This window comes from Bactrocera oleae, chromosome 4 (assembly GCF_042242935.1).
Source record: "Bactrocera oleae isolate idBacOlea1 chromosome 4, idBacOlea1, whole genome shotgun sequence".
NCBI classification, from domain to species: domain Eukaryota; kingdom Metazoa; phylum Arthropoda; class Insecta; order Diptera; family Tephritidae; genus Bactrocera; species Bactrocera oleae.
Genome location: NC_091538.1, coordinates 6,019,782 through 6,084,576, shown reverse-complemented (window position 1 = coordinate 6,084,576; position 64,795 = coordinate 6,019,782). Strand labels below are relative to the sequence as shown.

The window sequence follows — 64,795 nt, the reverse complement described above, 5'->3', positions numbered from 1 at the left end:
TTGAAAGTCACACGCTATGGCAATGGGTAAAAGTATGCGCTCATACATTACTATATACATATGGTATATGTATGGTATGTACACACATATATATGTATTATACATGCATGCCACAAGTTGTTGCGACAGTTAACGGAGTGCTTTTGCAGCGACGCGTGCACGCAAACTTTTGCAGCAATTCACGGGCAACAGGCAGTTGGAGGCACCAAATAAATTACTTTACTATGTATATCTATATGTATGTATGTATGTAGGTGTGTGCTTTCATTTATAGCAATAAATATACGCAGTGTATAATGATGACGGCACACGCTGGGCATGGTCACTTGAAAAGCCTCTGTGGTGCGCTGGAGGTGCGTATAATGTATGTATAAATGCGTTAAGTTTTTATATGTACATGTGTATCTATATTTTTTTTCATGTTTTCTTCATACTATATTATACTTTTTTATTGCATTTTTTATTGCGATTATTATTGTTTTATTACTTATAAAATAGTTATTACTATCACTATAGCATATCGTTGCCATACAAACTGAACAATCGAAATCAAGTGCTTTCATAGAAAACTTTTTCATTTGACGAGATATCTTCACGAAATTAGGCATGCGTTCTTGTCCAAGATAACGCTACAATTTCCAATCAAATTGTACAGATCGGATCAATATAGAATATAGCGGCCATACAAACTGACCGAACAAAATCAAGCGAAAAATATTTTTAAACCCTTTTATGCTATATGAAATGCACCTGTTAAGCGTATTATAGTTTGGGTAAAACCGCAGTTCACGTTTTTTCTTTTTATATACTACATACAAATGTATGTATGTATGTGTGTACATATGTACGTACTTAATAGTTTTTATTTTCAGTAATATCTACCAACTTTTCTTAAAACCAGCACTGCATCACATTCTGCTAGCCAAACGTCTACCAGCAGCAGGCAACGCGACTGATAAGTGCTTTCCGCTGTTAACTGTCAACGAGCGTAGCCATTAAGCCGGCATTATACACATAAGAGATCGCAAGCCAGGCTAAGTATTAAGTAACCAACTCGTTTTAACATAGTTTTTACCTACTTTTACACACAGCCATAGGTACATACTACAATTATATATATACTTCCATATATACATACCTTTGTATACACATATACACACCATACCGCATAATTCTCTTTCGCAGTTGTCAAAGCCGCTAATTAATTGCTTAGCTGATGGAATAAATGCTGCCCTCACTTGTTCAGCTGAATCAATTTTATGAACGGTGCCAACGAGGCTGTACCTTATATAATTTTTGGGGGGAGTGCTTGGCTTATTCAAACCTCATTAGGTGTCTGCGTTGCATACATTTAGGCTGACTAGTTCCATATTAGCTGTGTATGTCAAGTAATTGATGTTGCGTATACGCCGTGGACATTTGGTATTGGAAAGTTGGCTTGATCATATACATATGTACATATGGGAAGTATTAAGTTTACTAATATTTTTTATTATTGCGAAAAAATATTTATATTTTACAGTTAGTTAGATAATAAAAATTTTTGTTTTAATTTTAAATCTTTTTCATCATTTCTTTATTGAATTAAAAATTAAACATAAAATCATCTATGTAAACTTTTTTAATAAAAAAATTTCAAACATACAATATTATAAACTATTGAAAAGTTTGAAAATTAATTATTATATAATTATCTGAACTGCTTTTAAAAATGTTTTGTATTTAAAAATTTTTTTATAAACAAAATTGAATATCGAATCCAAAAATGCTTTAGTACAAAAAAATTACGAATACTAATACCTACTAAAAAATGTATATGTAAAAGTCATGAATTTCAAATTAATATGTAAAGAATATGCTTGTACCATGAATATGAGCATACCCTAATGATAACTGTATATTTTACATTTAAAAAGTATTTGATAATTTCCTTTTTGTATTGAATGCGCATATTTTCAATAAAATTATAATAATAATAATATGCGCCATAACATGATATGCCTAAGTCAAAAAATTAGCAAATCTGGCAACTATGTAAAATATTAAAACTTGAAAGCATATGATAAAATATAAAGAACAATTCTGCATAAAAAGTTCAAAATTTTTCATACAAATGAATTTTAAAATAATAAATCATGAAACCCCTTCGAGAATTACTAACCTTACTGTTTTTAGAAAAAAAAAAATTGATAGGAAAAATCGGTTTACCGTTTTTTCTAGTATTTTATATAGCTAAGTAAGTATATTATTCCAACAGATTAATGTCTGTTATCTATATAAGCCCCTAAATATATGCTGCATAAATGTAAGAAGTCCGTGAATGTAAACATCTGGACTGTTAGGCACATGCAACTGTTAACAGGCCGCTGACAGAGTTCAATAGCATTAATAGAGCCATATTTTCCATCCGTGCGTAATAGAATATGAATGATTGTTGAGTAATCGTGTTAAAACGCTCGCTATTGATGATAACGACGTTTCCTGCCTCATTTCGAAAGAAATAAGGCCCGATGGTGCTGCCACACCACATTCCACAATAAACAGTCAATTTTTGCAGATGTAAATGCGTTTTCTGAACCACACGAGCATTTCACTCACCCCAATAACGACAATTTTGTTTGTTGACGAAGCCATTAAGCCAGAAATGGCGCTCATCTGAGCATCTGAGAAGATGATTTTTCGATGTCAGTGAATATGTGAGTTTTACCGAAACCGTGAATTTGCGTCAAAATCTTGAACAATTTTCAAGCGCTGCACCAAAGCGCAACATGACATGATGAAATTGCAAACCTTATTGAACACACTGACAAAATTTGACATAAATGCGTAAACAAATATAACTGCTACGAGCTGTCAAAATCACGTATCGCTATGGGTAGACGCTGTATATGCCTGGAGAAGGTTCAATTGAGCCATGCCATATCACTTTTCCTTAAGGAAGAACTAAGCCAAAGCACCAAAAATCAAAATAAATCGCCTATATACCTTTTCCGACTATATAAGCTAGCAGAAATGCCACATTGAGACTTTGACATTCTTGACTTTTACGATTTCGTTTTTGATTTAAATGTTAGTTGGTGCAAAAAAGTAAAACACACCTGTTATTTAAATTATTTGACGTTATCTAATTTACATTGCTCATTACTCATCTCTTGGCTTCTTCAAGGGAAGAGTAAATGTAATGAAAGGGTTATTTTGCAGTTTCAAAGCCATACTTACATGTGTAGAACACACATACATACCTACATATATGTATGGTATATTCTATGTGATTAAGCTGCAAGTTTTTTTAGATAAAAAAGGTATTAAAAAATTTCTTTAAAAAAAATTAAGAAAAAAAAATAAAGTTAATTAAAAGCACCTACTACTAAACATTATCATACTTACCATAAAAACTAAAAATTTTGCAATTTTTATATAATTTTTTTTTACCAATTTTAAGACAAAAGAAATTATTTCCGATTTTCAAACAAGAGCAATTTTTTTTCTTCTTTATTAAAAGCTTGGTAAAAATAATTGAATTATTTAGCTTAATTAAAGAAGTAATTAAGTGCACGTCGGACAGCATTAGAGTGCATACTAGAAACATACTTAGCCCACATGGCTCAGCACAAGAGCTCTACACAAAAGAAATAAACAAAAAGGTGGCGGAAACCGGAAAGAAAAAGCTGTACAGTCACGCGAAAATTTTTGTGAATTACAAGTGGCTTAAATATAAATTATAAATTAAATTATTTGATAATTATTTTTTCTATGCATTAACAATTTAGTAACAGTATATAATTAATTAAAGTGCATTTGTTGTTATGCAATTTTTTATAAAACATTTGATAAATCAGTGAAATGTAAATTTAATACTAAATTTATGTATATACACTTATGTATGTATGTATATGTGCCCGCCAACTTTAAAATATGTATAATAATAATAAATTGTATTTATTGAAATAATATTGTTATTTTTAATAAAAAAAGGTACATTAAAGTAACACTAATACAAACACACATACATAAATAAATAATATGTATGTGTGTTTGAGTGATTTCCACTACAATATTTATTTAGAACATTCGCACATAATTATATAAGTATATGCATTTATTTATTTACTTTATTATGTCCATATACTTATACGTACAATCTCGTATAACTACCATACATACATATATGCAATTAAGGCTAAAGGCAATACATATACAAGTATATTGTACATATATATAGTATGTCTATAGACTTTTTGAATTGCAGACAACATTGCTTGGCGTTTAAAGTTTTGCGCTTGGCAAACATATTTTGAAATCTAATAAGTGAGATAAAAAAAATTATAATTTTGTGTTGACTTTATAAATCATGTTTAATAACTTTTTATGTATTTTTGCATTTATGGAAAAATAAAATTGACATAAAAAATTTACTATATGTGCATAAATAAAAATATAATGAAAATAAAAACATATCTACTATATTAAAAAAAAATAAAATAAAATCCGAAATGCTTTTAGTTTTTTAATAAGAAATAATAATAAGCCAAACAATGTATATATAAATAAATAATTTTTTAAAAAACTATAAGAAAAAATATAAATTAAATTCAATATTATACATATGTGAATATATCAAATGAAAAATTGTAAAAACGAAAAAACGTTGTCAAGTACTTAAAGCAAAATATTTAATGAAAAACTTTTTTTAAAAACTTAAAAAAAAAATAAATATAAATATTAACACATAAAATTATAATATAAAATTTATTAATTATTATAATAAGAATTGTAAAAACGAAAATATATTTGTAAATAAATATTTTAGTAGAAGTTTCAAAAAAATTAAAAATTAAAATTGAAATCTCAACACAAGATATTTAATTATGGTAAAAATTTGGGAAATGAAAAAATATTTCGGTATAATTAAAGAAAAATATTTAAGTAAGAAATTAAAAAAAATAAACTGATAGAAAATATTAAAATTTTTAATATTAACATATGATTTACGATTAAATTAAAAATTGTAAAAAAGTAAAGTATTTAAACAAAATTTGTTGAAAATATTAAAAAAAAAATATAAAATTTTTAAATTAAAAGTTTTAAGTTAAAATTTTTAAATTAATTAAAAATTGTAAAAAGGAAAAATATTGATGCAATTAAGGGGTAACATGGCCACAAAAAACATTTTTTACTGTCTTATTTATTTCCATAACATCACTGGAATATTGCCCTTAATTCTCAAGAATATTGTCCTAAATTCTCAATTTAATCCGCGTAATAGTTTTGCAGATACAGCCTTGAAAAGTTGCGCGCTCGGGGTCAGCTATATAGTCACTTAAAACTTTAAACGCGTTTTGCTCGTAACTGTATATTTAAAGACGGTTGTCAAGATTTCTCGCGAACTATACACCTGATTTTAATGAAATTTTATACAGATCTTCGGACAGACCTTTTATACAAGGTCTTGAATGAAGTATTTTTTTTAAACTATTTAACAAAAAAATATCGAGAAATTTTCAGAAAAATTTGAATTTTTTTGTAAAAATGTCTGCCACAAATACAATTTTCACTTTATTTTTTTATTTTTTTACTGCGTGCAATACCTAATTTTTGGTCTTAATTAAAACACGTGTGTTTTACTTTTTACTTTTGACGATTCAGCAAGAAGTTCTGCTGTCAACGCGCAGGCACCTTTTTTCCCAGGTACTGCCGGAAATGACGTCGTAATGGCCGAGTTTCGAATAATTTCTTTTGAAAATCTCACAAAATCTTTGTAAAATATGTATTTTTGGAATAGCAAAAAATTTGATTAAATATAAATATTTAATTTTTTATATGAAAAAAAGAATTATTGAAAATAAGCAAATAACGACTCGAGAAAACCTTGTAACCCCTTAAATGAAAATATTTGAGCACAAAAAAAAATGTGAAAGAATAATAAATATAATTTGTCCCTAATATTTTAATCAACTTTTTAATGCTGCTATACTTGTATATAAACAGAAATAATAATTATTATATGTTAATTATCTCAACATTAGATATTGCCATTAAGCTGCTCTAATATCCATCAGAAACTTTTATAATGTAAAGCATGCTTAATATATGCACCTAATTTGAAAACATTGCTTATAACAAATGCATTGCATTGACGCATAAAAATCTAATTTTTACGAATTTCAAACTGATTGCCTATTTTTTACATACTGCTTAAAGCTATATTACTTTATAACGTTACATGTATTTTTAGGCGTGTGCACGTGACACAATAGTGACAAAATATTATATATTAAGTTATAACTAAATATATGTATGTTTGTATATATTATATGTATTTTTAGTAAGTGCCAATAATTGTTGCATATTGCTAATAGGTATTGTAAAACATTAATACAAATAAATAATAACACAAAACAATTTGAGCTTTTGGGTTGGCATTGCAAGTGCTATGTATATATATATATATATAATATATATATTATTATTATATTATATTATTATATTAATATATATATTATATATTATTATATTAATATATATATTATATATTATTATATATATTATACCTATGTAATATGTATAATATGTATAGGTGTGTATGTGTGTGTTTTTGTGTAGAAAAAGTTTTCATAACAGCTCAGAGTAAGCTCGAGACAATAGCTGTCAATAAGTGCACATAACCGCAAATGTTGCATGACCGTAAAAAGTATTACTACTACATATATATATGTACATATGTATGTATGCGTGTAACTTAAGCTTTCGTTGCCAATTTAATGCTATTACATTAAACATATTTAGAAACACTGAATACAATGCAGCTAGTGCGTTTTTTAAACACTTCCAATTCATTTTATTTGCTTCATTTTTCACATCACATTTAACTTGTCATTTATTGCATTTGTATTTCATAAATCATTTAACAAAATTATGCTATACTAATTTTTGCAACAGATTTGTTCATAATTTCTTATAATTCTCATTTGGATTTCCCACCGACTCCGACTCTTTCATTCACTAATAAAAAATGTCGCTAAAGTTAAAGCAAAAATAAAACAAAATCTGCGCGCTTACCAACAAAAGCTTACGCCAAATCTATACTCAACATTGCTCTTTCATAATTTTGTCTATGCGCCGAAGCGACGTGGCATTGCTGTGCCACAGTTGCACAGCGCCAAATTTCATTATTTACGCTTACACTCCCCCATATTTAATTCATCGTCGGAAAAATTGAAAACTACCCATAATCACTGCAAGCAGGACCCACTATCCAATATCGTGTCGTTGACACGATCCAAATCGTCAAGTGTATCTTCCGAACCGGAGGCAGTTAGATCGCACAGTTCGTCAAGGCATTTCTGCTTCTTGCGCACATTCCAGTGCAGGCACTCCGCTAGCGAGTCGAACCAGTCGGAAATTTGATCTTGTGCGCATATGCTGGGTACCGGATAGATGGAGGTGGTGACGCGTAGGCAATCGCCGTGTAGCAGCTCCTGCCGATTGCGACCATCGAATGAGACCCACGAAGTGTTGCGGCTGTCCGGTGAGATGCAGATCTGTGTGTGTCGAAGTGTTTAATAAAGGTTAGCCTTTATACATATATATATATGTATATATAAATGCATACCTTTAACTCCACGCCGGCGGGCACAACAATCGGTCGAAAGCTCAGCGAGTGCGGGCAGATGGGTGTCACCATTATCGCCGGCACCGAGGGATGTATCATCGAGGCGCCAGCCGCCACGGCATAGGCGGTACTGCCAGTGGGCGTGGACACAATCAAACCATCACCCTGCACCGACGTGATATATTTGCCATCCAAAAAGAGATCGATATTGCTTAGGTACGGTGAGGGTCCGCGATCGATGACGACTTCGTTGAGCACCTGTAAAACAGCTGACATTAATATACGCTGTAGTTTGTAATTTCTAGCATGTTACGCACCAAAATATTCGTTGAACCACGACTGCCACTCTTATTTGTGGCGTCGCTGCCATCCGTTTGGTAATTGTATGCATTCTTTGTTATTTGATTATCACTCTCCGACTCCTTGCGGCGATCGCTCTTCCTATAGATGACACAACGCAAGCGGCTGCGCAATGTGAGCGCAGCATGACCCTCCAGCACGTTTGTCACTTGCTCCTGGAAATTCTCAAATTCGAATGGCGTTAGAAAACCAAGCGAACCCAAATGGAATGCCATAACCGGTGGCACCGATTGCTGGAACAGCAACGAAGCATACAACAGTGTGCCGTCGCCACCAAGGCAGACTATAAAATCAATACGATCGGTTAAATCATCACGACCATCTCTGTGTTGGGAGACAGAAAAGTAAAAAATGCATGATTAATGAAAAACAAATTTATATCTAAAGAAGTGCTGAGTGTTAGGTGAACTCACTTGAATGTCACTAATTTCTCTTTGATATTCTTAAATTTCTTATCCTCTATTAGTAGCGGGTCATCGAGCACCGCCGACTCGACCCAAACGACCATGTGCTTCTCCTGCACCAGCCATTCGACCAGCTGTACGAAGGGTGCCAGCACCGTTGAGTCACGCACTTTCTTTATGACGAGCACGGTGAGCGGTGGCTTGTACCAGGTCAAGCGTTGACTGGCGGGATCCTGAATTTGCCTGCAATAGTCGTAGAGAAAATGGTGTAAGTTGTAGTAATATAAAAGTATAATAAATTCTTAATTTCGTTGAAGTTTCTGTATTTGGAAATACATATTTTTATTCTCTTGCATCTAGATTCTCGATTTAGATCTTGCAATATAGTCTCGAGTCATCATCGATCATTTAAGTGGAATCTTATATCACAGAAAGTACTTAACCAATTTCCACCAATTTTGGTTTGTGAGTTAACCCATATATTTCTATCATACACTGTGAAAATGTGCGTAATTGACTGACAACCACGCCTACTTCCCATATAACAAACTTTTAAATCCCGTCTGATTCTTTCAGTTTACAGGTCAAATGTAGTTATCAGAATAAAATTTGGCACAAATAATGTACGCAAGCTATTACCCCCAAACATTGTCGAAATCGGACTATAACTTTGCAAGAACCCAGACACCAAATATGTGGACCCTAATGCATATTTTGGCTGATTTTTTACCGAAGATAGCGGTCAATATGTGAGATATGGTATTGAAATTCGCTTAGGATATTTTGAGTATTTTTATTATTATATAATATTTTGAGTATTTTTATTATTATATTATATTTTTAGTATTTTTCTTATGAGATTTTGAGCCGGGGAAGGCTTTGATTTTTGAAAATTGCGAGAGTATAAGATGTTTGGTTACACTCGAACTAAGTACTTGCTTACTTGTTTTTTATTTTGTTATGCATATTTCTACATTAAAATTTTGCTAATTTACTTACATAACCATTGCTTGATTTTTCATTATTCGTCCACATGGTCCAAATTGTTGGAATGGCGATGGAGCATTCAAACTTCTGGTGCGCCTGAAAATATAAAAAAGGCAAAAGAAATTTTTTATTTTATAAACACAATATATAAAAATGTATATTTTAATAATAATTAATTAATTAAAAAATTTAAATATAAAATTATTTGTATAACGTATTTCAATATATATATATATATAGTATAATTTTAAAGATATAACCTAAAAAATTTTAAAAAATAGAGTTTCTCCAAGTAAGAAACAGTGTAAACAAGCACGGCGCACAAACTGGGTATTACTGCTCTTAGGAACCACTTATCGTTGCTAAAGCTCAAAAATAACTGAAAATTTACTTTTTTGATATTTCCGCAGTTTAACATTTTTCTTTGATTTTTCTCAACGCGAATCCTTTGCAATTTGCTTACTAATATTACATTTTAGCATGCAGGAATCCAGTAAAAGAAATGCCATATATATTTTTCAACATTTATTGGCAAAATTCCTGACTAACGCCGCCAAAAGTGTCGAGACAGCGTTTCGAACACAAACACATACATACATATAACAACCTCTATATATTTAGTACATAAACACAACGCGAAACCAAACCAGATTTTTTAGTTGATCACCTTAAAATTGTTTAACGCGACTGGCGCCTGGCACCGAAATCTCAAAAACAAAAAACAAAAAAAAAATATATAAAAAAACGCTAATTTTACTACTTTTTATAGACCGAGCGCATTTTAAGAATATATCTAGCCAATCCGCTATAAAGCTACATACTTAATTGTCTGTAAGGCATGCTCGATTAACTTTCGATACAGCCGCATAAATATTTATATAAAATTTCGTATAAATTTTGTTAATTATCCACACAAAATACTAGCAATTTGGTAGGCGGGGCGTGTTTAACCTTAAAGTTCTGCAGTCCGCCGTGATTTTGTCGGCCAGCGACAGCTGTTCCAGCACAGTTTCGCCGTTGTACGCATGAAAGCCGTTATCGGCTATAATATCGTTATTGAATTCCTTCAAATCGATGGCGGTGCGTTTGAGCGGCACCGCGTCCAGCAGCAGCTCTTGATGACGCCGATGTATCGGAAACATTTTTTAAAGGATTTTACGACCTCACAAATTTACACGAATTTTTTTTTTTATATGTGGCTTTTGCTTAGTTTTAGCACTGAACGCTTGATAAAAAGCGCATGAAAAGTTCAAAGACACAGCAAATAATGTTTGTTTTTTGTTTTTGTAGTTTATGTATAGTAAAATCACATAAGCAAACGCGTACACTGAACTAGCTGCTATGATATTTATTTTAGATGAAAAAATTGTTTGACGTTGTTTTCTTTTGCGCTTTACACCTTTGTTAGCTTTATTGCTTCATATATTCATATAATATATTGTTGGCGAACGTTTTGTATTGTTGTGGATAGTTGGTTGCTGAGCTTGTTGCTTGCGCGCTCGTTCGTTTGCGGCTACTGTGCGATGCGACTTCAAGTATTTGCCTTTTTGATTGCCTTTTGATTGGCTCCGCCTGTTTGTTGTTGCCTTATTAGCCGTATTTTGATGCCGTTGCCGCTCAATTGCTGTTGCCCGCACGAAGGTTAAAAAAATACTGGAAACCTGTGATCTCGGCGGCAAATAACGTGCTACCAACAATTGGTAAAACGTTTTTGTTTTCGGCATCTCTTTTGTTTTTATTTACTGCTTCGGCTCCAAGCGTATGACAGCAACAACAGCCAATACAATCGGCAGGCAGTCGGTGTCTCAGCTGGAGTCAGCTGGAAGGAAGCATAGCATAAAACGATGAGTACAACGTAGACTCGTCGCATATGGGCGCAAGAGGCAGTGTGTGAGCCAGAGCTAAATAAAACTGTTGTAAACTATGTAAGAAAATAGCATTGTGAGGGAGGCAAGCGTTGGCAAAAAAAACAACAATAATATAAGGTATATATTGCAAAATATAACAAATTGTATATATACATATATTATATTGAAAGATTAGTATATACAAACATACACATATTGAACAAAATAATATGTGGCTAAATAAAAGAAAAACTAAAGACATAAATATTACGATGCGCAAGCGCATGCCGTAAGCTGCTGAGAGTGTCGCTGCTGTAAACAACACCAACTCGGATACTAACTGCCTACAGCTTCAAAAAGTGTTGTCGGAATGTGTAGGCAGCTGTGGGTAGTAAACAGCTGATATTACATGACTTGAAATCAAGTGGTGCACAGTAAATAGATTGGACTAATTCGCTGCGTTGGGGTTATATTAAAAGCGAAAGTGTTAGTTATGAGCGCTTGAAAAATGGTAAAGGAGAAGGAAGTAAGTAGTTGGCTCATTCACCCCGCCCTCAGCCCTCTAGGAAAACTGAACTTGCCTGCTTTTATAAACGGTCAAGAACTGCAAACTCTGTAGCATTACTTCAAATTCTTTGGCAAACATTTCTCTAACCTAACTTCATTTATAGAAAAGTATCCAAAAGAAGAGATGACGCCCAACGTGGGGCTCGAACCCACGACCCTGAGATTAAGAGTCTCATGCTCTACCGACTGAGCTAGCCGGGCAATTGAGGCGTGGCTACAATATAACGGAATTTTAAACTTGAAGTATTCACAATAGAAGTCAATATTTTTATAAATTGGCGTATAAAACATTTGCATAAAACATACATAATTAATACTAATTGAAACAAAAAATTATATTATTATATAGATATTTAAAGGAATTCAAATGTGTATGTATGTTCTTAGATTAAGTATTTTTTTCGATATTTAATTTAAACAAAGAATTTTTTCAAGTGTAAATAATTGTACCAACTGTATTTACACTGCTGCTGGCAAAAAGTTTAACTGCGCCCAACGTGGGGCTCGAACCCACGACCCTGAGATTAAGAGTCTCATGCTCTACCGACTGAGCTAGCCGGGCAACTGTGTCCATTTACTAGGGTGGCAGCATTTTAGCAGTTATTACTTAGAACACTACTATAACTTTCAATATTTCTAGAAACAAAATATACACAAAAATACGTTAAAAAAGAGGCATAACATTTTTAACCTAAATATTTATATTTAAGGATTTTGGAAATCAGCATAATTTTTTACTTGTCCTGTTCTTGTAATTATTGTATCGCCTACATGCTAGTACAATTTGCCATAACAACTGCAATTCTACATTATATATAGGACTCAAATATTTTAATTTTGAAAAAAAAAATTTTTATATATATATTTGTATCATAATTTTGTACAGTTATACATATTTTTCAAAATCAGATTAAAAAATTTTAGAACGTTGAATGTAACATCCTCGATAGTATAGTGGTCAGTATCCCCGCCTGTCACGCGGGAGACCGGGGTTCAATTCCCCGTCGGGGAGTAGAGTACACTAATTTTTTTATTTTTTAATTTTATATTATTTTTAAATGAAATTGTAGTTTTTTACTTCTATCAAACAAAATCTGAAAATATTCCTGTGTTATTTATATGGGAAATCATAGTGCATCCTGTTAATATTAAGCGCTTAAACCTAATCAGATTTATTTTGTCATGTCAGCCAAAAATTTCACGGTATCTTAAAAAATATTTTAAAGATTTTTTACGCCCACCCTAAATAAAAAACACTAAATTTATTTTTTTTTTTGTTTTTTTTCAGTAGGTTTTTATTCTGAAGTTGTTGTTTCAGTCTTTTTGGATTTTCCAAACTGTTGACCGACTTTTATTATATATTTAATATGCAAAAATTTACCATAGTCACCCCGCTTAAAGTATGGTAAAATAGTCGCGTTAAGGTCACAAAAAATTCCAATGTACAAGTATACCCGTTCTCGCAGCATTTGCATAAATTCTTCCGGTCTACGAAAACAAATTACAAAACGTCAGCATCGAACACGTCATAAAATATAAAATATAAACATGTAAACAAAACAATGCTGCTTAAAACAATAAAAACACTTAAAAAACAGATGATACATATGTAATGAAAAATATTTGTGCGATTACTAATGAAAATTTCAATGAAATTAATAACTTGTTTCATGGCAGCAGCGCATGCACTTTGAACAAGCACAAACATACGCACACATACAAATATATTTACTATATATACGTACTTAGGTATACATAAGTGTGCGCGGTGCGACGCGATTCGTTTGCTACTCAACGAACCCAAAGGTGTGGAAAATATTAATTGTATGCAGTGCGCAAATATTTACATTCAATTGACGACAATAAAAGCAAAATATTTATATATATGCGTTTAAAATGCTGCAACAACAAAAAAAGTAGAAATGAATTCAGATGCTGTACTGGAGAGTCGTAGATGTGGCTGGTGTGCAATGCACATAGTTTAGGAAGCAGAAAAGTGCTATGCAACGCTGGTGATTGGTGCTAGAAAGCTGCAAGGCATGCTTCAGCGTGCACTTGTGCAGTGCGGTGTGTGTGTGTGTGTGTGTACGTTAACCGTTGCACTTTCGTACTTTCGGTTTTGTTGGCAAGTTAGTTATGCTTGCAGCTGACTCAGGCGTTAGTAAAGCAACTGAGTGATTTATGCATGCAAGATGAATATCATCACATACTTATGGTACATTTAGTGCACAAATACATGTATATGTACAAATTAGGGTGCTAGACACCTCAATTTAATAATTTAACAAATTTACAGTTTGAGAGGTTTTTTTTTGACTTACGCATTTTCAAATTTATATTCAGAGTTACAAAACTTTGTTATAAAAGCTAAAACTGCATATGATTTTATAAAAAATTGCGAAAAATACTTTACTTGTATAAGTGCGCTTAATTGATTGAGTTGAAAACAGTAGTTAAGACAATTAGTGGCGTTTCACAAGTCAAAAACGGGTTAAGAGCTGATTTCTTTTTTAGGTTAGCGTATACACTGTTGACTTAATTACTTTTGAAGCTGCAACCAACACAAATTTATTACATTCGTATTTAATGACGAGTATAAAACAAAAGCAGCAATTTTCGTTAACATATGCACACTGGCTGTTTGTCTGCTCAGCACATGCAGCACGACACACTCACATTTCAGCTTCCACCCACATATTTGCGCAGCACTCAAAACCGCATTACGCATACACACACACAAAAATTTGGTTTTCTACTGCGGTAGTTGCCGCTTTATCGATGCGTCTGCGTAAATCATCGGTAATTGTTTAAAAATTCTTGTTTCTAAAGAAATTAAGATTTATAAATAAACCTTATAATGCTTAATTAAGCGACATATTTGGAGAAAATCATTACAAAGCTGTAACAAAGCAAAATCAGTGCATATATTTTCGATTGAATTTTTCAACAATATATTTTTTTAATATGCATACATATACGTATGTACATATATGTGTACATATTATAATTGCTTGGCAGCCTTCAAATTTTGTCGGAATTGGACGTGACTAATGCAGAAAAAAGCGACTTGTAAGTGATTTGAGATTCACACGAGTGATTTATTCGCGCACACGTGACAGCCTGCAGTATAAATCGCATATTCAACGAGAATGTGTTTTTATACAAACAGCTTTGTTGTTACTTTTTCGTATTAAATTGTCAAGAATTTTGAGCACAAGCGTGTCTAAAGTCGCTGTACTTGACATCTTAAGTTAAAAAGCTGCGGCCGACGTCACGGTCAACGAAACGGATACGAATACCGCTATACGCCGCCACACATGTAATCGCACTTTGACTGTATGACAGCGCGCATACGCCGTGTTGGACCTCATCAATCTTGCCGTTATGAGTTTTAACCGCATCAGCACTGCGCTGTCATAATTATCTGCCACCCTGCGCAGCATGACTTTATAGCGCTATTACTTATGCTTGTCTGCCTTTACTGGCTTATGGCAAAAGTTTCCACTAATTACATTAACATCACTTGCGCTTGTCTGTGTCATCACCACCCGCTGTTAAAACAACGCGGAACCGTTGCAATACACCCATGTGCCACTACAAAATTGGTACTTAAGTTTAGCTGAATTGCCGCTGTGACTCGGTAGTGTTTCGTGCCTTGCGGCGACTTGTGCCAGCTGCGCTCCAGCAGCCGCATTCAATTCAGCTACCAACATCCCAGCCTCGTGTAACCAGCTTCTAATTGCTACTCGTATTTATTTGTATTCGTTTATAATTAAGACAAAACGCCGTTGGCATGTACAAAACGCTCCATAACAACGCTTAAGTTTAAGTGCATACTCATTTATTTGGCATAACAACATATTTAATCGCATATTAAATATGGCCTTAAACAATTACTCAATCGTTTGTTATACAAACACGCTGGTCGTTCTTATTTGCGGTTATCTCATTCGGCTGATGTATGTATGTAAATATTTTGGTTAGCTCTTGAGCATGTTTAACATCTTCAGCTTCGAGAAATATGGAACATTTGCCGGCAATATAAATTTTTTTTTTTTATATCATGTTTAGTAATTTGTTATGACTGCTCCGTTGAACTTAGCTGCTCATGATTTTTTTTAAATTAAAACAAGAAAAAATGTTAACTTCGGCTGCACCGACGCTGTAATACCCTTCACAGCTGCATTTTTTATAACATAAAAATATATAAACAGCTCTTTATGCTGATTTGATCGGTCAGTTTGGATGGCAGCTATAAGCTATCCCTATAAGAAACTGCTGATGGGTTCACCAATACACTCACATACTATGTCAGTACTGACAGTCATATGAACAGTAAAATGACTGTCAATGTTTACGATTTTTCCAAAGCAAATTCTGTATACGTTGAAAAGAGACAGTATACATTTCCATAGAAGTTTCGAGAAGTTGTGAAATACCTAAGTAGCTGTTATTCTGTGCGATAAGCCAAAAGTGTTGCGTGCTCCTGTGCAATAACACTTATGGTGTTAACAAAATAAGTAAATAACGAAGGAGTTTTCAAATATAATATACGTAAGTTATTAAGTTTCAAATAAAATTATATTTTTTAGTTAATTTTCATTTTTATTTAGGCATTTTTAAATTTTTCGAATTATTCATGAACTGAAGAAACACGTACAATAGAGCTTTTAAGAGGCACAAGCATGGAATTAAGTGAAAATTTCTTTTCATAATTTATTTTTTAATTATATTTTCGTTGCACTCCATTTTTATATATGTATTTATATGTATATTATTATAACTAATTTTAATTACAAGTTTTGAATTTATTAAAGAAATAAAAATTATATTATCTATTGTGCAAAAGAATTTTTCACTTGTGATAGATTTACAGTCATAACTGACAATTTTCAGCTATGATGGATTTATGGTCAGCAATGACTCAGAAAAAAGCATGAGAGTGAGCAGTATAGATATATATTGAATCAATTCCGAATACACATGTGTTAAAGAGAGATGCAAACTCACACACAAACCTTTGTTTACATCAGTTTTTGCACAAGGCTCTTAAGAAAATATTAGAAACTTTGTTCTGCGCGCTGACAAAATTTTTTCAGCTGTGACTGTCATATGACTGTCACTGTTCTTGTAGGGAATAGTGGTCCGATCTGAGCAATATGTTCATAAATTATAGGCTTGTATAACTTAAAGATATCTCATCAAATGAAAAAGTTTCCCATACAAGCACTTGTTTTCGATCGAGCAGCTTTATCCTATAATGATCCGATATTGGCGATTCCGACAAATGAGCAGCTTCTTCAGATGAAAAAGATATATGCAAACTTTCAGATCGATATCTCAAAAACTGAGTGAACTTGTTCACTTGTATGTAGGTAAGACGGATATGGATAAACCGACTCAGCTCATCACAGTCATCGTTTGTATATATACTTTATACAGTTTCCAACGTTTTTACAAATCAAATCTAGTGGGTTAGTAAAATTTTATGAAATTGCAGTGAAAGGCGAAGGTCATATGATTACGAATCACAGCCAAGCCTTCTAATTTGGTGAAGAAAAAATTGCGCTGCCACGTAAGTAACGCGCTGGCTTACTCAATTTATGATACGACTGATAAATTGAAGGAATATGTCTCTATGAACTAGTCCGCTGTTCACAGTATTCGCCAGATTTGGCAAATGGTTTCTCTTTCCCAAGTTCGAAGGCGATTTGCGAACAAAATAATTCACTCAAATGAGGTAGTCAAGATGGAAACAAACGAATATTTGAAAGGCCTCCAAGCAGAAGTTATCGAAATGTTGGAGAAACGTTACAATAAATGCATTATTCTAGACGGAGATTTTGGCAAAGATTAAAACAATTTTTTCTTAAAAAAAAACATTCTTTAATTGTTAGCCCATCTAATGAATTAGCAGTAAATTCACGCCTACAAAAATCACTTTAAATAAATATTATTTCTCAAGCTACACTTACACATTTCACTTGCACTTATCCTGTATTGTTGATGAACTGTACACTGAGCATGAGAAAATCCTTGAGCGTAACAACTTGCGAGGTCACTTTCACTATACGAGTATACACTATAATCTATAGCGGCTTTTTTTTTTAAATATTAAATTGGTCTAAGCACCACGTTCTTATTTCGCAACACTTCCCGTCACGATCATATCACAGCACTAACTAAAATATTTAATTGTTGATTACTAGAAGTTTCAAGTTTCAATATCAACACACACAGAGAAAAGGAGAAAACGCACTGTCACAAGCATTCATAATATCGCACATGCACATGTAAACATGTATGTGTACCTGTATATATTAGAAATATATTAAAATATTTTAAGTACCTAGTAAGTACTGTTCTAAATGCTCGCTGCGGTGTTGTGTTAAAGGTGCTCAAGAGCAATAATTAACACTAAAATTATATACATACATACATATGCATGTATGCATTACAAGCCGCGCTTAATTAACAAATACATGTGTGCATATGCGCTTTTTCTACTGCAAAATGCGTGTGTGTGCGTGTGATTCATTAAGCTTTGACTTCGAATAGGTTGGACTTTTTAGATATTTAAATGTTATTTATACTTTTGTGCACTAGCAATTGGGAATAATTATATACTTAAGTATATGTATATATAATATACTGTTGATTTGCTTTTCCAAATATTTCTAAACGATAAATTCTCGAAAATTTTTGTGAAATTCTCATTTTGCGTCAAATCATGCTGTCTAATGTATTTAATCTACTTGATCATTTTCATTTGTCCTGTCATGCTGCTAGCCATTTGGTTTGATTAATTTCAATTTCTTTAGAATTAAGTAATTAGCATACCACCTACTCACTAAAACGGGAATTTTTTTCAGAGCAGAGGAGACAGAAAAAAAAACAAGAAAAAATGCTAACTTTGGTTGCACCGAAGCAGTAATGCGCTTCATAAATAAAGAAGTTTACATACAAGAACTTGTTTTTGATTGGTCAGTTTGTTGGCAGCTATATGCTAAAGTGGTCAGATCTGGAAAATTTCTTAGTCTTGCCTTCGAAAATAAATCATGTCAATTTTCGTAGAGATATCTCGTCAAATGAAAAAGTTTTCCATACAAGCACTTGATACCGATCGTGCAGTTTGTATGGCAACTATATGCTATAGTGGTGCGATATCGGCGATTCTGACAAATGAGCAGCTTCTTGGGGAGAAAAGGAGTTGCGTTAAATTTCAGAGCGATATCTCAAAACTGAGGGACTAGTTTGCGTATATACAGACAGATAGACAGGCAGAGGGACTTGGCTAAATCAACTCAGCTCGTCACGCTGCTCTTTTTTATAGATATTATTTAGAGTCTGCGACGTTACAAACTTCGTGATAAACTTAATATACCCTTCGGAGAGCAACAAATTTCCCCGAACAGCTCTGGCTCTACGTATCTAAATTTCTTCCAACCAAGCAATGTTTTTTCGGCGATCTAACCCTGTTTATAATATATTAATATTTTTCGAGCCTAAAAACGTTTCTTTATACGTGTATATGGGCAATTTTGGATTTGTTTCCCAAGCACTTGAATTGTGTGTAACTCGATCATTAAATTTAAAAACTTTTGACGTATATTCATAGCAACTCCAGTTATTACTTTTAAAATAGAATGTATTGTGAAAGAAAAACAAGAAAGAAGATCCGGGTTTAACTTGTCACAGCAGTTTTTGTTATTATGTTTTTAAAGTTTCTCTAACGTCAAGCATTTCTTTAACTATATTTGTTTTTGCAATGGTGACATACAAAAGCATTAAACGAGTGTCACTTAAATGATGAGTAGCATTTGTTGTTATTCGAGGCTTAGTTTGTTGATGACTTATTCGAAAAAAACGAGAGAAAAAAAGTAATGAAATATATATAAGTAATGAAAAATAACGAAACGAATATCTACAAACTTCAAAAATTAAACAAATTGTATTAATGATTAATAAGTATCTGGTATCTCACTCAGTCCGAGAAATAAGCTAATATTGTACAGTGTCTCTTCTTGAATTCTTGAACTACTTTAAATAGCTCGCCGCTGCATCCTTTAACTGAATTGTCTTTTTTCCAAACAATTTAAAATAAAAGAAAAAATTGCGGACGTAAACAATTTTTTTCATGAATCAAAAATAGAATTAATAGCACAGAGTTAACGCGAAAGGCGCTTGGCGCTGACTGGTACACGTTTTTTTTATTATTATTATTTTATATATTAATTTTGTACTTTTTTACTCTTCAGCTTCAAGCTTTTAATATCTTGAATCTTTTCGTTATAGATTTTTTGCCACTTAAGTGTGTTTTTAGAAAAAAAATATACATATGCATATATAAATTTTGAACAACATTTTTGAGCGCTGCCCAGTGAGGACAAGAACAAACGACACTAAAAAGACTAATTTAAATGAAACAGTTAGTGCTGGAGGTTAAGAATAAATTATGCAAAAGTCAGGGCGCCGGGGCAGAAGAAAAACAAAATAAGCTGGCACAAATACAAATAAACGATCATGCCAGAGAGCGTCAATTGAAAAATCAAGCGAATGACCGTGTTAATAGAGTATATAAAAAACAGCTGTTGTTGTGAGCTAAAAGATAAGTGTGTAATTGCAGAGAGAGCGAGCGTTAAAAAATAGAGAGCTAGAGAGAGGTAGAAAACTGATTATTAGAAATACAACAAAATGTTTTCGCTCTGTCTGTACTCGTATGCGCAATTTTGTTAACGTATTTTAACATCCTCGATAGTATAGTGGTCAGTATCCCCGCCTGTCACGCGGGAGACCGGGGTTCAATTCCCCGTCGGGGAGTACAAAATAAATATAAGTTTTTTTTAACAATGCGTTTATTTTTAATTAATATTTTTTTTAATTATTGACGGATTTTAATATATATATATATATTTTTAAAAATATATGAACAAATAGTTTTAAAAGAATTTAAGCGTATTTGTTATCTATTAATTACATTCACGTAATATATAGTTTGGAACCTTGAACAAAAAGTTGTGGCAAAATGTTTGTACGTTGAAATGTTGTTTTTAATATTTTTGTAATATTACATTCAATTGAAAACAGTGAGATATCAGAAGAGTAATGACGACAATTTCATAAGTACTTTGATAAATATGGCCAACGTTGACAATTATAAAAATATTAAAAATAAACTTATCTCTGCACGTAGTGTTTACCAAAATGAGTTTGTGTATCGATATACATATATCATATACATATGTGCATGACTCAACAACACCCCACACATATTTGCTCACCTAGTTCGCCAAGGAACACATCAAAATATTATTAGCTTAACTGTTTGAGTACCTTAGATGATATGAAAGTTTTGGAAATTATTTTTATAATATCCGTAATTCAGCATATACATACTTACAGAATAAATTTCAAAAAAATTTCAAAAATTAACCTCAAAAAATTAATAAACTCTGTGATTTTTTGAAAATTTTACATCGAAGGGCGGCAATAATAATAAACAATAACTTTTATAACGCCTCCTTACCTATTCCTCAAAATTTTCACAGTCCTTAAAAATGTGCAAATTGCTTTAGTTACCTATGTGAAATGGAAATACGAATTTTTATGTCTACTCAATCAACTAGGCCGCAGAAAATATCGTTATCACAAAATATGTTATCAATACTATTATTTTTTGTTGTAAATTATTGCGTGCAATTATGAAATTCGAAAATATTGATTATTTTGTATGGTGGTGGTGATAATGGTCGATTATTAGAAAATTGATAAAACATCTGTATCGAAAATAAAGAAAAAAAGAGTTGCCATCTTGTAGTAAGATATTAATAAAATTTAAAACTAGAGAAAAAATTGAAAAAATTCTTGGTGATATATTTTTTAATATAATGCTGAAATTATTATTTAAAGTAACTAAAAGTTGTAAATATTTCTCGAACAGAGTTGCCACAATGTCTACAATTTAAATAGTACTACTATTGACAAATAATTGAAGTATTCGATGATTAGAAAATTGTCAAAATAGCTGCGTAAATAATATTCATAAAAAGGGTTGCCACCTTTTATTAATATAAAATTTTATTTAAATGTTTTGGGAATTCCTTGTATTATATTTTTACATATAATATTAAGCTGAAATTTTTATTTAGAGCAGTTTAAAAATATTTCATAAAAAGTATTGCCATAATTTCTTTAAAAAAAAATTATTATTATACTATATAAAAAAATCACACTTACGGCCATGTACCCGAACGCCGACGACGTGTTGTTGCCGTAAAGTAATTACAATTACGATCATCGTCCAGCAAGCGCGACGACAAGCGTCCATCGCCTGCGCACGACTTGCGGCTCTTGTGTTGCACTTTAGGGTGGCCGTTGTCCAACAAATCGTCATCGAAATGCAAATTCAAATGCTGCAATTTGTCGGTGAGTTCAACACAATTGCCATTCAACAAATCATCTGTGACACTTTTACTGCTGTTACGCGTATTACGCTCCGGGCTAGAGCGTGTCAGCGCGCTTAAACCACTGTCAAGCGTTTGTTGTGTCTGCTGTTGTTGTTGATCACCTCTTTGCTGCTGTGTTGTTTTTGTTGACTTTTGCTGTTGTTTCTGCTTCTGCGCAGCATTTCGTGATCGCGCTGTGGCTTTTGGCGCTGCTTGAAAAGTGTTCATGCACGCATGTTGTTGTTGTTGTATAGTATGATGATGATGATGCTGTTGATAGGCCGATAGGCGATTCGTGGTAGCGCCACCCCAGGCCAACTTGTAATTGAGACGTTCCTCGAGGCGACTTTTGTGCAAAGTGGCCAGATCAATGTCCGAGAGGCAAGTCATTGTGATTTGATAACGGATCGGCAATTGTTGTTAATTTATTTGTATGATTTGTTTATTATTTTTTTTAGTTTCTGTAATTGTTGTTACGGCTTGCACATAAACTTTTTTGCACTTAGGCGCACATATGTTTTTGTTATTGTATTTTGCAAAATTGTTTATTAAATTTATAAATATAAATATGTATGTATGTATATCTTTATATAAATTTTGCACTGTTAGACAATTTTTTGTTGTGCTGACACTTTATTGTCCCAATTAAATGCAATTTTATTAAATAGCAGTTATTTTCTCATTCAATGCACTTATTGTTGTAAGCTTTCTTGGATCAATATGCATATAGAAAACGAGCTTAATTAAAATTTTATTATACATATATACATATAGTATATATATGTACTCGTATGTACATATTTTTAGGAACTATATATATACATGTTATATATGTATGTATGTGGAATCAGAAAGTGCTCGTCCAGCGGTGTTTACTTGTCATTTGTCGCGCATGTGATTTCTGTCAGGTGGTTCTTATTTAGCCTAAGCAATTGACAGCAACAAATGATTTATGAGTGCAAAAGTCACTTGCTTTGCACTTCACTCTATATATAGTAAAGTAGAAGGCATTTATTTAATATTTAATTATTTAAGTGGCGGAAAGTGTTTGTTTGATTTTTCATGGTAAATTGGGTCTAAAAGGTATAGCAAGTAGGCAAATTAGAGTTGCTGTACTCAAGCTTGCAATGTAAATAAAACAAAAAACGAATGAGTGTCTTCTTAGGGAGGAAAGGCCATGTGTAAAATTTGAGACCGATAACTCAAAAAATCAGGGAATAATAAAAAGATATATATATTGTATATAAAAAATATTTTAACAAATAAAAAAAAAATTATATAAAATTAAAAATAAAACTAAAAAAAGTATAATAATAATAAAACAAAAAATTCCAAAAATATAATAAAAATCAAAATAAATGCATGGGCAAAAAAACAAAGTCGTGCATATAACCGCAAAAGGCGATTTATGCAGCCACAGAAGCAATACTAAGCAAAAAATGAAAGTAAAAGCATCAAAAAGAAAAACACGTATTATGAAACATAAAAAAAAAAATAAATAAATGAAAATGAAAAGAAACTTAAAATACACATTATGTTGCATGCTACCACTGTGTGCATACTCGTGCCACATTCCAGGCGACAATAAAACGACAATTGTAACAAGCGCAACAACAATGAACACAACGACAACAGTAGCAGCAACATGAATGAACTGAGACAACACAATCGTGACACAGATGCCAACAGCTGCCACTAGTTGCAACGAGGAAGCCAAGAATTGAAAGTGAAAAACCATGTATGTGAGTGTGTTTGTGTGAGTATATGCAATGTGTAGCGGTGTGGAAAAAACTGCTCAGAAATAGCACATTGAGCAGAGCTGAGAGCAGCAAGTGCAATATATTATATATAAGCATATGCAATATATATAATAACAGTTATATATATGTATATGTATTTATATTACAAAATTGTCAAAACTGCAAAAAACTTAAGAAATTGTTAAATAATCACATCAAGCGTAAAAGCTTGACTTGGTCCGGGTAGAGTTTACACATTTTAATAAACAAGAAAACAAAGGAAGAGATAATGTGTGGCGATTTAATGTATGTTTACAACATGAATGAGATGAATGAAAGCGAATACGAATGTTTGTAATAACATAACCTTGATCTGCTTAAACACCAAAAAAAAAAAACAATAATAAAAAAAAGTAAATATAAAAAAAGAAAAAGAAAATAAAAAAACAAAAACAAAAAAAAATTCAAAAAGTAAAAACCTAAAAAAAGTTAAAAAAATGGCAATACCGCACCTTAAAACTGTTAAGTAAGATTCATCACAAAATTTGCGGGGGAAAACCTTTATGAGCTAAAAAATACAAACATTTCATGCTTACATCTCATTAAATACAGAGTGATGGCACGTGCACGAAAAAGCCGCAAAGCGGTAATTGCGGTTACACCAAGTCGCCACAACAAATATTTCCACATATATATATAACATATTGTATATATCTTTGTAGGTATGCCAATTAAGATATCGATCAGCATTTCATTGTATTATGGTAGTATCTAAGTCAATATGCACTCAAATATGCGCGAGTGGCAATAAATAGTGTTAATGGAAGAAAGACACGAATATTTCAAGCAAAATAACCGAATAATAATTTGAAGCAAAAATTACCACAAATATGCAAAAGAAGCAATATTTCGGGGTAAAAGTAAACATTTGAATTTTTTTTTGTGGGCTACGAAATCGTTAAAACCAAGTTAAAAGGATCGTGTCATCGGCGTCTATTCAAATATTTTTCTTGTGGTACGCAAGACTTTGGGAATTACACAAACTTCGCTTTCGATTACAATTTATATCGCAAAGAACAATGAAAATTCTATATTTTTTTATTTAATGCAGTGAAATCAGCAAAGCAATGAATTATATAAACTTTTCTTTCGATTAATCGATTAAAATTAATAAAGCAGTGGTTTATATTCACTTTTCTCTCGAGCAATGGAATATAATCGATAACGCCGTATATTCAAAATAATTCTCGTTCGATTAATTAATTTATATGGCTATTACAATTTATTCAAAAGACGTATCGTTCGATAAATAGATTCATATCGGCATCGCAGTTTATTGGGTCAACTTATCGTTTATTGATCGACTATAATCAATATAAAAGCGTATTATATACAAGTAGACTTTTCTTTTAAACAATCGATTGAAACCAATGTCGTAGTGAATTCTATAGACTTCTCTTTCGTTTAATGGACTGAAATCAATAGCATAGATAATTTTGTAGACTTTCTTTTCAATTAAAATTTATTAAGCAGTGATTTATACTGACTTCTCTTTCAATTAATAAACTAAACTTAATATAGCAAAGAATTCTATAGATCTTTCTTTCGATTAATCGATTATAATTAATAACGAATTAAAGTTTATAAACTTTTCTTTCGATTAATCGACTAAGGTCATTATCGACTTCTTTTTCAATTAATGGACTAAATTTAATATAGACTTTATTTCCGTTTAATCGATCAATATGGCAGATTATTTTAGCCCTTTAGATAGATTTTTACAGCCCTTTTCGATTTGTCTTTTGATTTCTCTGAATAAATGCTTCTCAAAAAGATGATTTGGATATATTTTGAATCTTATTTAATGGATTTTGAGCCATCATTGGATCTTCGTAGTCGTACGGTGCTCTTCCTTTGAGTTTTAGCATAAGCAAGTATGTGTATGATTGTATGACCAAAAATCAAACCTAAACCACTCATTAAAATTTATTCAGTGTACTTAATTAGCGTTAGGTGCCGCAAAAATTAACCGGTTTTGCAGATATAATGTACATATATTGACTCTGCATCGAACTAATAGGTAGTATAGACAAGCTACTAAGTTTATGCTTTAATGCTTTATGCATATTTGACTACTGAATTTTCGGGGTTTTTTTACGAGCACGCGCATACAAGTTCGCATATACATAAAGATATTCGAATTTAATGGAATATTTCGTTGTCTAACATCGTGTCATTGTACGAGTTATTGACATTTTAAAATTTTTTTTAGTGGGGTTTATTAAGTGATTGCATTATATTATGGACTAGAAACGAATTTGTTGAAATAAAAAAGCATTGCAAATTGTGTTGATATGTATCATAACAAATACATATAAAATATGTGTGACGCATGAAATTATAGTTTTTATAATAGTTCCGCTAACTAATTGAGAGCTCAAGGCATTTTAGATCAAAAATTATAGGAAATGTGTAGTTGATTTGCATTCAAGAGGTAAGTGTTTGTTGTAGTTTAGCCGTTTTGAGCGGAAAAGTAGTGGTTTTTCTTAAATATTACCATATTATCCATCTAATAACTGTAACTGGTTCGAACTGGTACATGGTTAATTTGTATATAATTTAAGTTTTATCTGATAGGTATCTAATGACGGCCACTCAAGTACTTAGAAACTTAGCTTAGCTAATTTTTCTGTACCCATAGACACACATACATACATGTACAGTGTAATTGCAACGTCCATTTGATCAAAAATCTATGTCAAGTATAAATCAATTCACATAGAACTGCGCATTTTTGGTAATGACATCAATTTAAGTGAAAACATGCAAGCATATCAAATTATATACGAGTACATATATACATATACGTATGTATGTACTATGCATTAAATCAAGCAAATAACTCTTACCACTAGCCTCTACCCATCTGAACAGCCATAAAGACTCACAAATGCCGCTAACACTACCACAAGTTTACATGCGGACATATATATGTACATATGTATATACAATTCAAAAATCATAAAGTTCATGTTCGCTTTGTCTTGTTTTGAAATTGTTTTGGCATTGACTTCTCCGCTAGCTCGTTGACTCTTAAGCCACCATGTCATATTTGTGCAACCGGCTGAGTTTTTATGCTCTAATTAATTGTTTAAATATAGTTTCACTGACCAAGGAAATGGATTTTTTTTTCGATTTGTGACAGATTAAGTTCAGCTACGCAGTTGGATAAACGAATTAGGCAGTGAGTTCTATTATCGATTAATCGATATCACAGTTTATACAATTGACTTCGCGTTTGATGAATCAATTAAAATCAGTATTAATCGCTTAATGTCGATATCGTAATTTACTCAATATATTACTCGTTCGATTAATCGATACATATCGATATTGTAGTTTACTCGATAAATCGATAAATAACGATATCTCAGTTTATTCAATAAACTTCTTGTTCGACCGTAGCATATCTGATAGACCTCTCGTTCAATTAATTGATCGTAGAATCAAAATTTGGAGTGAATACTAGACTATTCGTTCGATTAGTATTGATGTCGCAGTTTAACTATTTAGTATAAGTATCGTTCAATTAATTGATTAATATTGATATCGCAGTTTATTCAAAAGACTGCTCATTCGATTAATTTATTAATATCGATATCGCAGTTGATCCGATAGAGCTCTTGTTCGATTAATCGATCATAAAATCAAAATCGGAGAATAGAATAAGGTTTTCGTTCGATTAAAATCGCTATAGCAATTTCATCAACAGACTATTTTTCGATTTATCGATTAATATCGCTATCGCAGTTTATTCATTAAACTGCTCGTTCCTTAGATCAAATAAAATCACAGTAGTAGCAAATTCTAAAGATAACTCTTTCTATTAGTCGATTAATATCAATATCAATAGACTTCTCTTTCGATAAATCAAATAATAATTAATTTTGCTTTTAATAAAGTAAATATTGATAAAAATAAAAAAAATTTCAAAAGAAAAATTAATATACTGCTGTAACGATGCACAGTATCTGGTATATTTATCGATACAAATCAATTTGCCTTTCTAAACTGATTTTAACCCTCACCACACTAGTAGATAAAATATAAATTTTTTTTCGATTTTTTCAACAACGACTTATTATTTGCATCTCTAATAAAAGTCACAAAATAACTCAGTTCAATCACCTTCAAAATTTGGTGCACCAGATACAAGCTTTTTACAAACATTAATTTTATTACGATGCGAAAATAATAAAAAATATAAAAATAAAAATGAGAAATTGGCAACCAAAAAGTCTAAATAAATACGACTTGGAAAAAGGGAGAAAATTTCAAAAATTCTATAAAACAGTAATATATAAGCATACATCATTTGAACATCACCACAGCTCTTCCGGATATAACAGAAATAGTAAACAAAGACTGAATCAGCTTAGGTAAACACTACGCTCAGATCTAACAAAAAAAAAAACAAATCTCACACTACATTGACCACAGTGTCAGGTACCGTAAGATTGATTTGTTAACGAACTTTGCACAGACTGTACAGAGGTGTCCCACAACATAGGGGTTAACAGTATATTTTGAGCAAAGTTTTTTTGAAAGATGAACTGAGAAAAGTAATATGAATGAACAATTTTTTTAGAAACTTGGAAGTTTTTTAACTCACAAATCTGCATTGTCATCTCAAATTGAGAGAACAATATATTTTCCACTAATTTCATAAATTCAACGTCTACGCCAGTGCTTTGATCGGAAATTTATAAGATACACAATGCAGAATATATAAAAAAAGGTACACAACACCACAAATATGAACTCCGTTGACCTCCAAAAACAAGTTCACCAAAACGAAAAAATAAAACTTAAAAGAGTAATAAAAAATTTAAATATTTGCACAGACACTTTCGTAGGTGTGACAAACATAAAATCAAACACCGAACCCCATTGAGTAACCCGATTGCATTCACAAGTAGCAGCAGTAAATGCTATTTAGGAAGCACACTCTAAATAAATGAGAAATCTAATAGTTCCGCTCACTTAACATCCAATTTGTGACTTGTTGTTTTGAGGTTTAAAAAACTAACATAAATAGAAAAACATATATTTGAATGTATTTTTTGCTAGCATGCTAATCTCATTAACATTTTGAGCAATACTGACAAGGTCATCTAACGGCAAACACGAATATTAACATACATCTGCAGATTCTAGAAGTTGTCATAGAATATTTGAGAAATAATGTTTTCAGTAGTTCACTAACTTTAATTCGAATTCAACCTAAACTTTATTGTTGGAGTTTAATTTTATGTCTAGTGGCAATGTATGTCTGTATTTACTCGCAGATAATCTTAGTGAGACCATTGTCGCTAACAAAATATAATACAGAACACTCTCTAGAAAATATCTATGTGATGACCCTTGAAAAAACTTTTATGAAGAGTTTAGGGTGTTCTGCCACTCGCAGCGATTATGTCGGTTGGCTCTTTGGAGCGTTTTATGAATTGATTGATACCTATAGTATAATCAATATAACTACGATTTTCAAATGAACCAGTCAGACACAGGAAAAGTAAACGTAAGAAATAATACACAATAAAATCTAGACTTTGTTGCACTCTCCCTTATGTGAAGGTTAAAGCCGGTGAAATCGATAACGCATATTTTAAATTGTAACATATATATTATTGAATTTTTATAATTTCACAACTATTTAAGACTTTTTAAACTCCGAAAACAATGACCTAAGTAAATAATGTTATGGTTTAAATTATTTCAGAAGTTTTACTAGAGTTTAGCGTAAAATAATGCTAAAACAATAGTTTTGCATATCTAAATAGCATCTAAACAGCAAACGACACATTTAAGGAAGGCTATAAAGCAAAATATGTGATATTCATCTGCGGCATGTGAATGCCACACAAGGACACTAGCCTGTTATTATTATTACACATAGTTAATTAACCAAACTTTGTTGACAAGTCAACAAAGGCCAAATAAAATAGCCGTCATTTAACTATGATTCAAACTAATGCATTATGTAATCGAGGCATTCGTTTGGCGAGCGAGTCTTTATGAATAATTAAGTATTTAATCTAGGGAAAGACAAGCCTGGCAAGAGACTATCAATGAGATGTTGAATACAAAAGTATTTCACTTGCAAAGCGTTAGAGTTGCATGTGGTAAGGAAAATCGATACAACTACCTTATGGTCGGTGAGATTAAAGTAAGGAAAAAATGAGCGAAATTAGTGAATGGCCGAAGCAAATATATGAAATTATAACAATGAGAAAAAAAACTTTCAGTACAAATATATGATATATCAAAAAATTATTACCGACTAGAGGTAAGTGGCCAATTAATGGTTGTTTAGTTCCAAAAAGTAGAAAAAAAATGAAAAGAGAAATAATAACGCCGAAACATGCAAAGTCAGCCAAGCGACAAGTCCAACCAAACGGGAGTAGGTTAACACGTAAAATACTCGATTCGATCACTGACGTTAGCAATTGTAACTTTGTTCGAAAAACATGGTATTTCAGCACCAACAACACAGTAGTAAAATTCAGCATAAACAATTAGCTACAGCACTCTAAACCAAATTAGCGCCAACAGCGTGAACTGGTCGATTATTTTCGGTACAACGGAACGATATGGAAATGAAACGACAGGTAAATATGCAGTCAGTTGGCATGCATACTGACCAACATAACATTTGACAGCCAGCATAAGAAAAACTAAACAGTTTAAAAACAAACATTTGTGTGTGAGCGAGACTCTGAGCGCCAAAGCAGCTTAAACTGTACCAGCGATGGCTTGCAAAAGGTTGCACTATTAACTATTTGTTAATGACACTTTAACGAGCTTAGTTAAACGAAAGTTGCTTAGTCGTTATTAGAATGTGTCAATCGCTTTAGTTGACAAGCCATACTAATTCGCCCACTTTTAAGGTTGGCTATAGAGAAAGTGTTGCAAGCGATTATGTTGAGCTTTATTTCGAGATTCTTAAGTAATGAAGTGAATCGGCGGCGTAAAAAACTATCTTAAAAGAATTCCGTAACGGAAAAAATTGTATACAAAGCATTGCATACATTTAGGCGCATTGCTGGGTGTGAAGATAAAATTGATATTGGAACAAGCAAATCTTAAAACCCTTAAGTAAACCGTTCCCATTACAGTCGGGTCTACATAACCGGAACGGACCCGGATTTTTAAACGGTCAAGGACGATTAACTCGGCAGAATTCAGCCGCTACAACAATAACAACCCTGCAGTACTTATGATTTTAAATACTCTTTTTTCTCTTTGTATATTTTCAATAGCTTCGAAATGAAATATTTCGAAATTTAAAATAAAATTTGATTTAATATAAATATTATAAAAATAAAACGAACACGGAAAAATTGTAGCGCAAATATTTTATACTTTTAAAATGTTTTCTTAACAAAAATTATATTGAAAGACATTAAAAGAAAATGAATCCAGTTTGTAAATATTATTTTAATTTTTATATTTGAACAAAAAACTTAATGAATGTTTTATTCAAAAAATAATATTAGAAAGTATTATAAAAACATAATAAATTATTATAAAAATAACTGTGTTTTTCAAAACTATTATATTCACTTATATTTTTTTAATACATTTGAAGAAAAAATATTTGCAATTTGAAATAAATATCAAAAAATATCAAAAAATTTCTTTGATTTTAATAATTTTTTTGCGAAAAAAATTGAACGTGTTGTTAAACTATTATTGTTTTTTAATAAATAAAATTATTATTTTTAGTATTATTTTTTAGTAAATAAAAAAAAATATTTTTCTTATGTCCAAAAAGTAATCTTTAATATCTTTTTTTTAATTAAAAAAAAACATTGAGAAACAATTTAATTTGACAAACGTCAGAAAACTCACAAGAAAAAACGGTAGATTCGGCTGCACCGAAGTTATGATACGCTTCACAATTTTATTTTTTATAGCATAAAAGGACATAAAAAGATCGATATCTCAAAAACTGGGCGACTAGTTCGCGTATCTACGACGTTTGCTTTTGGTTGGTACAAACTTCGTGATAAACTTGATAAACCCTGTTGAGGGTATAATGAGTTATTTTAAAAGGGTCTATACTTAGCTTCATTTGCACCTTACAGTGTATGTTATGGAAATGCATAATTTTTTGTGTAAATATTAAAACGTAACTTAACCTGAATATGTCACAAGGTTTTCAAAAAAAAAAAAAAATAAAATTCAAGCGTGCGGCAAAAAAGCGAAAAAACAAATGCAGCTGTTGTTTTGTTGCAACACTGAACCCACAGAGATTGTAAATAAACAAAAATGAAAAGTCACAACAAAAAAGTTGCACGTTCAACGCAAAACAAACAAAAGAGAGAGATGCGAAAACAGTGACAAAATAAATAAAACCAACAAAAAGCGCACAAGTTATTAAAGCTTTAAAATAAAAAATAAAACACATGTACGGCCCGCCATAAACTTGTAAATTTAATGAATTTCGCATTTAATGCTGGTAAATCAAACATAAACAGCTGAGGAGCGAAATAAACAACGCCACAATCAGCTGAGTTAATTTGCGGACAAATGACTTTGCAGAAAGCGCAGGTTAACAGTACCACAGCGAAAACGACACAACGCATTCTATGTTGTTGTATTAATTTTCTGATTTTTGGTTTTCTTTTCTTTATCAAACAAACCAATTTTAAAGCACTTTTTACTTGATAACAACATTTTTTGACCACTTTGCTTGGACACTTTATGGACGTCGCACTTTAGACGAGCACTTTTAGAGCTGAATTCGGGTAAAATATACACGAGGTAACAAGAACAAGGAATATGCCACCGATTCGAAACTGAATTGAAATTATAAAAAAAAAATCGTTACAAAGTAACAGCAAACGCAACAATTTAGTTGAGAGTCTCTCTCGACTTGGACTAAAGCAACGAGTGTACGCGCGATTGTTTAGCAATGCGACGCAACCGACCAACAGCGCGACCGACGACAAGTGTGCCGCTAAACTGCACGAAAAGCACATAAAAGGCGCAAATGTGTTGAGCAGCAGCTGAACTGAGCGCAACGATGACGGTAGAGACAACAACGACGACGACGCCAGTGCAAAAAAGAAATCAACGAACGTTCACGTAATGGCGTTAAGGCAGCGCGCGGTGGGGTGTGGAGCCTGTGCGACTGATGCGCTGCAGCGTAGCGCGCACGTAACGAACACAATTGACTGGCCAAAGCCAACGAAAAAAAAACAAAAGCCAAACACTTGCTGACCGTTTCACCGCTACGATCGATTATGGCGACTATTTATTGAGTCGCGATTTGTATGCGATGAGTGGGGAACGAGTGATACCCACCGACTGCCATAGCAAACTCTGCTGTTAATATATACCATATATGTATGTGAGAAACACGCTCGCTTTGTCGAGTGCGTCCGTTTTGCTGAGTGTCCGAATGCCGACTAAATAAGAAATGTGTTGAAAACAAAAGTTTTGTGTCAGCTGGTGAGCGCTTTGATTGCCGCTACCGCTATGGCTACACAGCTGACGAACGCTTCGTTTTAGTCATAGCTATCTGCAGCTAGCTATGCACAGGCTAATCGTTTCGGTTCCAGTTACAGGTTGCAGCGCTTATAATGCCGCGATGGCGAGTGCGAACGCGTTTGGGCTCTGGCACAGTTTCGTTATGCGACATTTAAGCTTCGCTAAGTGCAGCGTGAGGTGCGGCATTGTTGGCGCTCCGTTCGTGTCATTTAGCTTATAATGGCTATAAATGTCAATAAGTTTGAAAGCTTTGTTACTCACGTGTAGTGCGCGAGTGGGCAGTTAATAGCGACGGACTACGATGTCAATACATTTATAGGTTTTAAGTTTTTTTTGCTCACTTATGACCACAAACGTATGTGGGCCACTAATAGCTGGCTGTTGCGAGACTTTGTGTGTTTATATTGCACGCGGCGTAGCAAATCAAGTAAGCCCTTAATTTTGCGGAGGTAAGGTTTTGGACAATCGAATCGGTTCATTTGAAGCTTCGGAACTCGACAGCATTTGTCAGCGAGTGCGCCCAAGAAGCTGTTCCTCATAAACGACTTCTACGGAGATAGCTTAACACTCATAGAAGCCAACTTTGGCGGTCAACATCAGTGGCAATCCGACTGAACATTTCATAGAAGTGTAGCCTTGTCCATCGGTCTGTCTGTCTGTCTGTATATACGCGTACTAATTCCGGCGTTTTTGAGATATTCAATCGAAATTTTGTACACGTCCTTTTCTCTACAAGAAACTACTCATTTGTCGGAACCGTTGATATCGCACCATTATTCCCAAGCTCTTATATGGAAACTTGTTAAATTGTGAAGGGCATTATAGCTTCGCTGCAACTGAAGTTAACATCTTTTCTGGTTTTTAAGTAGATCTTAGATCAGATCAGATCTTTTTCAAAATAAAAAAACACATGAGTCTAGGAAAACTTAAAAAATTCCATTTTAATTAAGCCGTTCCATTCTCACACATTAATCTCTCATTTAACACATACGAGAGTACCACGTACGTTACATATAAACACAATATATCGAGTTGTAAATAGTAAGACATTAGGTAAACACTCATAAAGTTGGCAAATTTGCATAAACTTAATAAACTACAAAACAAACAAAGCAACGCCTTTGCTAATCATTTAACGTGACCAGCGCTTTCGAGCCATTCAAGCCTTATAAATATGCATTTTTCCAACGTAAGAACTCACAGAGGCCGGGCACGCATGCGCCGGAGATGAAAAACAGCAGCCGGCAGCGCAAATAGAGTAGCAACGCGCCTGGCGCGAACCAGCAGACCGGCGGCTAACTGGCACATGCCACTAATTAAGTCAATAATAATGCTAATGGCGCGGCACGGCACTTATGCAATGCTCAAGTAGAGCTTTCGTAATAAGTGTGTTTTACAGCATTTGTTTTTCTGTTATTTCATTAACGTGTTGGCCATAAAATGCGGTGAATACACTATGAATACCTGATTTAAATTGTTCGAAAAGTCAGCTTTGCCAAGCTCAATACTACAGATATCATCTCATGTTTCCATATAGCGTTTAGATATTTTGTCGTAGTTAATGACTTTAACACCGACTTTCACTTTGACTTTCATTGAAAGAATGCTAAACTTTGTGATAAGAGTTTTGGAATCGAAATGCTAAACTGATTTTTATGGTGTTGAACTTTAGGTTAATAGTCTGAAGGTCTTCCCGAAGGTCTGTGGGTAACGTCCATTGCCACTTTGAAATGCCTACAGAGCTTTTTCAAGCTTTCAGCGTAATTATTGACTTTTCAAAGAAAAAAAGCTCTAAGCTTCGAAATAAGTTCTGTACCGCAAGAATCGCGATCGAGGGAGTAATGCCATATAGAGCATATTCAAAGTGAGAGAATTTTCCAACTATGCACAACTGCTGTTGTAATCACTTAAGTACAAGTATTATGACAGTACTTGGTCACATATGAGTCCAGAAGTCCTGTGTTGAGCTTCTACTGCCACTATGAGATATGTACTGAGCTTTTTCAGAGCTCCAGAGTTCAAAATTTCGACCGTCATGTGTATAAAAGATTCAAGCACCAAATTCAACTTTAGAAATATTATAGTCGTAATATTTTCAGAATGATTTCATGATTTCATGCTACAACAACCGCTTTGTGCTGGAAGAAACAATATTTTGACAAGAGCCTTTCAAGCATAAACGCAATTTTCTATTTGTTACGCTTTCGAAGCATTCCAGAGCTGATGTGCCTGTTTTGACCATATCTAACTTAGTATATACGACTTTAAAGCTTTCTATTGTGCATTTTTTCCCAACTCTTAGATAAGCGCAAACATTTTTGTAACTACAAGTATAATTAACGTAATTATCTTGCGGGAATAACACTTAATATATATGTAACTAGAAATCTGCGATTATTACTAGTGGAAAGAATATAAAAATTGTTTTGAAGCAAAAAATTATAATACAGTTGCACTTACGATCGCCAAGCATGCAAAAATATGTATACAGCAAATCAGCCGATTGGACAGGCGCTGATGAAATTAACAGCTGACACAAAGCGACGACGAGGGTGGGGTTTTGCCGTTTGAAGCAACTCGTGCGGTTTATCGCTGATGGATGCTTATAAAAGTAAGCTCGCGTCAAATGGATGGCGTATCGTGACAGCAGCGACTGTGGCTCACTATGTGCTGGCCTTTAAATGTGTGCTGGGTTAACTGAGTCGCAGTGAGGGCGCGAGAGTTCTTAGCACACTTCACACTTATCTCAACAATACAACTTAACAAGTGTTGAACTCAGCACATACTTAGAACAAGATGATAAGCAAAATGTATGCAGTTGGTGCGACAATGCTTGTTGTTAGTATTGTTTTTGTTGTAGTTTTTAGTTAAAAATTACGCCACAAATTTGCTATAGTGATTTAATACGAGCGTTAGCATATCCGACAGCTTGTAGCGCATAACGTAAGTGAGGCGTGATGGCCCTGCGACAACACACACACACACACGTGACGGCGGCGACGACAGCCACAAACACTAGCTACGATGCAAATCACTCACTACTAAGCAGAAAAACGCAGTTAGATGCTTTGTTTGAGGTATTGCAAACTAAAGTATAAACAATTTATTGTTAATTAATTTTAGAATTCAACTTTAATTCTTTTCGAACTTTGAGATTTCGGCTGATCGCGTTATCGTTTGTGTGCACTTGCGATTATCAATATTTGAACTGATTAACAAGGTTTAAGCGCTAATAAGCTTAACGAACGCTTTGTATTAACACACAAACGCGCGTTCGACGCTGATCATCTGACTCTGACTGAGGCTTATGGAATACAAAGTGCAAAGCTTAAGCGCTTTTGTTTCAACGATCATTAGCATTACACTCATTACACTAGTGGCGATGCTTGCTATTTGGATTTTTTTTTTTTATTCAAGATGCATATTTTTTGCAATTTTATTGCTGCCCCCAGCGGTTCAGTAGCGCTTTGTTTTTAAATCAGCATTCACACACGACGTGCATTTATACATATGGACCCACATACTTACAAGTAAATGCGCTTATGTAAATATTTTTGATTGCAAAATTATAGATTTTTTTCCAATTTCAAAAATGTAAGTATGGAAGCATTTCTACGCGATTAACGTTCACAAAGGCAATGCCGCGCGATCACGTTTGTCAGCGCTGCGTCGATGACAAGTTTTCTACTGACAAGCTGTTGTCATTTAATAAAGAATACAACGGTGTGCGCTTATTGACTTGATTCACATTTAATTTCATGTCATTGCCTATATATTTATTTACTTTCTGTCAGCATATATACATACTCGTATATATATACAGGTATATTTATATAATTAAATATGTACAGTTGCGTGCACTTAAATGTACTGATAAGCAGCTTTGACTTTTAATATACCTTGGCCATGTAGCGTTAATGTATAAAGATATACATATACACATGTACTTATAATATGTATACATATGTATATGTAAATTCACAAACAAGTTAGTCAACAATTTTGCTATTGTAATTATAAATTTTAAATCACTTGTTTATTATTGATACTGTCTTGCGGTTAAAAGTGCCGTTATCAAGCGAAAGTAATATTATAAATAAACAGTGCCACGAGAATCAACTTTACCTAACGAATAGTGCTTAATCATAAAAGTTGAAGACTACGCGTGATTTAGCCTTAAAGGTTTCCTAGTTAGAAAAAACTAGTGTTGTTAGAAAAAACTTGTTTAATATATAAATAAAAATTATGTGCATTTACAGCCTTAAATGTACTTTCATATTTGGTTATTTAATTTAAAAAATTTCGAGAAAAATGCGTTTAAAGTTTTGGTAGCCGATTACACTAAGCTAAAAAAATTCTTACAAATACGCTCATATCTCCAAAACTGTTTAACGGATCGACTTCAAATTTGCGGTATAAACTTTCAAATTTACATACACATAAACATTCGTTATATTTATGAGCCAAAAAATTTATTTTTTTAACTTCCCGCTAAGAAAATTGAAAATTTTCTAAAAATCGGGAAGATATTGGTTTCACCCCATTTTGCAAAAATCGAGTTCTCAACAGATCTCGACGTTTTGAGGGTCGAGGAAGCTTCCCCGAACATTTCTACGATGATGTCCGTATGCCTGTATGTATGTGTGGATGTATGTGTGTGTGTGTGTGGATGTATGTGACCCTCTTATAACTTTTAAACGGCTCAACCGATTTGAATAAACTAAACGGCATTCCAAAGGGTTTCATTGCACTTGAATTTCGTGTGAGTTTGGACCCAATCGGACTAGTAGAGAGAAATCTCAAAAATAAAAATAAAACTAATCAGTTCTAAACCTTGAAAAAACACATCGTTTGCCGCAAACCGGGTCAAAATCGGTTGATTTACTTGCGAGATATCGAAAACGAAAAATTTCGAAGAGCTCAAAAGCAGTGAAAAAAGCGAAATTTGAACGTTAGCGTATGAAATTAGCGGGAAGTTGCAGGGATGGCCCTTGAGGCCAACCGTTTTCCACATTTTTTTAATTTAAAAGTGGATATAAGCTGCTCACGGCATATTCTGGATTACTCCAACTAATGCTAGCTTAGTACATATAGTACAAATTTTTTTAAAGTGAGTGCAATTTCTTTATAAAAATTTATATTTTTATAAAAGAATATTACGTCAAATGAAAATTAGTTTAATTAGCTACACTTTTGCTAGCGTTATTTATAATTTTGTTTCGTTATCGGTGCGATTTCACCGTATTATTTGCATAACTTCTTTTTATTTTAGCAATTAGCACTACAGCTGTACCCTATTAGATTAGATAACAAGTAACTATTAGGATGATGCTTATTTTTTTTATAGAAATTTTGTTGTATATATTAATGTTTTGTTGCATGAGCCAAGCAAATATGGAAATTTCGACTCGGGCAGGGTGCTATAGCTTCGGTGCAGTCAAAATTAACCTTTGTTTTTGTTTTTAGTTAAGAAAATTCTGCGTGACGAAAAGTGCAATTTCACTTTCTAAAAGCTACTACCCAACATTACTTTTATCGCACAGCGTAATTTATATGTAAATTCTTACAACGCGTTATATGTAAATTCTTATACGTGCTTCAAATAACACTTTAATTGAGTCAATTAGCATTATTTTCTTGTACAAGTATTAGTGTAGACAATTTGCTAATTAATTCAAACACAAACACAACTTTAAGTAGCAATAAATTGTAAATATCTAACTGTAAAATATTTCTCTTGACAGCATCGCGCTAAATTATTGCATATCACTATGAATATACTTTCCCACACATAAATATTATTATTACGCTAGAATGGTTACTAGGTGTCATTGTTATTATTGTCACTCACGATGAGTAGGCTATTTCACGCAATCACGAAATATAAACAAAGCAACAATACAACTATGTATGTATGAAATAAGTGAGCGGCAGGTAAACAAAATATACGCAAATTTCCTTTTGACTTTCCTTTCACAACGTTTATTAACATATACATACACAAAATGCACTTACCACCATTCACGCATTGCCCCCACATTGGGCGCCGATGAAGCATTGCTGCCATCACCGACACTGTTGCGATTGATGCCTAGTGTTTGGTGTTCCTTGTAGGCCGCCGCAGCAGCCGCATTTGTGGCTGACGGTATACACTCCACGGCGGCTGAGCTATTCTTACGACCATTCACATTACTGGTGGCGGACTGCGACATTTTCGTTTAGTGTTTAGTAGCTGTATTATTTATAATTTTTTTTAGTTGTTGTAAAAAGTGTGTGTTTTGTTTTTATTTGCTTAAAGCAAGTGTTTATTTTAATTGTTGTTTTCTTAATATTTTTTGAACACAATGAAATATGACAATTGGCGCAGACGGAAGTGCTTATTGTTTAGTTTTATCTGGGCATGCATGTGTGTGTGTGTTTTACTGCGTACAGAGTTCAGTTGAGAGTGGAAATGGAGGCTTTGAAATGTTACACTTAAGTATAAGTTAATATTAGATTCTAATCAATGGAATTGTATGTACCCTTTATAACTTTGAAGTCACCTTTAGTCACTGCACTTGAAACTGCTTTAAATTTACATGTCTTTGACTCTAGCCAGTTTCCGATTGGGATTTTCCTAAATCGTTCTCTTTCAGCCTTCACAGGTGCAGAGGTCGGTGCGGCGGAGCTGCAGCGTTTACAAAGTATTTAGATGATTTCACAATTGTCTGTTTTTCGATTTAAACACGCACACATTTATTCACTTTTTCTTGCAAAACATTGCTATTTATTTTATTTAAAAAAAGCAGTGTGCTAAATTTCTTAACAAACGTAAAAAAACGTCGCGCAATTAATGAAAAAGTTTAATATCACCATTTGTCACACAACACGAATAAAATAATAGCAGCAAAACAGCAAAATAGTGACAACTGCACGAAGCTATAATCAAAAGAGAACAACCGCTTGATGTCAGCTGTTTAAAAATCGCCGAGTTTAGAAAAAATATTATAGCGTGACATCTGACGGACACTAGTGGAGAGTGCGAGTTTTAATTAAAAATTCAGCTAGTATACATTTCAATTTCTAGCCGAGCAATACAAGTATATATGTACATTTATATATATAGTTTTAGGTATTTATTTTATTAGGTAAATTACTATTAAAAATTATACCTTTTCATGAGTAAAATAAAGGGCAACATTATACTTAAATTGTAATCGTTTTTGTTGGTTATGCCAAATTGCTGGCGTTGAAATGCGAAATTTCTCAGGTGAGTGAATAAGCCTTCGATAGCTCAGTTGGTAGAGCGGTGGACTGTAGAGGAATAAATTCATATAGAATTACAGCGGATATCCATAGGTCGCTGGTTCAAATCCGGCTCGAAGGATTGATATAATGTTTTTTTTAAATTTGTTTATGAGTAATTTAAATTATAAATAATTGTACACGCCCAACCTTCACGTTGTAAAAGTACACCGTATTTTCTAAATTTAAACTAATACACATGATATTAGCTAATTGCTAAAGTAAAAGCAAACCCAAAGATTTGTTGAGTTAGATTGGGTTGAAAGGTTAGGTTGACTTAAATTTTGATAAAAAAAAAACGGATCCCACTTGGACACCTGAGACGATCCATTATGATACCTAAATACTTCGAAATATTGCTTGGCAATACTCTCAAAAAAAGAGCTTGCCTCAAATTTGTTGAAGCGGCTGATATCAATTCCGTCTCGTTCGCCAGGTTCGTGCACGCCTATTGAGTACTGTTCAGTAAGTTAACCATGGTAGAAAAGATTGTTGATGCATTTAACTAAATATGCTATTATTTACAAGTTGAAAGTCCGCCATCTCAAACTGGGTTAGGTCTAGACTTAAGGTCATTACTTAGCCATTCAAAATGTTTATAAAAGATCTGGAGAAGAAAAAACTGGCCCACTGAGGACTAAACCAATATGATTTAGACGCTCATCTTTTTTGCAGCTAATATGAAATCTCGAGATCTCCTGTATTCATACGATGAATGAACCAGACAGAGAAAGAAAAACACCGGACGTAGTATGTTTATACATAAATAGTCGACTTTGGCTTGAATGAATGCAATTTTCGTACATTACAGAATTTTAAATTTAACTTCGAATTGTCTGAAAATAGATTTCTTTACATATGTAAATTTTCATAACTGCGACACGTGAATAATTCCAAAATGCAAGCAAACAATGGAGATCACGCGGCTAAATATGAACGAATGCTTTAATAAACCTCAATGAAAGCTGTTCGATATTTTGTTCGCCGATAACCAAAATTATACGTTAAAATCTGTAGATAACTAAGACCGGGAGCACCAGTACTGGCACAATACTGTGACTGCAATCCTTCACGGACTTCCGCTGTGCACTTCTTAGATCCTATACGCTATGAAAGCTTGGTGGAAACTACCAATTTTTCTCTCTCCCTCTCTCTTGCAGGGGGTCAGTAGAGATGATCTTGATATGGTCAATAATGAGTCCTACGACAGTCGGGTCTAACTGACTAGGATGGTTCAGGACTTTCATCCGTCGAAGGACTAAGAGCGTGGCAGCATTCCTTACAACAACAAAGTATTATTATTCAATACGGCCATCGACCAAAGTTCACAGCCAGATTAGGCTTAAGTAAGATGGTTGATCCGAAACGCTTTAACACCAATCTGCTTGGATGCTTTATTTCTATTTCTGTTATTTCAACTGGATATTTAAAGTATGAAATCCGAGGTGTCAAAGGCAAACATTCGAGAAAGAAGTGTTGAGATGATCTCATCGTCTTCCAAGCAGCTTAATCAACTGGCATCGGGTAAACTATTCAATATTCAAACTATTAAAAATTTCAATATCTTATTTTTACGAGGTTGTCTGACGCTGAAAATTGATCAATAGATCTGGCATTGAGACGATGTCTGAAATTTGATTTTGAAGAAGCTCTATGCTATGCGAGCTTCTGAAACTATTTGTGGAGTGTCTTAATTGTTTTCGATTGCTAAATTACTACTTGAAAGCGCTTGTAATCAAGTAACCATATAGATTTTTTTAATAATAATAATAAGTTTAGTTAAAATATTTTTATGCTCATGGACTTACCTGAACTGATTTCGTTTCTCGATCAAGTCAGCGACACGTGTGCGCCGCAAGGGTGCTGGCGAGGCGCCAGGCGAGACCTGCTGTTGATTAAGCGACGCGCCCATCATTGTTAATGTTGCCGAAGACTCGGCTGCTGCCGCGGCCGCCGCTGCTGCTTGCTCGGCCACCAAAGCACGCGCCATAATCAGATCTTCCTCCTTCATTGTCGTTAAACTAGTGTGTAGATATTTGCTGATAATTAGCGACGCTAAGCGGGCGTGTGAAGTTATATTGGAAAGCCGTACACGCGAAGCTGTTTGTTTAGTGAAATCTAAATTAGCGCAAGTGTTTTAAGATTGACAACACAGAAGTAAGTAAATTTTTAAAAATAATTGCAAATATGCATGCTTAGAATTTTTTTGCTATACTTGTTGTTTATCGTGCTTATTTTCAATCACTTTGTGAGTACAACAACACAGCCGAAACTCCAATTCGCATGCAAACTAGTAGACTAAGTGCACTTGTACCCAGCCATGTGCAGACACAATTGACCCTGTTTTAATACTCTCTTTGAGTTTTTATTATTTTATTTTATTTAAATTTTTATTTTGTATTTTTTGTTATTTTGTTTTCGTTTTTTAATTTTTATTTTAATTTTTTTGTTTGTTTTTGAATTCCTAAACACTTCTGCTTTCAAATCAGCATATATGTGTGTATGTTTGTATGTGTTTGTGTATATTTTTTGCAAACACAAATCCGCCGTAAAGGAAGTCTATGTACATGCATATATTTATATAAATTATTGATTTATGTAAACGGCGTTAGCAGCGGATTTCCATACACGACTTCGGTATACGAAATAGGTAGCACACAATCGAGGAGATATCACAACTGCACGTAATTGAAGTCGAATTTGTACTGATGCGTTTGCTGCAGCAAGCTGTTGAGTTTAACACCAAAATTGTAGAATTTTGTAGCAACAGCGAGAACAACAGCGACAGCAGCAACAATAGCAACAACAACAGCGGCAGCAGCAACAAAAAACAACAGCAACAATACTGACAACAACAACAATGACAGCAACTGCGTTAACGCCAGCAGCGGCTGTGGCAACAACACACAGCCACATTGATCATAACAACAATGCCTTCTAGAGATCGCTTAGATACATATAGCCATATGTATATGTAAGAATTTACCTTATATACATATATATGTAGATATATAACTATAAACACAGAAAACCACACTGAAAAATATATGCATACGCTCGTGTGTGTGTGTATGTCTATCTGCATTATGCATGTACGCCCGTATAGGTAGTCACCCGCCATCACGTATGTACATACATATGTACGTGTGTTTGTGAAAATTCTGAATTCAGCACAAAAAATTATTTACATTTTCTCAATTTATTTGTGTTTATTTTATTTTAAATTTTTTTTTTCTCACTTATGTAGTGATTTTTTCTTGCTACTTGCGAAGTGATCTTGTTCGCGTTGTGCGGACGCAGCGTTCGATAGGCTGCGGCAAATAGTTGCAAAAACAATAACAATAACAACAAGAACAAGCGTATACATATAACAATACGCGCATTAGCAATGAGCGCAATAACAATGATCGGCAGCAACAGTTAATACAATAAACAGAAAACAATATAGCTACAACAACAACAAGAATAACAACAACAACATAGTAAAGTAACAGCACAACAACAGCAATGTCAGCCAGCAGCATTTCCAGTGCTGCTGCTAACACCACAACGCCAGCAAACCACAGCTCCGCCGCAGCCCCCGCATCATCCACACATTACAGTTTACCTGGTTGAGGTTTGTGTTCGCGCAGCCAACAGTGTTGATCTTGAAATTGTGCGAAGCAACAAGCCTCCTCCTGTTCGAACGTTCATTATTTGCGGTGGCGATCGGTTAGTTGTTTATGTACAACCACACATACATATAAGCATACATACAAACATACATTATAGCACAGGTATAAATAAATACTAAGTCTCATACACATAAATTGTGTATAAAATACACGCATTTTTATGTACATGTGTGTGCCTGTGTGTGCAATGCTGTTTCACCTGGCGCGCTTTTCCACAAGTGAATCTGTATGTGGAACTCCTTATACATACGTGCGCGCATAAATACTATTTCACCTTGTTGCTGTTGTTGTTGGCATTCGTTATTGCTTTTAGTTGCTAAATAGGCGATTCGTTTCATTCTATTTTTCATGGAAGAGCGTACTTAATCGATTGGTTGTTATACATTTTGACTAGACTACAAGTAAAAAAACTGCATGTTCGAGGTTCGAGAGAAACGGATCGCGAAACAGTTGCGGCTTTTCCGCTCGGCTTGACGAAACACCTGATTAAATGACACTTTCAATCTGACTCATTTTCCTACGTAATCAGTGTGAGTCTATAAACACTAACAAGCTGCTAAGCTGAGATTGACTTTAAGGATGTCTTACGACGTTCACTGTATGATTGGACTGAGGTCTTATAGGGCCTCGTTTGCTAGCAAAGCACAAACTAACCGATTAGATATCTTTTGCAGTTCAGTCATAACCATGTTGTGGTCTAGAAGACGATGAAAGAGTTGACGAATTCTGCACAGTTATGCACAGGCGGCCACTTTGCCCTTTTGAACTTTACTCCTTAAACGATTTGCTTTTTTCTTATGATAAAGGTCTTCTTCTTACCACCAGCTTAATTAACATAAAAGAATGTTACTCTATGTTGAGAAGAAGTAGAAAAGAGCGCAAAAGTTGAAAATGGAAATTAAAAAGTTCGAAATATTACAGTTATTTATAAACATCAGTTCTTTTTTAAGTAGGGACACTTCCGCACTACCAAAGCTGCTACAATATCTAGGAACCTGCAAATGTGATTAATAAAGAAATAGAATTTCAAACGGCTCTCTGAACGGTCACTAATATGAACTGACTTGGATTGGCTTTTTTTTACGAGGACGAAATGTCGAAAGCCTGAACACCATGTCAGTGTCGAACTTTAATCTGAACTAAACCTCCTGGCATCATATAAGGTTCCTCCAGTTAACACTGTCAAATATTACGTCGGAAGGATGTTTGAGCACTGCTCATGCGTTTGTACTGGTCTGAATGCATTCAGTGGCAAGCTGCATTTACTGCACCCCACCTCTGTTAGTCGCTGATGTCACCCCATCCAATTTTTATTACAAAATCCTTCCCTTATCCGCTAGACTTTTTGGTATGCGTTTGTTTGGTCCGCGTCCTAGTGGTCCGTTTAATTTTCAAGTTCTGTTCTCCACTGCTGTTCTCTAGCTTTTATGGTTTTCATCATTTTCGCACGCCGCATTCCACTTATCTTTGGATTCAACCATTTAGACTACTATGTTTTCAGGGTTTGGGTTTAAACCAAGAACACATTAGCTATCGCCTTTCTTGTTCGTATTGCGGACAGTGGAACAACGTATGCTTCAAGTTGAGTGTCAAAATGGACATGTTGGATCACATGACTTGTGCATTTTCAAACCCATTTCATTGTCACTGTCTCTACCTTAAGTTGTTATTATGTTATTAATGATTTAACAGTCAATTTATTACAAAATATAATGCAAAATTCGCAATTTCATGCCGTTATTCGATAAACGGCACATTTGTTACTATACTTTATTTTTGTTATACCCTAAACAATGTATATTAAGTTTGGCAAGAAGTTTGTAACACCCAGAAGGAAACGTCGGAGACCCTATATTGCATAATCAGCTTAATGGACTGAGTCGATTAAGTCATATCCGTCTGACTGTCCGTGTGGCTGTATATACACGAACTAGTCCTGCAAGGAGCTGCTCATTTTTCGAAATCGCCGATATCGGATCTTTATGGCATATAGCTGTCATAATACCTCATCGCACCAATTAAAGTTCCTGTATGAAAAATAAATTTTATTTGACAAGATATCTTCACGAAATTCGGTATAGAATATTGGGCAAAGCAACAGTACAACCTCCAAATATATTGTTCAGATCGAACCACTATAGCGTAACATATCTCTGCCCTATGAACTGATCGATTCAAATCAAAATCTTTTATGGAAATGTATTTATATTTGACGAGATATTTTCAAGAAATTTGGCACCAATTATTATTGAAGGCAACACCATAACCTCCGAACATCTTGTTTACATCGGACGACTATAGCATATAGCTGTCACAAACTGACCGATCGAAATGAAGGTTAAGATTTTTTTATACCTTTTTACGCTATAAGAAATGCATTTGTGAAGTGTATTATTGCTTCGGTGCAGCCAAAGTTAACGTTTATTCTTGCTTTTTTAAAATTTTTTTTTTTGCAATGTGACGTGTAAATTTTACTCATTGTCGCAAATAATATGCATCAAATTCAAGGCATTCCCTCGAAAGTATCAACATACATATGTACAACTTGCTCGTATTTTCGTATAGTAGAAATTCAAGGTAGCTGGCAACGGCCTGCGGCAACTTGGATAGCCCACAGCTTAGCAATTATTAATGCAATAAAAGTAAAATTTATAATTAAGTTGTATGTTGCAAATAGCAAACAGCTTTTAATAGATAATAGAAAATACTTGCATATATAAATATGTATGGACTTATGCCAGTCGTGATGGCATACACATACCATTTATTATATTCAAATGAGTACCAGTTCCGTTTTGTTAAACAAAACATACACAAACATATCAACAAGCAACGTTCCAAAGGCGCACCCATAATGCTTATATTTTCATTTAACCATTTTTCGTTTAGTCATTATTTTATTGAGTGCGCTGTTTACATTTATAACACACGATTAAAGCAACTTATGCATATTTAAAATCGTTTGTCGTAATTATGCAGGCACTTCACTATGCTGTGTAACAATTTGCATATACATAAATATGCATATCTATTGATATATGTGCATATGTGTACATAAATTTATGTGTAAATGCATATAAAGGATATACAAAGTAAGGCTATCGATCTTCTTTGAAGCGATCTTTCTAGTTGTCACCCAAAACCACCTGCAAAATGAAAGGAATGCAAATGCGCAGAAGACTTCAAAAAATTTGCCGATCGCCCTATTGTATAGCACAACTTTTCCAAATATCTTATTCAGTTCAGATTGGAGAAGTGGTTTATGAATTAGTTATGAAAACATTTCACTCTTGACATCTCGTATCTCCTGATATAGACAGTTGTTGGCCGGAAACAAAATGTTGCGAAATACATTTTAGTACTATCCCGTCAACGTACTTTAAAATCAAAGAGATTACACAGTGTTATCGATAATCAAAGTATACGAAACTCGGGAACAGTAACAACAATAAAAAAAGCGTAAAATTAAATTCCATCCTAATTTAATTTTATTTAATAAGTAGCTTACTCTTTTTCCATTTATTTTACAACAATTAAACTTTTTCTATTAAACAGTTTTAGAGCCAACTAAGTTTTGTAGACAACAGAGGTCGCTGCATACTGAATTCTTTACTGTCAGTTACAGCTGTCAAAGTTTAATATTCATTGCCAGATTCGGATTGCACAAGAAATATTCTGTAAAATAAGAAAAATTTAATAGTGTTTGAAAAACGCGATAGGAAAAAAAGTACGACTTTGTCATTATAAGATAAAGTATAGAAAGAAAGAAAATGTCAAGGAAAGCCATTTCACTGTTTACGCTGGCAAACCGTTATGCAGCTGCTGTGAAGAGCCAAAACGTGTTGGCGACAAGGTAGGCACATTATCGCCGGTCCAGCAGTCTCATTGTTGCTGGGTGTTAGTGGTGTAGGCCAAAGTAGGTGTGATGGCAATGTGATAAGATTGTTGTGACGTAATAAAGCAATAAATTGCACAAACATTGTTTGTATTGACTCCAGTATTAGCTGAGATACTTTAATTTATAATCAAATCTTTCTTATTGATATAGACCAGCGTTGCGTTTCTACAGTTCGGAAAATTCAGCACAAAAACCGCAACAGTCAGACTCCGATGGCTCAAACCCATTGGAAAGTGCAGTTGCTGAAGCGACAAAGAAGCTAATAGAAGAAATTGAAATATTATCCAAAGAAGTGAATGACTTGAAAGAAAAGAATGATGAATTATTAGATAAGTACAAACGTTCACTAGCAGACAGTGAAAATCTGCGTACACGTCTCACCAAACAGATAGCTGATGCTAAAGTTTTTGGCATACAGAGCTTTTGTAAAGATCTGCTTGAGGTCGCTGATACACTGGGACATGCCACTGAGGCGGTGCCGAAAGATCAAGTAAGTTATTTTTCTGGCTTATGCAATAAATTATGTAATTAAATATTAAATTACAATTTAATTCCGCTCCATCTATTAGATTAACGAGAATAATCCACATTTGAAGAACCTATACGAAGGTTTGGTTATGACTAAAGCTTCATTGTTGCAGGTGTTCAAACGTCACGGCTTAGAACCAATCAATCCACTTAACGAAAAATTCAACCCAAATATGCATGAGGCATTATTCGAAAAGGTGTGTGTATATATCATATTTTTCTCTTTAATGTAGAAATCACTGCGTACTGAATACATACTAATAGTAGTGTTTATGATTGATGAAAATTATATTATTTTGCAGGATGATGCCACAGTAGAGCCCAGCACCGTTGTTGTTGTCACCAAATTGGGCTACAAATTGCATGAACGTTGCATACGACCAGCGTTGGTTGGTGTCTCAAAGTCATGAGGGGTTTATTACTTCGACGAATAACAAATGAAAAAGCTGTTTGAAAGTACTCTGCAGTTCCTGAAAGAACTGAAAATTAGTATGCTTTTATAAATATGTTTTTGTTTAATTTTCCTGTGGTTCGAGACGAAATTTAATTGCATCTACTTCATCTGTCAGGAAAATTTGTTTTCTACACTAAGTCTGCGATTTTCATGACACATATTGTTATATATAAACTTTGAAAACATAGCAGCAAGTTATTCTTTACTGTTATGGCTTCCATGTTTATATATTTCAACTATTGTTATACTTTCCTTGAACTGCTATATTTCTTTCCAATATACAATGAATTTATGTAAAATTTCTAATTGAAAAAGTAATGAAATTTACCTTATGTCTCTATTGACTTTTTCAACACTTTAAAATAGTTTACTTGAAACAGCAAAATTAACAAATAAAAATGTAATTTAGCTATTAAAATAAAATTATTAAGTTAGGCAATGGAATATAGAAGTGTGTACGCATATACTTGCACTTCACAATGACTAGTGTGCGTTTGTATGAGTGCTTTGAAAGTTTAACTTGTTTTTTTTAAAGACTAAATGCACAGCGTTACACGAATAATAACATGTTCGCGAAGATATAGAAATCTATGTTAATTATATAATAAAAATGAAAAACCACTATGTTTGTAAAATATATAACTCGCTACAAATTTTATTCAATAGTCTTAATTAATTTATGCTAAAATACATTTAAAGGCCGGCACTCAGCTATTTGAGTGTAGCCGCGGTGCTCTGCAGCAGTTTGCGCAAGTCATCATCCTGTTCTATGGCACGCTTCACCGCCGCCAACAGTTGTGCATCAATGCGGTCCGAACGATCGTTAGGCAGCGGTAAACGACTTACCTTTGCGGCTAATTCAGCCAGTTTTGGTTTGCTTTGCAACAATGTTTGCAATTGTTGTGGTGGTATATTGGTAGCGCGCGCCAGTTCTATATGCGATGGCACATAGAATTTAGGTGTATTCAAATGCACTGGCGAAAAAGCGCCCGACATGCCTACAGCATCGTTATGCGTCAAACGATTGTGCGAAATGGGTCGCAATGGTACAGGATAGTGATAAGGTAGGGGATTACGTACTAACATTGGCTTATGTTGTGCCATATTGGTGGCCGCTTGATGTGTTGCTGCCGCTTGCATACGTTTTCTATACGTCAACTGTGGTTTGATGTATTTGCTTAGCTGTTGCTCGATATTTTTGCGTGTTTCAGCGGCATCAGCGCTACTACTTTGTGGCCAAAAATTGTAAATGTGAAAATACGCAGCAACACGTTCTAGAAAGTTGTTTTGTTTTGTTTCAGCAGTAGTTTCTACATTTTTTTCATGCTGCGATTTTTGTTGCTGTTGTTGTTGACGACGACGCTGCTCATCGGTGCGATCGGTAAAGTCGGCCGATTCAAGGTAGGCTTTTATCAATGCGATACCTTGTTCGGTGTTCGTCATCTGACGTATATATTTAATCGTCTCCGTTGCATTGGCAGTGCCAAGAAACTCGGCGAGCTCACTTATACTGGGCACTTCATCGAGACTCTTCAGACCGAGCTTTGAACGTGCAATTTCAAGCAGATCATGCGGAAACTCATCGGGTGTATAAAATGTATTACCTGTCGAAATTTCAAGCGATGTTGGTGCAATTTTTGTTGTGGTGTCTGCTGCGCTGTAGTCAGTACTAGAATCGGTTGCTGTATCAACGCTTGTAGGCGGCACTACAGTGCTTGTGGTAGTTGGAGCTTCGACTGACGGCTCGCTGTTCATAGTAACTGACTCTATTGTTGCCAAATTAGCTTCTTGCGCATTTATAATCTTATAGCTGGGGTACTTTTGCAGTTTATGGAAATATAGCGCATGTCTATACGGCTCTGTAGGAACCTGTCGTGTGTGCGCCCACTTTAAAACGATAAAAAAGCAAAGTATCTGTAAGAAAAAAATAATAATTGTAGTAAAAATTTAATAATTTTTTGATGCATTGTAAAATTTAGTTTATGTGTACTTACTCTGTAATCCAAAAACATTTTTTAAATTAATTATTCCACAGTGTATGAAAAATAGAATAATATCACTGCGTACTACTTCCCGCCCGTTTGAATTGTCCAATTTGTTCGTCTACTTGCTGCCAGTGCAAGTAACCAACTAAAGCGTTTTCTAAAGGAATCTTTTCTTACTTGCAACATGCTGCACAAATGCACAATACATGCGGTTCTAACGAATTTTGTTACGGTGCATCTGTATGCATGCGTGAATGTGTTCAAAATAAACAGACCATTTGTATGTTTGAGAATACCTTTGACATTTTACCTACCTGAATCTTGCTTTATTTATTTTTAACTGATTGCTCTGTTCGTGATCGTATTGAGAATGTAGGTGTTGTTTTGTCTATGGGCCACCAATAGAAATTCTACCTGCATTTGTTGTGTTGCGTGGGTCACTTTATGGTTTGTTTTATGATTCCACCGTAACAAACAATTAACATTCTACGAATAGCGCTATTTACAACGTCGTTTTCAATGGCAAACGTTTTGTGTTAAGAAAAGTCGTGATAATGTGTAAATATACATATGTATGTATATAGTACATACATACGAATTTGTATGAGGAGTGCGTTATTGTAAGAACTAAGTCGGTATATATTTATATGTACATACATATATATGTAGGTACAGTGGGACACAGTAGACCATTTCTAATATTAATAGCTCTTATTGAAAACATGCCAAGACCATTTCTCTTGAAAATGTCAATTTACATTTTGTTTGAAATCATTCGTTCCTTTAACACCGCAATGCTTTGGTCTCAACGAGCAATTTAATTTAATAACAGCGGCACGATTTCCAAACATATGAAGAATAATGATACTGATATTAAAAATTCATATACATATGTATATTGTATAAGTACAAATTTTGGTGCATGTGACCAGAAGTTCTACTTTGATTTTGATGTTGGGAGACCACGTGCTCTAAGCAGCGGTATGATACGAAAATTATAACTTTGTTACAGTCAGGGGCATTGTAAAGTACAGGCAGGTTTATACTATGGTATTGGGTACATAGGGCTCATGATAGATTCATCCAATTTTTGTTATAACATTTGCTTATACATATGTATGTAAGAGTATGCACATATTCATACATACATATATGTCGTTTGGCTTTAATATTTCTTCGTTCACTCAATTCTATATTAAAATATTATTTAATTCAACATAAGACGATAACACCACGTGTTACTGAACTACATACTATGTATGTACATATATTAATACCCATATTAATAATATTTCAATCTATACAAATACTTTTTAAATGATTTTAATTTGTTGAAACATTTTTCAAGTTAGATAGCGCCATAAAAACAACTATCCACTGGTAAATATGTTACATTTTCCTCTTTGTCCGCAAATAGCACTCGAATGCCCAGGAAAATGTCGGCAAAAGAGCGTGCATTGGACAGTAATTAGAAGCCAACAATATTTTAATTATGCAAATACAGAAACTTATAGTTTGCCTGTTCTGTATAATTAGTGATATTTTTGAAACTTCAGCAATTATATATAGAATTAGAACCACTTATATTCCTTTGAAACTTTAGCAATTAAATATAGAATATATGAGACTGCAACGTTTGCACCATCTACAGCAGATGCCAAATATTAAATGATTTATTCAGCAACTACTTGCTACTGTCAGGGTGAAACACGTTTGTCAAATTGTCGATTTTACTGCAGCAGCACATCCGCCATATGTGATTGGTAAGTGTTCGGAAAACGAAAGCAGTTGATGGCTTGAAGCGATATGTCGGAGATTGAAGGAAATTATTTTAGTAAAAATTTGATAAACATATTGGAAAACTCAATTTTTTTACACATATATAAGAATAAAGGTTTTAGATGCATTGAAATGAAATATCTTAAAACCTGTGTGCATAAATAATAATATTTCGACTTTAAGTCACTTTCCAACAATACATTTTATATAAATAAGAGCTTATACATTTTTCTCACCTGAGCTTGCTATTTCCTGCATTGTGGTTTCCTTTTCCCTCGTGCATTGTTTGACCGTTGAGAGTCAGCGAAAAATATTTTAAGTTTGGTGCGTGCTTTTCGATATTTTAATTACTTATTTTTATTTAATTATTAAATATATTGATGAACAATTATTGTAGATTGCTTTTAAATTGATTTCGAGTGCGTATAACTTGAAATGCAGTTCTCCAGTGAATTAATTTACGCAAAGCGAGTGATCGATAAATTTTTCGATTTTCATTGCAAATTTCAGAACATAATCAGTACTTAGCTGTAATATGTTGCGAAAATAGTGTTAGCATCAATGTTCTTAAGTAGTAGAGTCTAAAGTTATATCAAAAATAAGCAAAAGCACTCCGCTACAACCAAAAAGCAGCACGGATGTAGTTGCATGGTTGAAAACTATTTACCGGAAGTTTAAAGTTGAGTCGGCATTTGGAAATTAACGTCTTATACATAGTATGTAAATTGCATAAAAACATATTTTAAAGCTTATTCCAAACAAATTTACGTATTTCTTGTATTACTACCGACTTTTGCTTTCTTCTGTCAACATGTAAAGTTTGACAGATTCAATGCAAAAAAAATATATTTATATATATATATCAACGATGGTAGTATGAATAGTAGTGAAATATTGCCCGTACAATAAGTTTATTTAATGGAATAGAACACCAATTTGTATATTATTGCAGAAATCAGGTAAATTTATGCCATCTATTATAATACTTTTACATTGTGGAAATAAAATAGCAAATATTTGCTGATTTCATACACATTAGGTTAATAGCATAATCCTCTATGCTGTACTTCTGTGTTCCTATCCATATATACTCACCTAATTGATCTCCTGCTGTGAAGGATCTTTCATGATAGCTAGATCGTAGAAGTAACTCTGCTAAGACATCCTTAACTGAATAGAGTTAGGTAGATTTGTTAGCAATTGAGCATAGAGCTAGGTAGATTTGTTAGCAATTGAGCATAGAACTAACATATATCGAACTTTTGTTTGACAATTGCTCGGAAACCTATTGTTCTTATTTTTCATGTGGAAACCTATGAAAACGCTGATAACCTATTAAAGTAACCTTTACTAATTGGACTCTTATTGTGTGTTAAATACATACAATCTGAGAGCGTATGGGTTTTCTATTGTATGTAAGCTTCTGCAACAGGGCTGTAAGTAAGGCTGATATCCTGTTCTAAAAAAACAATGCTTAATTAATTAGAGCAATTCGAGAATTTGAGGTTATAAAACGTAGTATAGCGAAATTCCCTCAAAATTTGTTCAAAAATATGAAAATTCGCTTGTCTTATCTTCAAGGTTTTAGAACAGGATATAAGAAATTTATGTATGTTAAAATTTGTACTGTGTGATTCTTAAGTGGAAAAGGCAAGGTGAAGATTAATAGCAAGTAAACGTTGCTATTCTGTAATCTTTAAGGATTTTTCGGTTGCGTGTCGGTTTCCTATATCTGCTGCCTTCTGTTGTCATATTTAAAGCCATTGCTTTCTTTACTGCTCACATCTCTCTCTTTTACGTGTTCTAAAATATTTGTTTACTTTAGGAGTTTTGTAATAGGCTACCATGTAAACTAAGTTTGGAGATTATATAACAGATGGCCTGTTTATTTTAAGAATCTATGTCTAAACTTGGGTCGTAAATCGTTTTCACAGCAGTAGTCTAATTAGCAAAGGCCACTGGAATAGGTAAGCAGCTGTAAAAACAGTATGCTACATTAAATTCTAAAAAACAAATTTATGTGAAACAAAAATAACTGTTTAATTTTTTTAAGAATATTCAGTTCTTCTATTATCAACGGCTTTTGAATGGAAGACAATTAAAAAGCTAAAAAAATTAAATTAAGCCAATTGTATGTATATATACTCGAAGGATTAATTAGCTGCGCTGAAAGTAACAGGCATTTAGCAATGTCATATGCGAAAAGTACGAATAAAAGTACAAGAATAAAGCAAAATCTCTAAACCTTAATTCTCACAAACACTAACAAACGTCAGGTATACTGCATGGAATGTTACATCCTTATCATTAGTTAAAAAGAGCTCAAAGACTTGCATTATGTTGTTGTTGATAGTTTCTAGAAAATTTTCATGTAAGCAAGCACTCAGCTGTCCTTCCAGGTGCTGATTTTCTTCGAATGCTTCTAATATAGATTCCTTTGTAAATAACTGTTTACTTTCCTGTATTTTAATTTTACCAATTCACAGTCTCTGATTTCCTTTTCATGCTCTCCTGCTACTTTGACCTCCTTAATTAGTAATCCTTTGTTCAAGCTAATCTTTCACCATTGTCACTGATCATCTAAGTGATCTTTTGTTACATTGCATCGCTTTTCTTTTGTGTTTTCGTACTTCGTTAGGTTATTATTTCTATGACCTTTTTGGAAATTACTTCCTTTTCTCTGCCTTTTATTATTCTGTTCGCCTGTTCGTTCGACCTTTATTAATTAGCAAACTCTATTCTTTAATTATACTTCTAAACCGCAGTGCCAATAGAACTAATTATTGTTATAATACTAATTGTTATAGCCACACTGACCTCTAACACTGTTGATGTCTTTATTTAGGACTTTTTGTGTAAATTTAACTTAGAAACACTTCCTTAAATGTTGAGCTCCTGTTAAAATGACTTTTATTAATTAACTTCCTGCTCTGTCGTTTGCCGAAAATATAATTAAGGTTGGTCACGTCTTAAAAGTAGTTCAAAATTATAAGGATACAAACATTTCTGTGACCTCCTGTGAAATATAGATTAGAAGCTGATCATATTTTGAACACTGTGTGCATTGAGAATTTACCATATATACTACAATATATATTTGTAGTTACCTATATGTGCATTATTTTCCTGTCTTGTGCTCATGTTACGAAAATTCTCAAAACTACTTCCTTAAGTTCCCTTTCTTTTACTTTGTACATGACCTTCGTTCTTGTGATCTTCTCATACTCCCTTTTAAGCATTTGTCTACTTTCTCTAAAGCTGTTAGCCTATTTATATGCTCTTTAATAATTGAACTCCTGCTGTGCGAGAATTTTTTTTAACGTAATTGTTTTGCGAATTATTTTATAAAAAGAACGGATCTTCTAGCCGAGCGCCATTGATTTAATGTGACCTGACAAGTGTGTTGTGGTATGCTTCTGATTTCATTTCGTTGCCTGATTGTTATATGAAATGCTTTTAACAAATCAAAGCATGTACTTGCAGGCATATGAAAGTGCCTTACTATCTGATCGGTGATGATGTGATGTGACCTTAAGATCATATGATCTATTTATATTGAGGTGATTGAACTTTTTTAGCGCTCTTAGCTGCTCCACTTATAAAAGCAGTGGAAAAACCGTCTTTTAGTCGATTTTCATGACCTTTGTGTGACCACATTAGTGCGATGTGATATGCCTATGACGCGATAACTAGCTGAAATTCATATTCCTGGGCGCTGAAAACATCAAAAATAATGTTTGCCTTTGGTCAATGGTAATTGTTTAGCGTGATTTTGATGATGTGTTGTTCATATGAGAGTTTTTTTTTTTGTATATATTTATATATATATTATGTATGTATATGTGAATATGTATGTGTATCGATATATGTATTTATATATCTATGTATGTATGTATTCAAGTAAACAAGTTGATTTCTTCACTCAATATGTTAGAAATACGTGTATGCTATCTTGCAAGAAGAACCCAAATTCTTTTAATTAATATTTATGGAGTTTGGAGCATAACAAAGAGTTTGTTGTGATTCCCTGACTTGCGGTCGAAATTTTTGGGGGTGAAATACCACAAACTAATAGGCGAACAAAAAATAACGACAAGTGTAAGATGAAAGAAAATAGGCCTAACGGAGATAAATGTAAAAAATATAAAAAGAAAAGAATGAAGATAACAACAACAATAGCAAACAAAAGCATAATATAATACAATAAAATGTAGACAGAAATAGTCGGAGAACACAACAAAAAATTGTGATGCCTGTTGTATGCACAAGTGAAAAATATTGTACGCACGTTGTTGTATTCTTTAGCTGCCTTAAATCAAAAACAAATTTGTAAAAAAAATTCATATAGGCACGAACATAGCAAATCAAACTTCGAGCAGTTGTTGGGTTCATTATAAATAGCTGACATAAGCAAACAAACCGGCATAACTGCTTAGATAAAGCACGCACCGTATTGTACGTGCTTATCGAACAAATGTTTGTTTGTTTTTAAAAAAAAAAAATAATTATAATATTAACAAATTATGGAAAAATACTAGGTAAGCAGCAGTAGTAGCGGTGTAGGCGTGTAACTAATTTAATTATTTTTTTTTTTTAATTAGATTTCCAAATTATCTAAAAATTATGCCGTTTCGGCAACCTGCGACCCTGATGAAGCATTTAGACGGGTTTTGTGTGCCTGATCTGCACTAACTTGACCATTCTATTCAGACTATATTAGAAAACACGCTGCTGCTTTTACTTGTTTCTAATACTTTTTATGAAAAGTCATGCGAAGTTTGTCGTGAAATGCGTCGTCAGTCGTCGTATATCATAAACAAACGCTAATTTTCCTTGGAAATTCATCAAAAATTCATAATTGAGGACGATCGTTTCATATGTACAACTAGGCGAGCAGCATGCGATCGTAGCGTATGTAAAGAGAGAAAAAGAAAAATTCATCTAATGCCTTCAGTGCATGCTTACGACATTAATTTGTGCTAATCGTAATATAATGTAAAAGGGCTGCCTTCGCATAGGCACCGCCATAAGTGAGTGGGAGCGAGTGCATGTGCCGCACGATCAGCAGGCGTAAAAATATTTATACATACACACATACTTGCATATTTACAGTTAACACGTGTTCGGCAGTGATTTCCCAACACTGCATTTTTCGAGCTACAAACAAAATTTTACCTCAACGTATGTATGTGTATGTATTTATAACTGTGCATGTGTGTAGGCATACTGCTGCTTTTTACTTCACCTTTTCTTTCTCACACAGCCCAAAGTGAAGTGTTTCTCTATTTGAACTACCTTATGACACTTGCCGTGGGGCCACTGATAGCTAGCTAAAATTCTGACCACCTATTCGAATGTTACACTTTGTTCCGCATCATTAACATTATGAAAAGTAATCATATTTTTTTATGAGCTCTTTGTGTATGTCGTCTTCTTGTCACTTGACAGACGATCTTCGGTGGTGCTCTTGAAGAAAGCCGCAAGCTAAAATAAATTTTCTTAACGACTTTGCTCAGCAGCAGCTCGCGTCTTTTACAGCACTCGGCCGCCAGCATGTCATGCAATATGCCAGAGACATTGTTAAATAATATATATATATATATAGTCCGGCGCACGACCTCAACATGCGCTGTAAAGATGCTATGCACCAACGTCAGGCGCCAGCAGACACCTAGTCAGCCGGCAAGCAACTCCAATTGGTTTAACAAGGCACATAACACAAAAGATAGGTATACCTACATGCATACAGTTATATTAACTGATAAACTCTTTGTCTCTTCTTAATAGCCGTGGTACAAGTACCTACCATAATGCTATGCTTTTATGCCTACCACATGGTTTTTATCTGTCCGTGCGTCTAGCCACCACATCACAATTTCTTTAACAATGACATTGTCTTCTCAGCGCTCTTTTTGTCATTTTTCCACTGTCTTCGTTTACTCACTATTTTGTATGCTTGCCTATTCGCTGTGAAGACGCCGATTTCCTTAAATAAACATTCCATTTCGATTCAGTTTATTTTTGACCTGTGACCTTCAAGCAGCCAAGTACGTGGTCTTAAAATGTTATGTGAAAAACAGCAAGGTGGCTGCGCATAAAACAGCTTCTCCCTTAAGGGCCTTTACCCAGCAAATGAGTTGTCTTGTGAAGATATTGTCAAAGAAGCCGACAGCAGGCGAGAAAGATCGGTGATCTTTCGTTGCGCTACAGTCAGTATTTAAGGCCATTAGACGTTTAGCAGTACCTGTTAATAAAGTTTTTATCTTCATAGATATCTAGGCGTCTAAAAATGTTATAAGTAGCCTGCTTTGTCTACCTGACCATATTTTAGGAGACCATCCTTGGAATAATAGTTTCCATGAGCAGTTAAACTGCCGGAGAACGTCTGTGACAATTATTGACGTTTCAATTGGCAATTAATGTTTGTAAAACTCTTGAGATTATCCTTTTGATCGATTTGATGATCTCCAGTATTGTTCAGCATCTTTCCGTTAACAGCCTATCTTTTAAGCTACAGATATACGTCTGTCAGTTTTCAAAGCATCAAGGGTTATTCGTTCAAGGAAAAGTTATAAAATTCACAAACTCGAAAAGAAATGTTTAGGATTCAATGAACGCAAGATTTTATATTTGAAGAGCCTAAATCAATATCAAAACTATAACGCGACGTTCGGTTATTAAAAATCAATTTGCTGCAGTTTAGTAATACTTGTAAGTCACTTCGAAGCACGATAGATCCTAGGTCGCAATATAAGCCTCTATTTATTTCTAAGTCACTTTGTTACTTAGCAAACATTTTGCTCGATTTATGTTGGAGACCTAGTAATGGATATAAATCAATCTTTTACATGTGGTATGAATTATAGCGTCGAGTTCTAATGAATCCACTGTGCTACTGAAATAAACTGCACAGGGGTAGAGTTATCAGTCAAACTTTATAAAATTTATGATATCTGGATAAACAAGCTTTCCACGAAATTTGTGGTAGTACAAGAATTGTCACCCCTGAGAATACCCCCAAAAGTACTCAGAAGACTTTTAACACATAGACTCTTGTGTATAAGCATTGTAGACTACAAAGTCACCAAAACCGATTGTAGCCTGCCGCTTTTGTACTCCATTCTTGGCGCATAATGTGCCGACAGTCGGCCCATTGATTTCTTCTGCCGCCAGCTTTTTGTTAGTTTTATGGTATTTTGTATTTATATTTCACAGCATCCGCCCTATGTGAATGGGTTAAGTGATGTGAAACGAACTGTAACATTTCAATAGGAGCGCAGAAATACTTGTAGGCGCAAGCAATAAAAGTCAAGCGACCGGCGAGACGCAAAATGTCAGCTCAATACTACTCATCCATTCATACTTTGTGTTATTCTGCAACGCAGACTCAGCTGATGCTTAATGGCTGAGTGACTGTGGCTCGCTGCTTGGTTGGTTGGTCGGTCGCTGTGCTGCCTGCCTGCCTGCTTTGTTGGATGATCAGATGCGGAACAGGTCACACCGCGAGATAAATAAACGTGTGGGAATTAACAACTCAAGCGAAGACGAAGCGACGTCAGCAACGCCAAGTACATATACACAAACACACGTACATACAACAAAAAGGCCACAGCAAGCGTCGAAGAGCTAATGGATGCTAAGAATTCAATGCGGCCTAAACGACAATGCGGCAATAACAACAATGCGTTGAAATGATGCGAAGCGTAGCATTTCGATTACAATTTTGATTTTACGTCACTGTGTGTGGTTGTTGTTGTGTCGAGTTTCTTGCTCTTTTCGTTTGCATCGAGGAGTGTGTGAGCGTGTATGTGCTGTAGGACGTTTGTTGCGATGCCTTTTGCTGCAGTTGTCAATTTTCCCAGCAGCCTGTGATGACGGCAGCTAGCCTGTGATTTAAAATAGCGAATGCACTCAGTGGAACACACGAAATTTCAATGTCACGGCTAAACGTTGTTGTTGCTCTTTGTAGGGAGAAGTGCGCTGGCGGTATGGGGAGTAAGTAACGGCGCCGACATTTCACACGAGAGCCGCTAGGCGGAAAATTATGGCTGGGAGAAATGCGTAGGAGATTTTTTAAAAAGTCAACAATATCTTTGTTTACTGTAAAAACGTAGCGGAGGTATACAAAAAATATGACAACAACAATGTTATGATCTCAGCAGGCGTAAATATGTTTTTATGTTTCTTTGAAATTTTAAAAATATTTCTTTAATGCGCCCACACTGTGCCTTAAGATTTGCCGTTGTCTCGAAATTACATAGCAACAACAACAACACGAACTGCCGTTATTTTCACACTGCATTGTATTTTGTCACACATTTTCGTGTGAAAAAAAATTTGAAGAAACATTTCGTGACCCTAATGCTATTTTATGCGTTCCTATGCCCAGCATGTTAGTTATGTAAACAAAAGTAAACATTTTCACACGCAAATGAAACGATCGTGAATAATTTTACATAAATTTGCTATGAAATTTGTAATTTAATCTGCTTCAAATGCAGCTAATCACATCTGAAGCATGCAGTTATTTTTCTCAAAGGGGTTAATGAGATTTGAATAAAGTGTAACATAACAACAGGCGCGCAGAGTGCATGTGCAGCGCACGTGAGCTCTAACCTGGAAAATCTAACGTGGAAATGTGGAAAACTGTGGTGTTTAGTAATGGAAAGAAGAACAAGAGAGGATTGTGTTTTTTTAAGAAATTCACTGAGTACTGGAAAATAGTGAACGCGTCTCGCGAAATACTGTTATAAGGCAAGAAAAGTATAAAATGATGTTCTCATATTGTCACAAAATATTTATGCGTTGAAAAAATTTCTAAAAATTAAGTAGAATAAAAATAATTTACGCGAGCGAGATTGAGTTGTCAAAAACTAAAGCATACCAGCAGGCGCCCAGTAGTAACAGCCGCATTTCTACCGCTTGCTTTTTGTTTTTTTTGTACTTGAAGCAGCATTTTGCACATACATGAGCAGGTCAAAATTTTTATATTCAAAGTAAATAATAACAACAACAAATACTCAAATTAACGCTACACGATCTGCCACAGCAAAAGATGCATTTGAGTATGCTGGACCATATATTTTATTTTAAAGCATTCACTCTAGCCAAATCGCTTGAAGATCCCTTTGTAGACGACATATACGCACATACAAATACTTTAAGATTTTTCTTAATTTCGTGCATCAGCGCTATCTTTTCCACTTTCGAAATCTCCGAACCCACACTCGCGTTTCACAAATCTCTGCACGCCTAATGAAATTCAATTAGTGGCTGAAAACGCCCACATTTCATCTGTTCATAAAGCAGCAATTAACGAAATTCCACGTAATCCACACAAATGACCTTTCATAAATCACGTGGAAAATGTCAATTAACCGTTTGCAGCAATTACAGCTGCTCGCAAAACAACAACAGCGATTAATATCCGTTTTGCCCAGCGGGCAAGCTAACGAAAGAGTTAACGCGTGCTCAAGTGTATCATTCGATTAGGCACTCAGCTATCGGCAGCAGGTGTAGAGGCGCAGAGGCGTGTATTTTGCTTGCTGGACCAAAAAAGTGCAACAACAACAACGTGTGGGGTAAATATAATAACAAAGCAGGGTTTGTTGGCTGCTTGGCTACCTAAATTGAGCGTGAAGAGCCGTTTGAAGAAATACTCCGTGTGAAACAGGCTCATTCTGACGTGACCACAGGTAGCGAGCGAGCCAGTCATCTGGCTGGCTATATGTACCTGTATATCGTATGTAAGTACATAAGCTTTTGTGCTGTCGTGTGTGCTGAGGGGTAACTGCGTGCATCCAAGCCAAGATTTTTGGTTGCTGAAGCGCGCAAAAGCGGTTGTGTAGATGACTGAACATTAACCCTTGGCGTGCTGCAGGGGTTTTGAAGAGAAAATAGTTCTAAGCTGGTATATAAATATTTAAACAAACGCATAGCTTATATAGTTAGTACAACATGTCTGAGTGTGAATTTTAAATGCGAAAGTCGTAACTTCGAGCAAACGAATCTAACCTCAAATTTTGAGTTTCAACGCTGCGGTTTTAGTTAATATTTGTCCGAAGAAACAAATATGAAAGCAACGCTTTGTAGCTTTGCAATCGGTAACATTTATTTCCCGAGTATAAAAAGTTAATTAATATGGATAATGAGTTTTCGACCATTCTACTCCCAAATATATCTGTATCTGGCACTAAGCAAGCCTATGTACTCGTATATCCCCTTAGATAGAAAATTTGACTTTGAGCAAATAAATATTATTTATTTATAAAACACTTTAAACAAGTCGACACGTTCTATTGCCATTCAGTTACACGCTTAACAACAACATTAAAAAATGTTTGCACCACCAAGGGTTAAGAAAATTATACCTATATAGAAACAAAAATTGAAACTGTAGGTCTTTTCAAGAACGCAGAGCAATAATATTGAAATTCAAAATCGAAAAAAATGCGAAACAAGTGTTCCGTTAGACTGCGCAAGCCATTCGATTCTGGTTCATTGCGTATGAACAGAAAAATTGCGCAAGCGAAGAAACCAAAAAAAAAAAAAAAACATTTACGGCACTTGCGTTCGAATTTGTGAATATTTGAACTCACTCGAGCATCCCTACGTTGCCGTGAGAAACTCTGATTTTTTCCGCTTATAGTTTTTAAAATTTGCAACGGTGTGGAAAACGCTGTGCGCCTAGTACCTGGTCACAGTCGTCGATTTTGAAAAGTTGAAGCGACGCTACACATTCGGCATATTATGTATTACGAAACAAAATTTTAATAATCAAACACATATATCTTCTTAAAGATCACGTTGACCCTCAAATTTGCAATAACGGCGGATGCTGCGAAGAAATTTTTCCAATATTTAATGGCGTTGCTTGTTTCTGCTTTTGTTCGCCTATGGCCCCGTCACGCTTTGTGATTTTGTATAAAGGGGAGCATAATCAACTCGCATTTGTACGAATATCCAGATACGTACATCCCTACATATAGGTATGTGGGTATAAGGTGACGTTTGTGTTAAGGATATATTTAGGAGAACATTATTTTTATTTTTTTTTATGGTTTTTTAAGCTGAAGATGCTACCGACAAAGCTGTTTGCCTGGTAAGGCTTCACGCCTTGTGACTTTTTTAATTTCAGCTCACTTATTTTTTTCTGGAATTCCGGATTGAATAAGAAATTTAAAATACAAATGTTATGAAGGCATTGATGACATGGCTGATCACCTAGCAGGTAGGCAAGCTGTATGATTTTCAGTCTAGAGGTAACCAAAATGTTTTTGAACGTCTTTAGCAAGGATATGGTTAACATTAACTGCACTCCTGGTAGAATCAGACTTTGCATTTTTTAAGTTTTAACTCTTTCAAATCGTTAAAATTTTTTATTTTAATATACCATAAAGCAAAAGCGAGCTGGAAATTTGAAGAGTAACCCGCTACAAGCAATGGCGGCAAAACTATTTTTTCAACTGAAAACATGAATTTTTTATCCTCAATATTAGTTTTGGTATCTCTCTCGCTGTTTTTTCAACAATTCTTTAAAAAATTATGGAATAAGCTGTGTACTAGTGATCTGCTTACCTGTTAATGTCATGCTGTTCAATGCTTTGACTCAAATTTTTTAGTGATTTTTGAAGCAAAACTGTTGTAATAAGTCTTTCTTTCGCTAATTTTGAGA

General features: G+C 34.0%; 3 protein-coding genes, 1 long non-coding RNA gene and 5 other non-coding genes across 17 annotated transcripts; 5 read left to right on the top strand and 4 right to left on the bottom strand.

Annotated features, from left to right (window-relative positions):
* Nucleotides 1–6,814: 6,814 nt before the first annotated feature.
* Nadk1b (NAD kinase 1b) lies at nt 6,815–42,992 on the bottom strand. 7 transcript variants are annotated; one of them, XR_004979019.2, is made up of 7 exons: nt 22,014–22,946; nt 9,376–9,459; nt 8,386–8,619; nt 7,930–8,296; nt 7,613–7,870; nt 7,060–7,541; nt 6,815–7,002 (listed from the first exon to the last, which is right to left on the bottom strand). XR_004979019.2 is itself a non-coding variant. In XM_014246764.3 (6 exons), the coding sequence occupies exons 1-6, from the start codon at nt 42,812–42,814 to the stop codon at nt 7,233–7,235; spliced, it is 1,455 nt and encodes a 484-aa protein (XP_014102239.1). In that variant the 5' UTR covers nt 42,815–42,992; the 3' UTR covers nt 6,815–7,232. The 7 variants fall into 7 exon arrangements, 6 of the variants coding, with proteins under 6 accessions (XP_014102239.1, XP_014102241.1, XP_036230632.1 ...); XM_014246764.3 differs by lacking the exon at nt 22,014–22,946 and adding an exon at nt 42,612–42,992 and having other exon boundaries at nt 6,815–7,541; XM_014246766.3 differs by lacking the exon at nt 22,014–22,946 and adding an exon at nt 39,535–40,030 and having other exon boundaries at nt 6,815–7,541.
* TRNAK-CUU (transfer RNA lysine (anticodon CUU)) lies at nt 11,906–11,978 on the bottom strand. The gene has a single exon. It is a non-coding gene; the product is annotated as a tRNA-Lys (tRNA).
* On the bottom strand, nt 12,267–12,339 carry TRNAK-CUU (transfer RNA lysine (anticodon CUU)). The gene has a single exon. It is a non-coding gene; the product is annotated as a tRNA-Lys (tRNA).
* Nucleotides 12,718–12,789, top strand: TRNAD-GUC (transfer RNA aspartic acid (anticodon GUC)). Its single transcript has one exon. It is a non-coding gene; the product is annotated as a tRNA-Asp (tRNA).
* Nucleotides 20,526–20,597, top strand: TRNAD-GUC (transfer RNA aspartic acid (anticodon GUC)). The gene has a single exon. It is a non-coding gene; the product is annotated as a tRNA-Asp (tRNA).
* TRNAY-GUA (transfer RNA tyrosine (anticodon GUA)) lies at nt 40,782–40,885 on the top strand. Its single transcript has 2 exons — nt 40,782–40,818; nt 40,850–40,885. It is a non-coding gene; the product is annotated as a tRNA-Tyr (tRNA).
* Nucleotides 42,993–48,099: 5,107 nt separating the features above from the next.
* Roe1 (grpE protein homolog, mitochondrial Roe1) lies at nt 48,100–50,015 on the top strand. Its single transcript, XM_014246809.3, has 4 exons — nt 48,100–48,330; nt 48,526–48,865; nt 48,945–49,100; nt 49,206–50,015. The coding sequence occupies exons 1-4, from the start codon at nt 48,248–48,250 to the stop codon at nt 49,311–49,313; spliced, it is 687 nt and encodes a 228-aa protein (XP_014102284.2). The 5' UTR covers nt 48,100–48,247; the 3' UTR covers nt 49,314–50,015.
* link lies at nt 49,984–52,544 on the bottom strand. 3 transcript variants are annotated; one of them, XM_014246807.3, is made up of 3 exons: nt 51,657–52,544; nt 51,352–51,580; nt 49,984–51,271 (listed from the first exon to the last, which is right to left on the bottom strand). In XM_014246807.3, the coding sequence occupies exons 2-3, from the start codon at nt 51,367–51,369 to the stop codon at nt 50,069–50,071; spliced, it is 1,221 nt and encodes a 406-aa protein (XP_014102282.2). In that variant the 5' UTR covers nt 51,370–51,580; nt 51,657–52,544; the 3' UTR covers nt 49,984–50,068. The 3 variants fall into 3 exon arrangements, with proteins under 3 accessions (XP_014102282.2, XP_014102283.2, XP_036230662.2); XM_014246808.3 differs by lacking the exon at nt 51,352–51,580 and having other exon boundaries at nt 51,657–52,241; XM_036374769.2 differs by lacking the exon at nt 51,657–52,544 and having other exon boundaries at nt 51,352–51,647.
* A 4,981-nt stretch (nt 52,545–57,525) lies between these two features.
* Nucleotides 57,526–59,254, top strand: LOC118683162 (uncharacterized). The gene is made up of 2 exons (XR_004979040.2): nt 57,526–57,659; nt 57,723–59,254. It is a non-coding gene; the product is annotated as an uncharacterized lncRNA (long non-coding RNA).
* Nucleotides 59,255–64,795: the final 5,541 nt, after the last annotated feature.

What these genes read in the sequence shown, in the direction of transcription:
- Nadk1b (XM_070109162.1), bottom strand. Translation starts at nt 22,612, where the DNA reads ATGACTTGCCTCTCGGACATTGATCTGGCCACTTTGCACAAAAGTCGC. An exon ending in CGGCGTTCGGGTACATGGCC is followed by an intron (nt 9,460 to 22,013) that starts GTAAGTGTGATT and finishes TTATATTTTCAG; the next exon opens with GCGCACCAGAAGTTTGAATG. An exon ending in AAAAATCAAGCAATGGTTAT is followed by an intron (nt 8,620 to 9,375) that starts GTAAGTAAATTA and finishes CGACTATTGCAG; the next exon opens with GCAAATTCAGGATCCCGCCA.
- Roe1 (XM_014246809.3), top strand. Translation starts at nt 48,248, where the DNA reads ATGTCAAGGAAAGCCATTTCACTGTTTACGCTGGCAAACCGTTATGCA. An exon ending in CAAAACGTGTTGGCGACAAG is followed by an intron (nt 48,331 to 48,525) that starts GTAGGCACATTA and finishes TTATTGATATAG; the next exon opens with ACCAGCGTTGCGTTTCTACA. An exon ending in AGGCGGTGCCGAAAGATCAA is followed by an intron (nt 48,866 to 48,944) that starts GTAAGTTATTTT and finishes TCCATCTATTAG; the next exon opens with ATTAACGAGAATAATCCACA.